This window comes from Jatropha curcas, chromosome 9 (genome assembly GCF_041381405.1).
Source record: "Jatropha curcas cultivar XTBG-Jc1 chromosome 9, XTBG_Jcur_1.0, whole genome shotgun sequence".
Taxonomy (NCBI): Eukaryota; Viridiplantae; Streptophyta; class Magnoliopsida; order Malpighiales; family Euphorbiaceae; genus Jatropha; species Jatropha curcas.
This window is the reverse complement of record NC_143159.1, coordinates 22,294,799-22,366,887: the sequence shown is the minus strand read 5'-3', so window position 1 is coordinate 22,366,887 and position 72,089 is coordinate 22,294,799. Positions and strand designations below refer to the sequence as shown.

The window sequence follows — 72,089 nt, the reverse complement described above, 5'->3', positions numbered from 1 at the left end:
GCCAACACGTGGCTCAAATTTTGGACTTAACTCAAACAATCTTCAAGTATTGAAACATCATCTCACTCTCCAGCGATTGTAGATACAAGTCATGTCATACGATTAATCTCCTTGTTTTAGTCTATATAGTTATTTCTTGACATAAAGAAATTATTATTTGCAAATAATATAAACATTTCTTGTATCATTAATTACCTAAATATTATATATTTTATATTGGATTTAAGATTGATTTCTTTAAGCCATAGATCAACCCATACTTAAAGTCTCTATCAGTGAAGGAGTCAGAAATTATAGGAAGCTAAAAATAATTTCAAAAATTAAGGAGAAGAAATTGAAAAAATTTATTATTTTAAAAGATAAAATAAAAATTTTCATTATTTTATGGGCAAATTCTTTTAAAAAATTTTTGGTTAGGGGAGGGCGGGGCCACCCCTAGCCCTTCCTCTATCAATGATCCCTATGATTTAATAAAATTTACCAGTCAAAGAGCACTAATTTTAAAAAAATCTCTAATTAGTTTTTTTTTTATTTAAAAATAATGAGGTTGGTCTATATAGAAAAAACGCAAATCCTTTACATAACAAGTTGAGTGTTCCATTTTTTCTAGATGAAAAAAATTCCTATTATGAGTACTTTTCAAACTTTTCTTTAAAGACGCAGCAAAGCACGAGTAGAAAAGACACAGATTCTTTACATAAAAAATTAAATGTTCCATTTTTTTAAATAAAAGAAATCTCTACCAAAGTGCTTCTGAATTCCCCCTTAAAGATGTAACACGGCACGAGTACATTTAAACCAGTCCAGTGGATTAAGACACCAATGATGTAGAAAAAAAATTTTGTGTCTATTTTAGTCAGCTAAAGAAAGTGAAATAAATTACTTTTTTATTTTGATTTGTCTTAATTTTGGGGGAAAGAAATTCAATTTATAGTAAAGTTTATCTAAACATATAATTTTTTTAATTCTATTTATGCTTATCTAAACCTTACCCTTTTCCCAATCTAATATTTTCATTCTTTTATTGTATTTTTTTTTAAAATTTTATCATCCACCGTTATCTTTTTCCTTTCACGCATAGCCATTGCAGTACTAGTTAGAATCTACACCAAGGCCCTCAATTTTCCAAATGAAAAAGAATTGATCAACAACCACCGATATTGATGGCGACAATAGATGATGAAGCACCGCACTCGTGAATGAAGCAGCAGTGCTCGAAACTATTAACATTGATTTTCAATTCAGTAGTTGATTTTGAATTTCTACATTAGGAGGAGAAGAGCCACATGATTTAGTCTAAGGAGAAAAGGTTGCAAAGAATGTCTATTTATCTATATAAATATATAAAAACATAAATATGAAAACATAAAATTAGATATTTGAAGTGATGACTTGACGATACTAGATATTATTTTTTGACATTTTTAATTTAATTAATATTTTTTTATGATTTTGCAATTTATTATGTTAAATAATTATTATTAAATAGTGATATTAAATAAAATCTTGAGTGATTGTATTAATTACATCGAAACCAACAGTGAGAAATTAAAAAGCACGGTAAAGGAATTTCTATAATTTTTCTTTTTTAATATAAAAGTTTTGTTGTTTGGAATCATCGTTTACAACTTTTATGATTTATATTTGCTTTAATTTTAATTTCTTTCTTCCTATTATATTGTTTTAATTTTTAAATTAAATTATAAGATTTCATATAGTGAACCTATGATTTATAACTTGCATTATATTAAAAATATTATAAATTTTATTGGATTTTAAAATTCTGAAATTATCTTACATGTCAATCAAATTTAAAATCAAAAATATTTCATAAATTTAAAATATACATAAATTAAATTCCACTTTTAATCATTCAATCATATTATCTAAGGGAATTATTTAAATGAAAAAAAAAATCTAAAGTCCTTAAAATTTTTGGTCAAAAGCGATATTTCACAATCTGCGCGTAAGACGGCTTAACAACTATTTAAATTAAATAATAATGCCCTACCATAAAATGGTGGCAATCGTGATAGGACTTTTCGATTAATCGTTTAAATGGACAATCCACTCTGTGTTAATTTGTCCAAACATTGATTCATAGTCTCAATTTAACAACAACATCACTCAAAATTGGATGGCAGGTAGATGGAGGCCATGAATGTTAAAAGGAAAAAAAAAAAAAAAAAAAAACTTTCACTGTATTAATCTATAAAATTGAAAAATTGCCACAATTGTAATAATGGTCAAAAAATCAGGCTTTTCTCTCATTTAGCTTAATTAGTATTATTTCATAAAAAATTTGGTATTCATTAAAAATATATTGGATAATTTTCTATTTTTGAATTTATACTGTGGTTATCCTCGTGCTTGTAATTGATATTTCATTTGAATTAAAAATTAGAATCCAACAATTCATTAATTTTAAATGATAAAAAAGTGACCAAATCTTATTTTCTAAGAAACAATGATTGAAAAAAAAAAATTCTTATCTAAATAAATAGTTAGAGCATATTCCACAGTAATGTTTTAGAGAAAGCTTTTAGTGTTTTGACCAGAGTCAAAACCGTTTGTCCATTAAATAGATTGTTCGGTAATTTAATATTTGTACAACATTTAGATTGTTCTTCTTTTACACTCTTATTCTTTTTTTTTTCCTATTGTGAAGGCTTAAAATTTAAGCATGTTGTCAAAATTAAATAAAAATTACAACTGATTTTAATTTTATAAGAAATAATCTTTTGTTATATAAAAATTGAAATAAAAAATAAAAAATATGATAATAATTTTAAAAAGAAAAAAATACTTGTCATTTTATATATATATATATATATATCTTCTATGACTATAATTTAAAATTTTAAGTTATCATTCCAATGTCTTTTTTATCATTTTAATTCTAATAAATAATCAAACATCCAGTTTTACTAAACATTTTTTCTTTAAACAATTGCATAAACAATTAACAGCTAACATCTAATCATTAATACTTATTAAAACAAATAAAAATTATTTGAACAGCTACTATAACAGTTAGTATCACCGAAGACAAGCGGACAAGTGTTTTACTCCCCATTATTAACTGAATCCAGATAATTGATCTCTTGGGCTTCTGTTAATGGATAGTCTAACATAAAAAGAGATTTAAAAAATAATAATAATGCGTTGAAGTAATAATTAAAAAGAAAATCAATTAGATATTGACTTTGAGGATAGTACACAACACACCAAGGAGCGCGTGGTTTTGTATTTTTGAATTATTATTATATAGATGCTTGACTTGATGGGTGGTGAACTGGTGATGGTGCCATAACGGGTAATAATGCATGAGGACAAAGAGATTGCGAATCTCACTTTCTTTCTGCATAAAAAGTAAGTGGGATATGTATTTGCTTAAATTGGAAAACTTGTTGACATTGCTTTTTGGGATTTTGTCCTCGCCATTTCTATTCCACATATAATAAGTAGGATTTTTTTTTTTTTTTTTATGAGTATTTTGGTTTTTTTTTTTTTTTTTGACATATAATGAGTATTTTGGTTCAAATTAAATCGAATTAATATATAATAAAAATAATAAAATATAGTCTCTTTGGCCTACCTTGTCACATTCAAAATAGTTATACCTTACAAATCTTTTTGCCATGTCTAAGCAAACATAAATGAAGTTGAATTTTGCAATTTACCTTGACAATTTTTTCAAGATGAGACATACATTTTGACTTGAAGATACAATCGAAGGTTCTCGTTACAATTATTGTTGGATTACAAATGGCGATGTGATTTGCAAATTCAATGTGAATTTGTCGTTCATACCTAATTTATGATACCTAAAATTTTTATTCAATCTGATTCGGATAATCTAGACTTAACGATAGTTAACTACTCTTTTGATTCAATCTAAAGACTTAATTTATTGATCCAACCTTAATATGAATAATTTGACTTAATATAAAGTAATAAAAGTATATAGTTTTTGAAAATTTGGAAGCTTTTTTTACCATAAAATAAATCAATTTTATAATTCTGCAAGAAATTACACGTCTTGCAATAATTTATTTTGATTGTTATACAATTAACTTTTTTTTTTTGTTTTGAAAGGGTTATACAATTAAGTTAATTAGTTTTTTAGCTATTTGTCTTCTCCTCACATATATAATAATAATAATAATAATAAATTTAAATTAGTTACATATTCTCCAAAAATGATTTTATAATATAATTTAAGCTTGAATTTACAACCCCGTGTATGTATATATAATAAATTTAAGTTTCAGTTTAAATTTAATTTTGCATTTGTCTTTTCTAACTTCTTATTAACATCCTCTTAAATTAATTGAACCCATTCTGCCAAATTTCTGGTTGCATACCAAATCCAAGAACTTTTGTGTAGCTTAACCAGGTCGAACACATGGTTAGGAACCTTCATATGCATTATAGAAAAAGGTGTTTTGCTTATAGCACTATGGATAACATTATTGTATGTCAATTCTACTCGTGCCATAGCTAAATCACATTGTTTTTTGGAAATCCCACGTTTTTGAGATCATTTACATGTTAAAATGACGTTTTTAGTTAGTTGGATGAATTATTTTAGATTTACCCTACAGGGATAAAATGATCATTTTATACATATGTAATATAAAGGTTGAATGCATAAATTTACCATTGTACTTTATGAAAAATATCTTGTGGCATTCTAAATTTGCAACATATTAATTATGCCCATGAAGTTATGAATTTTGATAATATTATACCTCTCACCGTACTAACAGTGATAGTTTTTTCGTGTTTTTGGCGATTATGTGCAAAATATTCACTTGATAAGTGAGTAGTATAATTTTTGAAACAATAATTTTTACATTTTTCAACTATCTAATAATTGTTTAATCAATCTAATTGTACAAGTTCGAGTATTCAATAAAATAATTTTACAAGTTGAAGTATTTAATGGATATAATTTTATAAGCTAAAGTATTCAATAGGTCAAAGTAAAAGTGAAGAATATCTTAAGTTTTTTATATGAAGTACATGAGTATATATATATATATGAGTGAATATTGTCACGGGCTTAGAGATTATTGCTTGCTGCTCCTAGCAGTTTCCCCGTGCGGCAGTAGCACATGGCCTATCAAGTAGCTAGTCAGCTTGTCTCCTTACTCGGTCGTGCTTAAATTAAGGCTAAGATAAGGTGGGAACCCAAATGTGTTCTAAGCAAATAACAAAAGGCTAGACCATCTATTAATGTGGCAAAAATGTTATACAAGTAGTTACAAAGCTTGATTCAAAGGTATGCCCAAGTTAGAGAAGTGTAGTGGCTCTCATAAAACACTTGTCACTCTATGCTATCCTAAGTTGGCTGAGTTTGCTATTTATAGGCATGCAAGGTTGGTGCCCTTTCTTTCAAAAGCTTTCTAGTCATGTCTTGGCCTAGATTTTGGTAGAAGGCTCTAGAGGCCCCTTGGTAGGCTTGGATGCTGCTAGAACTTTCTAGAAATGTCCAGATGATGCTCCAACCTTCTAGTGGGTTCTAGATTATGGTAGAACCTCTTGGATCTCCCTAGATCCTTCTAGTACTCTCTAGGCTTGTCTAGAATGTTCCATATGTTTCTAGGCTCTTCCTTGGAGTCTCTTCCTTGGAGTCTCTTCTGAAACTTCTAGAATAATGGAGATTGGCCTAGTCCCTTCTTACCATTAACCTTCTTGGCTATATGTACATGTAATGGGGCACCATTAGAACCCTTTTGCCCCCTTGGCTTTAGGCTAAGAGAGGTGGCTAATGACATTCTCCCCCAGTTAAACACGTGACGCCCTCATCGCATCTTGCTTGTAGGCGAGGATTTTGTCGTCGAATTGCCATAAGAAAAGTTCATGTTCCCAGCTAGCCTTGGCATCAGGTAAGCCCTTCCATATCATTAAATACTCAATATGGCTTGGATGGACTCCCTTTTGTGGGACACACGATGTGCCCAAATTTCCTCAACTTCATGCTCGTGTGTGATGTTGACGACTATGGAGCTCGCTTTGATTTACCCTCTGTAGGATCTTCCATGTCTTTGTGATATGGCTTGAGGAAGCTCACATGGAACACCGGATGTAGCTCCAAGTTGGGCGGCAAAGTGACCCTATAAGCCATTTTTTCCACTCTTGCTTCAATAGGAAAAGGGCCCTCATATCTTCGGAGTAAAGCTTTGTAGAGCTTTGGCTTAATCCCTTCTTACTATTGACCTTTTTGGCTATATATACATGTAATGTAGCATCATTAGAACTCTTTTGTCCCCTTGGCTCCCCTTGGCTTTCGACTAAGAAAGGTGGCTCATGATACATATTAGGATGGCCGAGCCTTGTAACGTGGGCTTGTGACCCGAGTGGGGGCATAAAGATGATGTGACATTGATTTAGCTGCAAAGGGTTGGGTTCGATGTGGCAAATTTCTAGCCTGCCCATTCCAAGCTGAGAGTTGTCTCATATGGTTCTTGCGAAAGCTTGGACCATCTGAATCCTAGAGCGGAGGGCACTGCGTCAGGTTGGCTTTACAGAGCAACGATAACCTCTCGCTCCTAGCAGTAGAAGGATAATGGGCTAGTACTGTTTAGATTCGGATGGCACAATGGGCTGGTCTAACTTTTACATCTAGCAACTTAACCCAATCTCTTTGGTTGGCACTCACAAAGTGCCTCAAGTAGAGCTCTAACAAAGCATTCACCCTCTCGGTTTGCCCAACGATTTGGGGGTGAATGCTGGTGGAGAAGTTAAGCTTTGTGCCCAGTAGCTTAAAGAGTTCTGTCCAAAACTTTCCAGTGAATCGAGCATCTCGATCACTAATGATGGACCTTGGTAGCCCCTAATAATTGACTACATGACAGAAGAATAACTTGCCAACATCTTCCGTATTAAACTTGACTAGGGTAGGGATAAAGACAACATTTACTAAAGCGATCTACCACCACCATGATGTTGCCAAGTCCTTTGACTCCTGAAAAGCCAACGATAAAGTCCATTGAGATGCTTTCCCAAGGCCTTTCGGGGATAGGTAGGGGCTGTAGTAGTCTTGATGGCCTAGCTTGCTCCACCTAGTCTTGTTGACAAACAAGGCAAGTCTTCACATATAATTCTACATCATCTCACAGCCTTGGCCAATGACTTGCCCTTAGCTCGACCCAGCTTGCACAGCTCACGCCTGTTGCCTGCCCCAGGCCTGCCTGCACAATGTAACGCCCAGCCCTTACACCTGGCAGCCCAAGTCCCACTTGACTTAGACTTTGGCCTTCCTCTCATGGGTAGATTGGCTTCTAACTCAAAATTGGCCCCAAAATCACCCATTTGAGCCTTGAAACATGCCTTTGGCATACAAGGGGAGTCTTGGTGCGTGTTGGGCAAGAAACCTATTGTGAGGTTAAGACAAGATTGGGCGCTAGGCAAGCAATAAGGTCGGTGCTGGGGGCACTAAACCAGTCTAGAACCTTCTAGAGGACCACATGTAGGCTGCCACACCTCAACCACACATTTAGGTCGGTGGTGCACCTATATATATGTGCAATGCACATAGTTGTAGGCATAGAGATGCAGAAATGGATAGAGAGATACATAGGAGTATAGCATAGCACACACTAACTTTATACGCAGTGTAAAGTTTTCCATTGCTTAGTGGAATCTTTTTCCTCTCGTCTGTCTCTAGCTCTTTTAAGCTTGAAACTCTCATTGCTTTGCCAACATTCTCACTTTGTGGGACGAGAAGGCTGACTAGCTGACTTGTTGGAAAGCTTGCTAGTGTCGCATGAACAATTGATACCCGCAGTGAGCCGGAAAGCATCGAGCCCATGACAATATAAGTTGGATGGAAGTTAAGTAATTTAATACAGTTAAGGTATTTGGAGCTCATTTAGATACATTTTGATGATGATTTTTATCTATAACAACATAGCTCATTTAGATACATTTTGACGATGATTTCGACCTATAATAACATAGGGGCATTTTTGTCATTCTTATATTAGTATGATAAAATGCTCATATTTGAAGCATTTTGGTAAATTGGATGTGATCTTAAAGTGTCACGAGCTTAAACCATGCCGAAACAGCACTAAGGCCCAGGTAAGTTTAAGACCCCTGAGGCTCGTAGTAAGCCTAAGCCGATTCTTGGAACAATAAACTCATAAATGATTGTATTAGTAAGTCATACAGTCAATTCATACTTCTAGCCCAATTAATAATTCATAGCTTGGGCATGTATTTCATATACAAATCACATCTTTCATAATATGAGCTAATTGGTCCATTCGTACTCTTAGATAGACAATTAGAAAATCCAAAAGTTTATCGAACATCACACTAATAAATTTTACATGATAAAATATAACACAAAACACCTTAACTGCGGAGTTTAATAAATAGATGTGGATAAGTTTTTTACACACAATAGTGTATATTTAAACATTATCAAAAAGTAGAAGTTACTATTGTAACTCTGCGGAGCAGGATGCAAAGCTTTTCTGAATCAATAAAATGTCTATCTTTTGGGAAAAAGTAAAGGAAAGGAGTGAGTTTTATAACTCAGTGAATAATAACAAATAATACATAGCCCAAACAATCACGCAAAATGCTTTCCAAATTTACATAATGAACACATGATTAGTCAAGCACGTGTCACGGCATCAACATCCACAACAATATCACCTTCATATAATCATATCAAGTGGAGATTAGTCAGTAGCATCACCGAAACCCTCGACAAGCCATTCTTACACATGGCATGTCGTCTCATACGTGTGCACCAGGGAGCCGATCCCCATGCATGGCCAAATGATCTAATCCTCATTTGATTAGTACTCTCATTACTTTTCCATTCTCTCTTTTCTTTCCATTATCAACAAAAGGCCACCATGTGGTTATATCATCCATATCATTTTCATCAGATGCACACAGGGGCATTGATTTCCCCATATACGACCGACGGTATTTAAGACCGCCCTCATAATCCCATGGTGACCCACTTTATCCCAATTCTACACAGAAACAAGGCACAATATAATCACATCACAAGTAATCTAAACAATTTATTCAATATAATAGATCACATCGATAAATCAATATGCAACATAAGAATATCATTATGGTGTATTAATATATAATACTCATGAATAATGATATTGCTATAATGTATATAATTATTTAATAGTCGTATAAATATAATATTAAAATTATAGGGTTGATAATAGTATGAGTAGCTATATTTCAATAAGATGATATTAGTACAAAAAATAAAGGTTAAGTATTATGTATATATCTATATAGTATAGCATGATTGTTACATGTATGCAGATGATGGTATATACTATTTATTATTACCCACAATGATAGAAGAAAGAGCAAGCTTTAATTTGGATTTTGACTATTAGGAGCGTTAGACAAAGTTGGACGATCTAGATAAAATATTTATATAAAGGAAAGATTACATTAGAGAAATGACTTTCCTTAATAAGAAATTTAAAAATTAATCTAATATATATTTGCTTAGATATTTAACTGCTATAATTAATCTAAATTCTATCAAAATTTCTTGCAGCATTTCCCTTAGAATAGGACTTTCCACTTGTTCAAATATTAAAAATTTAATATACTTATCAATTATTACTCACACAGTTCATCCAGTGGTCAATCAACAATTGAAATATCCAACCACCATAAATAGCAATTTTATATTCAACTCTTAGCTTATAAATTAAAATAAATCTTCAATTGGATCTCAATACACGCTCATATATCATTCAAGATTAGCCACTAAAAATAATACTTCAATTAAATTATTAATAAATAATTATATCTTTTAGATAACTTAATTCACTACCATCTTAGTTCATAAAATATAATTTTAATTCCAAAATAATTGATACCTATTCATCAACAAGTTTCCTTTTACTTAAATTACTTTCTGTTTCCAAAATAACTCGTATAGTACTAAATATTTAATTTACTTCCTCTTTTGGTTTATAGTCCTTAATAGCCATTAGCTCAAATTAAATTAAAGAACTAATTTCTCCTTAAAGAACACACATATAAAATTAAGGTCCAACTTCTAAACAATCTAACTCCTTTTCCTTTAATTATATATTTCTCAAGATCAAAGATCAAGCATCTATATTATATCTTTTACTTAATTTATCTAAAACTCATACTATAAGTTCATGTTTACCAAAATTAATTTATATGACAGTAACTAAAAGTTGCTTTATTTTATTAAAACCTTCTAATCATAATCAATATTTATTAAATATATTAGAAAACATTCAAAATGAGATTAGCTAGCCACTAATTTTTTGGAAAAATAACCAGAAACAGTTCCAATATCCCAAAATACAGCATTGCCAGTAATAGCTTGGCTGGAATTTATGGATACGATGGCCGACAAAGCTGTAAGCGGTAGGGAAAGGACCAAATCGACTGGCCTTCAGCTAGTCTCGTCGGAAAACGACAGGACCACGCTGGCGATAGAGGAATCGCAGCGTCTCTCTGTTGTGTCCGCCAGAAGAGGAGAAAGAAAGGGAGTTTTCAAGCTGTGTCGTCGTCGGAGAGGTACTGCAGTCGACCAATCATGCAAAGCTCATGATAGAATTAACATTAAATCACGATAGGATTTTGGTTAGTAAAATATCTTGATGAAGTTCATTTCAACAAAAAGAATAAGAGCAAAAAATTGTTTAACTCTAATCAAAATGAATTATATAAATAAATATGCACTCGATTGTAGATTTTTTTTTTTTTTTTTTTTTTTTTTTTAGCAGATTCGAAGGCAGAGTTTTGGATAGATCATACAACTGAATTGATTGTTTAAAAATGGTGTTGAAACAAATGATATTCCTATACCTAATAGATGAATTCAAATACCTCCATTAAACAATGCCTTCACAAATGCTTCTATCTGTTCATCGAAATTATGAAGAAGACGTGGGTTAGCCCACGACTATAACTAATTTTTGAGTAGCCCTATTATGCCTTTCAGATATACTGAGACTCAGTAACTTTGTCACTACACTATTTGATTATTTCGACAGTTTTAACATCTTCTAATGCTCAACTAAGCCTATCAATCACTTTTTCAATCTCATTATCAATGTTTGTTGCCGACTCTCCAATTGTTTTGGACAAAGTTGATATATTCTCAATTCTACTCTTTTTTGGCTTTGATCCCTTTCTCAGTTGTTGCAAAAGTCGATACATTGCTATCACAATCTTCATTAACGATATTTTCATTTGTATTTCTTGTAGCTTCTATTTTAATTCTTCCACAATATAAATATAATTCTTAAATGAGTTATTAAGGGTAAAGAATAGCAAAATAACTTTTATTGACTAAATTCTCAATATGTCTATTTTATCAAACCATGCTAATAAAATGGGATGGAGGGAGTATTAGTTTCATTATAATTGTATGTAGATATTGATTTGGAGTTGAAGGCAGGGTGTTGGAGATTGAGTGATGGCTTCATTTTCTTCTTAGGCACCTATTAGGATTTTAAAACTTGCATTTATAAATTAGGGATAAAGTATTAGGTTTATGGATTGGATTGTACTTTATTCTGATATCACTTTATTATACAAAAATAGAATTAAGTACATAAAAAATAGCATATTGCAAGTAGCGATACAAAGTAATCACTTAAATTTATTTTTATCTAAATAAAACTTATACTTTAATATTATATAAATAAAAAATGAGTATATATCGAATATAGTTAACGTACAACGCATGTCATACAAAAGATTAGTTATCTAAAAAAAATATATGTAAGCAAGGCTTGTAATAAATGTATAAATAAATCAAAATTCGAATTTTATATTTATAATTGCTTAATAAACATCATATTGATTATATAATCTTTTTATATTATAATCATAATAAACGTATAAAAATTTAATTTAAAAATTTTCAACATCTACCTAAAATCATGTATATTTTATATCATAATTTGTATTAATTTATTTTTCATATTTAGTATAACGATAATTTGTATTAATTTATTGTTCATATTTATAATAACGTTTTTTTTTTTTTTTTTTACTTGTTAACTAGAATAATGAGAACGTTTTCTTTCAAACCACCCGAACCGTCAAACCAAACTGCTATTAAAAGTTTCATTTGATTAGATATTTTTAGTGGTTTGTTCTGGTTTTTTTTTTTTTTTTTTTTTTTTTTTCGAACTGCGATTTTAAGTTTGACTCTATTATTGTGTCTAAATCAAACCAAATCAACCTAGGAACAGCCTCAGAAATGAAATAGGCATTTTATTCATTTGTATGAACGGCTACTTACAAACTCTCAAATTATAAAGATAAAGATATAATAATTAAGATAAACACCATTACGTAATTGAGTAATTATAGTGGTTTATGATATACGTCCACTAATTTATTTCCTAACAATAGTTAGGAGATAATGATGGACATAATGGACATCCACCGTAATTATTTCGTAAATTTTTTTTTCTTTATATTTAGGATAAGGAATTCAGCAAGTCGTACACACACTTAACATTAATTTATGCTTTTATATACATATTTCGTAAAAAAACTACGCCTTCGTGTGCATGCTACAAAACTTGAAAGAAAAAAAATAAAAAAACTATGCACGCATTACAAAAAATCAAACTCATAAATTTAAACTATGATGATTAATCCTGTAAATGCTCTTGTCACTGAACTATTTCCATTTGAGTTTATTACCTTTATTTTCACGTATAACTACTTATCATTGGAAAAAATTTTTGCTAATTAATATGCATGCTTCGAGATTAAATTTCTTTTATAATGATTTTAAAGGTCCATTTTCCTATATTGACAATGCATTTAAGAATAATATTTTCGAAGTAGTCCACTGTGATGTTAAAACTTTAAATAATAAAAAATGTGAATTCCCATCTTTATTAATTAGACTAATTACTCTTATTTGGTTGATCATACTAGCATTTGGATTCTAAAATAATAAAAAAAAATGTGATGTATATTTTAAAAAAAAAAAAACTATACCCTATAATATAATTAAGTTAAACGAATCAATTTTAAAACTTTAGAAAAAAATTGTAAGCTCCTTTCAAGTTCAATCATTTTGTTGTGATTTTACCAGAAAAGAAAAAAAAATTGATTATTCTTTTCCTTTATAATGGACATCTTAAACTAAAATTGCAGTAGTTAAACTTGTAATTTCATCCATAGACTTATATTTCTCTTTTATAATTGCCTGAAAAAGAAAATTTCACATAAAAGTTTTTATTTGATACCTTTACGTGGCTTTGGTCTCTCTCTCTCTCTCTCTCTCTATATATTCTCTTTATAGACATAGATTCCCACATCTAACACAATCTTCACGGGTCAATCAAAGTAATATTGTGTGGGGTTTAGATATTCTGATGTGAAATGGTAATCTTAGATTCCTACAAGTGACTAAATCATTCACCATAAATTTGACCCAATATATAATTTAACTTCTAAATTTTGATTATAACAAAAACTTTGTGCCTCTTTGAATTTTAAGAGATTTTAGCTTTTATACCTAAAATAATATTTACATGTTTAAACTATCCGGTTCTAAGATAATAATATTGACATGTTTCAATTTTCTAATAAATATTTAATCAATGTATTTTACAAATTAAAATATTTAATAAATCAAATTGAAGTATTTAATATATAAAATTTTATAAATTAATATATTCAACGTGTCAAATTAAAAGTTGAGAGTACTGTGAATTTTTATAAAAAATATAAAAGCGAATTTATGTAACCTCCGAAAGAGAGAGATTGCCTTTAGTTGTTTTCTGTAAGAAGAAAGAAAAGACATAACCAGTTCATCGAATTGCTAATTCTGATTTAATGAACTGGTGATTTTGGGTTAATGAGATTCAGAATCAGTTCTTCCGGTTTTAAGACGATTTGAAACCCGACAATTTTGATTTCTGTCCTAATTGAGCCGACTGTCCGTTCAACCGACAGTTCCAATTTCATATTTTAGGTAGCAAAAACTGATACAAACTAAAAACCTTGACCACCATAGATTTTAACTTGTTTGTTTTCTCTTTCATTTTAGTGAAAAACTGAAAATACAGCACTCGGATCATGATGTGACACCATTATCTTCGTACTTGAAAAGAGACTTTTCTTCCAATAGCAAGATAAAAAGTGGGAAAGAAAAGAAATTATTAAAGTGGATATATATGGAAACCTTTCACTATCAAACAGTAAAATAGCTTGTTTGATGAAACCCTAAAATTTTGCAAGATTCTTCATGAACATATTCAACCTTCCACTAATTTTGATTTGAAAACTACTTGCCACCTTTGCCTTAATTACATGAAGCTTGGGTCTTCTCTGTTCTATCATTCATACTTATTAGTGTTTGTTTGTTTGCCTTAGGATTCCTTTTAGTATAATAAACTGCACAACTATAAATATATCTATAACTCTTTTTTTTATTCGGTTGGATGCTCAGTAGGTCAAAATAATACTGCAGACTCCATAATAAGAAAATTCTCCCCTTGACTTACTGAATTGATGAAAACTCTCGTGGTCAAAACTTTTCACTCCTCGCATTCACATTGTATGATGTGTACCCAATTATTAAGTCATCACAGTGGAATAACCCAATTATTAAGTCATCACAGTGGAATAAGCGCGTGAGTGTCACAATAAGAGGAGTGCATATCTAGCAGTAGAAAATGGGTTTATTAATTAAATATAAATAAAAACCAACTCACTCACCTTTTGTGAAAGTATTCCACCTCATAAATGTCTTTTCCTAAATGAAATTTAAAAAGAAAATCAAAGGACAAAAACAGCTTTCCAACAACTGTCTAGTTGTGTGGTGTCAGACACAGAAATTGAATAATCTTTCCAGCCAACTCACAGCCAAAAATGTCTAATCCATACCTAAAGATTTTATGCCACCTTTATCATATAGTGAAGAATAGACGCTATTTTGGAGTTAATGAAGAGTGCTAAATATTGGATAATCATAGCAGCAAGGAAAAAGCTTAGCTAGAGAATACAATAAATTGCGGGATGGCATTCAAAATTTTACATCATATAACATATTGTACAATTTCTAAATGCATCATTTACAGTGATTTTTGAGAACAGTATTCCAACTATAGCTGAGTCAATGAACCTCAAAGAATAAACCTATAAAGTTCTCCCCTCAAATCCCTAATGAAAGAATTAAATCTAAAGGTACACTTTTTCCTGCTTAGACATTTTAATTGTACATTAAAAATTACAGCGTGTAAATACTATATTTTGTAACTCCAGAAACTATCATCTAGCTAAAAGCTTAGAATTAAGTATCAATGTGCTATTGTCTTTAGCTCTTGCTTCAGGTGGTTTACACATGCAATCAGGCATTGGAAATGTGTAAAGTGATCCACTGGGCTTTCTCAATTCAGACCCTTTGTGATCACTGTGGCGAAGCATATCTTTCATCTGTCGCTTGAAGACTTCCCATCTGCATAACATTAATCAGAAGCAGATAATTGTTAAAATATGCTTGTTATGATCGATAATATACAAATGAATAGACATAATTAAGATGTACAGTTTGGATTTAGCACAAGTTTACTTTGGCTACTATCAAGCCAGTACAATTTGATGCAATGCCAAGATACTTTGCAATGAACAGAACGCAGACAACTGAACTGCAAAGAACAATTTGGCTTCACATGCACAGAAAGTTCAGAAACATCAAATCCAATGGCATACGAGCATAAGAGATAAGTCAGATAAAGGGAAAAATTCTTGCAATACCAAGTATGCAGTTAGAACCATAGTACAGAAAAAGCAAGAAAATGGGGTAATAAAGATACCAATTTCACAAATATGAACAGAGCTTACATTATTCAATGCGTTGACCATTTTAAATAATCAAGAATTCACATCTTTTATAGGGTTGCATATATGCATATGTATCTGTGAATAAGAGTAGTAAATAAATGCATATGCACAAGTACGTCAGCAAATCACATCGATTAGCTGCTCTATCCCTGCCGTAACATTAGCTTCTTTGTCCAGTATTTGTCATGGAAGAGTGTCATTAACAACCATCACGTTGGGTGAATTAAGGTTTTATCAATTACCAATGACTAGGAGCACAAGGAGAAAAGAAAAAGGATCTTAAATCCCTTTTAGCTCAAAATGTCAGGCCCTCCTATATCTACCAAAATACAATACGCAGCTTCCAGGAACTTTTCATTCAAAAGACACCAGGTACAACCTCGAGTAAATTAAGACTGCCCATCTCCCTCAAGTTTTATTAATCAGATTATAGATCACCATAGTTGTTTATAGTAGTTAAACCTTAATATGGTGAGAAGGCATGGTCAAAAAGTGCGACTCTTTTGTCCGGCTCTCTCCCTTCTACATTGTAATTCCAATTATTTGGTGTTTCATTTTTGTTCCCAGTGAATAATATGTTGGTCATTTTCCCAGTATGCAATGAAGCAGAGTCAAAGGACCCATAAAGCTTAAAAATTGCAACTTTTCAAGCTGATCAACAGTTATATAAGTTTGTGCTCTGAAGACCTTTAACATGATTAAGATATACCCATGATAAAAGATTATTAGAACACCTACAAGTAAATGAAATGCTGCAGTATATCAAGCAGGTCTTATTTTCAATAGGTATAATTTTTTATTTTTTGCAGGCATGAGTATAAGAAAAAACTTGTCTGATATAATTTGAGAGAAGAAAATGCAAGGAAGAAGCTAAATTGAGGAGTTTAAAATGTAAATGCAATCAATGGTAAGTGTAATGCTTGACAACAGACATTTTCTTCTTTTGTTTCAGTTACATAAAGTAAGGGGCACTGGAGAATTCAATAAAGATTTGAAAATAAAAAATAACAAAAAAAAAAAAGGATTGAACTGCATTATACCTGATACTGGGTTTATCAAATAAGAGGGCCAATTTTCTCTTGTCAGGTTTGATCGTCTTAGCATGTCCTCCATTCAAATAACGCCTGTGACCCATCAAGAAGTGGGGAAAATTTCCACCTTGAGTTGTGACAAAGACTTCACTGTGCAGGCAAACTGTATAATCGAGCGCAGCCAACCTAGACAAGTGTCCCTGCATCACATACTTGGGTGTCACAAAGGTTGACCTATTCCTAACCCACTTTACCTATTTACATTTTGAGCCAAATGACGTCTCATAGTTTGCATAATAGTTGGGAAATATACTGAACAGAAATGCACATATGATCAGCTTGATACCTTAAATCGAGCAAGTTCTTCAGCAGTAGCTATTGTATCTTTTGTTTCTAAACGTGGAAACATCTTTTTAAGTGGAGCCATAAACTTCTCCGCTTTATAAATATTACCAGCGGCAACATATACTGAGGTGGTATTATCAAAACCCATGCCTCTAAGCATCATTCCTACCTGCAAAACCAACCACAGAGATCATATGACAGAAACATCAATTATCTAAAGTATTTTCTCTAGTAGAAGAGAAATAGAAGCAAAATCCTAATGTTGTGCTTCCACTCAAAGGGCATATGAGCTTGTAATCCAAAATTAGTGGTAATCATCAAATCAAGTCAATATAATAAGTCATACATCAAAGTAAAATATAACTAAAAAATTCGACCACTGAAAAGATATAACTTGAATAAAACAAAAATGGAGTCACATGGCTATATTGATTGCAGTAAGAGTCCTATTTCTTCACAGCACAGGCACCACTGCTCTTTTCTTTGTTTAGCGGCCTGAATTCTTGTGCTGTGAATCATATAGCTTTTATTAACAGTGACTTCTTAGATAGTCAAGTGTTAGGAATCCAATAGGAACTAGGACTCGATTGTAAATATTAGTTGAATGTTACTATAAATACATAATTGATGTAATTAGCTAGGATACTGTTACTTTTACAGTCAATGATATATCTACCTATCTTCTGTCTCTCTTTCAATCAATCTCTATTCCTTTCTTATCTCTTCTATTTTCTTTCTGTTTCTTACTAAACAGCAAGCTAGGAATTGCTTCTCTGCAGATTCTTAGCGTCAAGACTCTTTTCTTTAAGAATCAGTAATAAGAGGATCAGATGGAGTTCATACAGTAACATTATATTTCTAGAACAGCATGCAAATTGTTTATAAGATGTCTTAAAACACTGTCATAGCACAGGTTTTTTACAAGTTCGGATTGATTCTCTAAAGAATGGAACTTTACTGAGTGTCTGGATGGGTCCTACAACAAAGCATGAACTGAACATTATAATAAATGCAAACTATTCATCAAAACCTGCTAAGGAAGAGAATTCTGGATTACCTCTAATGGAGTTAAAGGGCATTTTCCGTCCACACGGTTTGCTCCTGGCCTTATTACTCTGCCTCTTCTCCTAAATTTTCCTCTCCATCCTCTTTCTCGAGCCATATCCATTTCGTGCTTCTCTTCCTCCCCACCATCATACTCACAGCATGAAAATGCAACCATATCCTGCCATAACAAGAAGATTGCACTTAGAAATAAGGTAAAAAGTAGCTGCAAAACAAATCAATTGTGAAGTGTGTCCTTCAAAGTGAAGAAATGAGTAGAACACCATTTCAAACCGAAGATGCACCGAGACATATTTCCCCCCACTTTGTGAGCTATTCTTAACCATCCGATCAACCATTTTTTCTGCAAGAGTTCTTATAGGTTCTGAGAACCTCAGTGCTTCAAAATTGGCTAAGCATCTAACCCTCTGGATATCTGGAGGAACTGCATGAGCTAGTCTATTGGAGAAAGGTGCGATGCGCACTGCCCTGCACAATGGAATTAGCAAACCTTTTTAGAACACATGCCCTTGATAAACAAAAACATTTCTTTAGACAACTGCACATAAAAATGAAAATAAAAGCATTAGTTGCAATGGTTTGGAAGCTACATAATGCTCAGCACAAAGTGAAACACATTGGATTGCGCAACCATGAAATGTTGCTACAACACAAACGCCCCACCATCCCCTGGCTTTCAATGTGCTTGTGTTTCTTACTCTGTGCTTATGTAAATATTATTATTATTATTATTATTATTATTATTATTATTATTATGCTTGTGCATGTTCACACACTAGCAAGACCTGGCTACATCACATGCATGGTCTAAATACGGTGAGAATCCAAATCCTTCCACAAATTACACGGCCTTCTCAAAATTAACAAATATATTAGAAGGCAAAGTTTTACCAATAGAAGGAAATTCCAAAATCATATGGTAATACTTGCTTCCAAGTTATAATCCTAACAGAGGTGGTGTGCTGGGAAGAATTATTCGGAGATTGTTCTATCCTATTAGTATATATGTCTTCATTTACTCTCAAGAGCTGAACTGCACTTACGCCCCTGTGGTTTTACCATTGCAGTGAGCAATAGCTTTTAAATAACTTAATGAAAATATGGCATATAACTAAATTATCTATTTCTTCTAAGGCACAGAATGCAAGAACCTAAAGGCTTATGTTTTTATGTTGATTGTTTCAAATTTCAACTGGTGCATGAGGGCATACATAACCCTTTCAGATTCATCTTCGTTGCTGTTACATGACTACGCTCATTTATTAGGCTATGCTCATTTGTTCTTATTGTCATAAGTTAACTCAACTCAACTAACCTTAATCCCAATCTAGTTGTTTCTGTTAGACAAATCATTCACCTTGATTCAGCTATTTCAGAGGTCATACGTTCTACTAACTACTGAGATAAACCTCCTTTACCAATTGAATCCACAAATTCTAGGGAAACCATTCTGCTTCTCTCCTAGTACTTGAATCCACTTCTTCTCATGCTGGACTGGTGTCTCTAAAGTTCGTTATTTATTTTATCTTAAATGTAAGTGTGTTACATTACACTTGTGGGTAAGGCAGTCTTGTATTGAACCACGTACTTGTTCCATCTTTCGATGCTAATCCTCTAGTTTTTACACATATATAACAAGCAAGAAACAGATTAACAGATGGAAAAAAAGGAGAATAAGGCATTCTTCTCTAAATAATATCAAGAAACAAATGGAAAAAAGGCACATTAACATAGCAAAGCTGTTTAATTTATTGGATATAAGATTTAGCAGAAACCTTATCCAAAAATACTGCAAAGACGAAACTTCATTCCTAGAAGTCCTGGCATTTCTTTCCAACTAAATGTAACAGATCATAACAGTATTAGCACAACATGCTACCAGATCATAACAGTATTAGCAAAACATGCTAATTTTCATGTGTTATCCTTCTTTAAAAGAATGGCTTGTCTCTCTATCATTTAGCTTTCCAAGGAAATGGAAATGCAATCAATTGAATGATGACTGGAGAAGAGGAAATTTGGATGTGGATCATCATTCATCATGCAGAATGGAATTAAAAGTTGAAAACAGGCTCCTTCCCACATCCTCCACGAATACATTCAGGATCCATATTCTTTTTTGTTTTTTCAAGATTTATTAATAAAGGTTTAAAAAAATCAATATTAAAATAAAATAAATGTCCATAAACTTGCACGAGTAATACCAACTCCTAACTTAACATCTCACGATTCTAATTGATATGCTCATTTGCCATCATTATTATCAAGTACTTTCTGTTAAATGTGATTCTGATAGGCCTATTTATGAGAGGGAAATCGAGTAATTCCAGACTAGTTAAGCATAACGTTTGGTACATTTATTTACATAATAACGTCTCCACTATCAGTTTAAACTTTCTGTTTGGAGGTTTTAGCACCAATGTCATTAATTACATATTTTTTATTTGAATAAGGTTAGTATTAGAATCTACATGGCTTAACATAATCATAACAAATTTAGATGCTAATTTAGAAATATGCAACGGGTCAGGGTCTAAAGAAAAAAAAAAAAGATGCCTCTTAAAGGAAGTTACACAATAAAGCCAACTCAATTTCATCCACAATCTCCTAGTATCTAAAGATGGTAGCATTTTGTATAAGAATTAAGAACAATAAACAGCACCAGTGATTAAATTAAGTAAAATACATGCCATATAAATAGAACTCATCATAAACAATCTTGTTTCTTCAGACACAGGGACCAGCAGTCATACTGATATAAAAGAAATATAGAACTACATACCGCATCTGTATCAGCTTTGGAAGCACCTTCTGAAGATAGTAGGTTGGACTGGACCAAGCTTTTACTCTCAAATTTATAATACTGCTTATATTATTGTCAAACTGCTCAAGTACATCCCTTGGGAGTTCATGAATCACATCCACATCATTCTTAAGAGCATGTATAAAGAATTCTTCATCAAATATGTCTCCGAATTTGCTGTGATAGAGAGAAAAGGACAAAGATAATCTTCCAAATATCCATACAAATTTATTCTGATATGTTTAATATGGAAGAATGAAAGTAATGAAGGAATCCTATATTTCAAAGAAGAAATAACATATTAACTATGGGAAAAGGTTGATATCCTAATTTTACACAGAAGTTGAGAAATGTACTACTTGGGGACACAACACAATTATATTACTAAACTGTAGTTAGGATGCGTAATGTTTTAACATGCAACTTGACTTCCTTTTTGCCTTAATTTTGTTTAGTTTCAAAGATCTACAAGATTTGTCATGATTAAAACAAGCGAGACACACACACGCAAAATTATGCACATGCGTGAAGAGTAAGCATTTGTGCATGGTAAGGTTGATTAAATGCAACAGAAGTTATTGGTCCATACCATGAAAACAACCTCTTACAATTCAAGGGAAAATCCTGAATATAACTAATCCTCTTTGGAGCCCATGATGCACAAAGCATTGTAATATATACTTTTACACGCATGTGTATGCAGTTATGGATGAGACTTTATTCTATTTGTGATATAAAGCTTCTGTTGATAATAACCCCTAGCAGCAGGAGCCAGGAAAGGCAGCATAGAAGTTCTCAATCATGTGTTGAAAATAGTAAGACAGATTTTGGTGATGGTAAGATGTCTTATAGTTGAAACTAGCTAGTGAACTTTCAAAGGAAAATAAATAAAGTTGTTTAATTTCAATTACCAAGGAAATGAAGTTTAAGTTCATCAACTAAACACACCTTTGTTATTTGAGAACAAAAATAATATCACCAACTCTCTCTACACTTTTGCTTCATATGTGTATCATTTCATGCTCATCTTCATCTTAAAGGAAGAAGTTCTAATTTGCCACTTATATGTGCACGAAAGTGGCAATGACACATGTAAATCCACTTCTATGTATTGTTATCTTCGTTTCATTTCTCCAACGCCAAGTGGATTTACATGTGTCATTTCACTTTCACGCATATATAAGTGGCATATTCGAATTTCCTCTTCTTTAAAACCAAGATGAGCATGAAATGATACACACAAGAAACAAAAGTGTAGATAGAATTGGTAATACTAGTTCTCTTTCAAAGTATTTATGCGGTGAACTTAAATTTCAATTCCTTTGGTAATTGAAATTAAACGACAATCTAGAGATCCAATTATATAAATGTTAACGGAAATAACCCAGTAACACACACACAAATTAGAAAAGGAAGGAAAAAAACAAACACGAGAATTTCACATGGCTCGACAAATGTGCCTATGTCCATACCTATTGCTTTTTCACCACCAAAAACAGTATTAAGCACCAAGTCCAAAACCTTATACAAAATAAGGACTATTATCCCTGAGCTGTCAGTGGCCCACATCAAGAAGATCCTCCTCTTTACAGGGGTCCCTTGGAGAAAAGTAACTACTTCTCTAACAAATATGAGTTATAGTTCAATAATAATGAACATTGTGGGTTATTCTATCTTATTTATTTATTTTCCTTCAACTTTTATTTGGTAGGAAGGAAGTCAAAAGAATGGAAATGGAGGGAAGAGAAGTATGACCGCCACAATTTAGTTTAGAGTTCATTTTATCTATTTCTCTTTAGTCACTGTCCAACAAAACCTTAGCTCAACCTGCCTGGGACTTGTTTCAGAAACTAACATTTGCTGCAAAGAGAAAGGCGCTATTGAACTCGGATTCCAAAGCCCTTAGGGAGAGAAGAAAAAGAGAAGTGAAAGTTAGTGATTTTTCCTTGTCTAGAAAAGTAGATAGAATTGGACAAGAGTGAAAGGAGTTTCTACATTCACAAATGCTCCAGGGAACTGTATCAACTTTTGAAATTCCCAACAATTAAGCACTAATGTATTGTAATTTTAAGTTGTTAGAACAGAGAGTAGGGTCATGTTGTAATGCCTAAAGAGTCACAACTTATTCCCAAGTTCTCTAACCAAACATGAATAATTCAATATAGTTTTAAATGAATTAGTCACTTAAGCGTGTAAATTCTTAAAGTAATGAGCAAATTAGCACTATAAAAGCAAGTGTTGAAATCTTTGTGATTAAAGTAAATATTGTGTTTCCTAGTTTAGCTTTATTCCTAATTAGAGTAAATATTGTGTTTCCTAGTTTAGGTTTATTCCTATTTAGATTACATCTTATATTGGAACAGTTTTTTGTATATATATAGCGGAGTAGAGGTTGAAAAAGATAATACAATAGAAAGAAATACAACATATTCTTTCTTTTAATTTCTTCATGGTATCAGAGTCATTGTCGTGAATTTTTCGGCAACGGTTTCCGTTTGAAAGTGGTTTGAGATATCTACAGTACCGCCGAGAGTGGGAGTTGGTCGTCACCGCCCGGCTCAGAAGGAAAAGCGACCGCCGATCGGCACTCCGTCCAAACCGCGTCGCCGTCCGACAACGAGCGTGTGCACATGCGCCTCTAGAAGATTCTAGCCATTCTTCCCGAGCCAGCGCGTGCAGCTGTTTCCGGCGAGCTCCGTCGACAATTCTTGTTCCGGTGACCTCGACTCGGTATGGGTGACGGAAAGAAGGTAGATATGGGTTTTCACTTAGAGAGCCCCTCATTTCAGATTAGTCCAGTGAAGTTAGATGGAACAAACTACCTGGCTTGGTCTCGGTCTTGTTGATTATTTATTGAAGCTAGAGGTTTGCAGGGATACCTTGATGGTGGAGCAACTAAACCAGTTTCGACAGATCCGGCCTTTAACAAGTGGAAATTCGAGAATTCTCTTATTATGTCTTGGTTAATAAATTCCATGCAGCCAACTATTTCCCGAGGATATTTGCTTCTTGATACAGCTAAGAAGATATGGGATGCCGCTTCACAGACGTATTCACAAACTGGAAACTATGCTCAGAGGTATGAATTGCAACAAAAAGTTCATGAAACCAAGCAGGCAGATCTGACTATCGCTCAGTATTTTGCTGAACTTAGTGGGTTATGGCAAGAACTGGATTATTATCAAGACTTTCAAGCAAGATGTATTGATGATGCGACTCAAGTTCAAAAGTTGATTCAAGTAGAACGTGTGTATGATTTTCTGGCTGGCCTAAATAACGAGTATGATCAGATTCGAGTCCAAGTTCTTGGACGAGATCCTTTTCCATCCTTACGACAAGCATACTCATATGTACAGCAAGAGGAGACTAGGAGGAAAGCTATGGTTCACAGATCTACAATTGATAAAGCAAGGTTGATTGCTAATTCTGCAAGAGAACATATCCAGGCTGCAAAGAGCAGTTCTTCAGATAGAGATCAATTATTTTGTGACTATTGCGGTAAGAATAGTCACACTAAGGAGTTCTGCTAGAATTTACATGGGCGCCCAACTAAAGGGCGTGGAGGGAAGCGGATTAGTTCTTCTAGACCACAGGCACACATATTTGATAGTGGAGCTTTATCTGAGGAACCATCTACTGCTGGAAGCTTTTCTGATAAGGAGATTCAGTCCCTGAAACGATTGTCGTCACAGCTTGATTCGTCCTTAACTTGCAGCCTCTAATTTTGTTAATTCAGGTAATGCTTTTCTTACCTTTCTTGCAAAAATTGCAAAACCCTCTTGGGTTATAGATTCAGGAGCAAATAAACATACAACATGCTCTATAAAACATTTCCTCACATATTCTAGATATCAAGACACAGACAAAATTCGCATTACAGATGGTTCCTTAGTACCGATTGCTGGCACAGGTTATATTGACTGTACTTCCAATATTAAACTCTCCCCTGTTCTTCATGTTCCTAGACTTCCTATTAATCTGTTATCTATTAGCTTAATCACAAAAGCACTTAATTGCAAAGTAACTTTTTACCCTACTCATTGTATATTTCAGGAACTGAACACAAGGAGAACGATTGGCAGTGGTAGCTGGCGCAATGGACTGTATCTATTGGACGTTTGTCATTTTTCAAATTCGGGTACCAGTCAAGCTTTGTTAGGAACTTCTAGAAATCCTTCCCATGAAGTTATTCAATGACATAGGAGATTAGGACATCCCTCTTTTTTTGTTTTAGGACATTTATTTCCCACTTTGTTAGCTAAATGTGATTTTAATTCATTAGTAAGTGATGCTTGTGAACTTGCCAAACACACCTAGCATTCCTATTCTCCAATTAATAATAAAAATTTGATTCTTTTTGCTACTATTCATTCTGATATTTGGGGTCCTACTAAAACTGTCTCTCTTTCCGGTTATAGATGGTTTGTGACCTTTATTGATTGTTGCACTAGATTGACTTGGGTTTATTTGATGAAAACAAAAAATGAAGTTTTTTCGTGTTTTCAGAACTTCCATAAAAAATGATTTGAAATCAGTTTGATGCGCATGTTAAAATCCTAAGAACTGATAATGGTACTGAATACATGAATGCAGATTTTCGTTCCCATTTAGATTCTCAAAATGGAGTAGCGGAAAGGTAAAATAGGCATTTACTGGAAGTAGGTTGCTAGGTCTCTTATGTTCACTATGAATCTTCCCAAACCATATTGGGGGGATGCTATTTTGACTGCTGCTTACCTTATCAATCGTATGCCTCTTCGTACTTTAAATTGTAAAACTCCATTAAAGGTTCTTCAAACAAAAAACTCTTATGTTGTACCCCTTAAAGTCTTTGGTTGTGTTTGCTTTATTCATCAGAATGGTCTAAGCAAATTAGATCTTAGAGCCTTGAAGTGTGTTTGTTGGTTGCTCTACTACTCAAAAAGGATATAAGTGCTATCATCCTTCTTCTAAAAAATACTTTGTGATTATAGATGTTACCTTTCAGGAGTTTGAATCTTATTTTCCTTCCCAGTCACCTCTTCATGGGGAGAAATATCAGATGGAAGAGGTGATGGATGACATTTCTTTCCAGGGGGAGATTCGTGTAGACATAAATAGTAAGAGAGAACAACCACCCAAACCTTTAGGAAGATTGGATAGACCTGATTTGAAAACCTACACACGGCGGACTAATACAGATACAACCATGGAGCATGAGACCTCTGATCAATTGTCCTCTCCAATTTCAATCCCTGAAGATACAGAAGAACAAGAACTTGGTGAGTCTTCTTTCATTCCTGTTGATTCTGATCCTAATCTTGATTCTAGTCCTTCTGACAATGACCTTGATATTCCTTTTGCTCTTAGAAAAGGAGTTAGAACACGCACTAAACATCCCATCTCCCATTTTATCTCCTATAATGCTTTGTCTCTTCCTATAGAGCCTTTGTTTTGTCTGTTTCTTCTGTTTCTATACCGCAGGATTGGCAAGAGGCATTACAGGACTCAAAATGGAAGGCTGCAATAGTTGAGGAGATGAGAGCTTTGGCAAAAAACGAGACATGGGATCTTGTAACTCCTCCACCAGGAAAGAAGCTAGTTGGATGTAAATGGGTATTCACAGTTAAACATAGGGCAGATGGTTCAATTGAGAGGTACAGGGCTAGATTGGCAGCCAGAGGATTCAGTCAGACCTATGAGTTGATTATCAAGAAACATTTGCCCCTGTAGCCAAGATGAACACAATCAGAATTTTGTTGTCTTGTGCAGTATCTTGACTGGGAGTTACATCAATTTGACATTAAAAATGTTTTTCTACATAGTGATTTGAAAGAAGAGGTGTATATGGAGATTCCTCCTGGATTTGATGATGACAAAACTAGAGGAAAAGTTTGCAAGCTAAAGAAGTCATTATATGGGCTGAAACAATCACCAAGAGCATGGTTTGAAAGGTTTAGTAAAGCTATGCTTTCTTTTGGGTATATTCATAGCGATGTTGATCATACTTTGTTCATTAAACATCATGAAGGTAAGATCACATTGCTTATTGTTTATGTTGATGATATAGTGATGACTGGAAATAATGAAGAAGAAATGACTCACTTGAGAAATTTGTTAGCCAGGGAGTTTGAGATTAAAGATTTGGGAAAGTTGAGATATTTCCTTCGGATAGAAGTTGTTAGGTCAGAAAAAGGGATTTTTATTTCTCAGAGAAAGTACATCCTTGATCTCCTTAAAGAAGCTGGTATGTTGGGATGTAAACCTGCAAAATCACCTATTAAAGCCAATCATAAGCTTCAAGCTGGAGTGAGAAGCTCAGTTGATGTTGGCAGGTATCAGAGATTGGTCAGGAGGTTGATTTACCTTGCCCATACTAGACCAGATATTGCCTATGCTGTAAGTTTAGTGAGTCAGTACATGCATGACCCTCGGGAGTCTCACTTAGAAACAGTGCATTGGATTCTAAGATATTTAAAATCAGCTCCAGGTAGAAGACTTTTATTTTCTAAAAATGGCCATTTAACAATAACAGGCTATACAGATGCAGATTGGGCTGGTTCCCTTGATGACAGGAGATCAACCTCAGGTTATTGTGTTTTTGTTGGAGGAAACCTGGTCACATGGAGAAGCAAGAAGCAAGCTGTTGTTGCAAGGTCCAGTGCAGAAGCTGAATATAGAGCTATGGCACAAGGAATCTATGAACTTCTATGGTTGAGCAGATTAATGGAAGAGTCAAAGTTGGTTGAAACAACAAATATATCCTTGTTTTGTGATAGTAAAGCAGCCATCAGTATTATGAACAATCCAGTCCAGCATGATCGAACTAAGCACATAGAAATTGATTGTCACTTTATAAAAGAGAAGATAGTTGAAGGTTTTATAAATGTCTGCTATATAGCTTCAAAAGAGCAACTAGCTGATGTTTTCACAAAGGGTTTGCATAGCAAGTTGTTTCATCCTTTAGTTTGCAAGTTGGGCATGAGTAATATCTATGCACCAACTTAAGGGGGAGTGTTGAAATCTTTGTGATTAAAGTAAATATTGTGTTTCCTAGTTTAGGTTTATTTCTAATTAGAGTAAATATTGTGTTTCCTAGTTTAGGTTTATTCCTATTTAGATTACTTCCTATATTGGAACAATTTTTTGTATATATATAGTGGAGTAGAGGTTGAAAAAGATAATACAATAGAAAGAAATACAACATATTCTTTCCTTTATAATTTCTTCAGCAAGCTATCAATATTCAGAGGCTACAACGAACAGTAATTTTGGAAACCACAAAAAACCATAGTGAGAAACTCAAGTGTGAGATGATAGGAACTTGTCTAACCTGAATGAAACACAATATGACTTAAAGCTTTTAAACTAATCAGCAACTGTTTAGAGTCAATTGAATGTATAGAGACAAACAAAAAATTGTGATGATAATCAACATTGACACAATCTCCAATACAAGCTGCATCTTATTGACATAATAACAATTCCAGCAACAATAACAAGAATCACCTGGAATCTTGCCAAACACTGTTTAAATGAAAAATTGGAATGACAAGAGTAGCATTTAGTAGTCCTGCCACAGCAACTGCATCACATATCTGTATCCAGGAAAACAAGAATAAGAACAGAAACAGAAGAGTAGTTGAACAAATACATTGCTTTTCAAGCAGAGTTATGATGGTATAGTCCAAGACCAGCAGCAGACAAAGGAAAAAAACTAGTGCAGCTGTTGGAATAAGGGTTGACAGTAGGTATATGCATGGTGAGAAAAAAGAAGGAAGAAAGTGAGACTTGGACGTGTCTGTTTATCTTATTTCAGTTTATATGTATGTAATATTAAATTATTTGTTTTAGGTTTGTGTTTGTATTTTCAGTTTTAGTGGCTTCATAATGGGTGCAATTACAGGATAGTCTGTGGTTATTTTGTTTCCTTGTAAACTGAATATTTATTTATTTTGAACATGGAATCTAAAGGTGTTGTTATTTTCTTCAAAAATTCTTGTTTCTTGTTATGAGATTGAATCTTAATGAGTCCTTAAACCAGCAACCACAGGTGGGAAAGGCATAATGCTAACAAATTCAGATTTCTACCTAACTCAGAATCTGATTTTTGTGTTAATCAATGCCTAACCGGATCACAAACTCGGGACCATAACATATGGCCTATATGAAGTGCTTGGTAATATCAGTATTTCATATCAGACTTCTGCTGGTATATATGTTCATATAACCCTTTCAGAGCCCATTAATATTAATAGATTTCAAAAAAGAAGAAAAAAAAAAAAGAAATAGCAGGCTATACTATTTTAATACTTGTCTTTGAACTAATAACAGAAGTCAAACCAAATTATTCAAAACACAAGACTAATGTTATGGTTAAGTAGTGAGCACATACATCACTCGAAGCTGCCAAGATGATGCATAGCTCCTGAAGGATAAAACTTACCACAAACCTCAAAGGCATTTGAGCTAACTTGGCCTTATGTGGTACACTTCAATTTGAGCCTTGTTAATGCTTTTCAAAACACTGATTACTTGGAACAGCTATAATAACACATATTTAAAATATGCAACTGTCAAAATCCTAATTAATTTATTTGGGACAATAAGGAAGCAAAAAACATGTCTACCATCATAGATTTTTATATGATTACATATCAAGCATCAGTCATTTGTTTGTGAGAATCTTAGGATCAATGTAGTTTGATTTCTGTATTGGAAAAATGCATCACTCATACGTCCATTAATATGTTAGAAGCAGCGATTAAGTTAAAATTTTCTAACAAACAGATGCACAAATACATCTTCTCATTAACAATTCCATAACAGGCATATTAAAGTGCATCTGTTAATTGTCAACAGCAAAAGACCAACTTTGAAAGATGAAACATACCGATAGACGTTGTTGATTCAACCCACCATTGGCTTCGATTATGAGAAAACCATTAGACTTTGGCAATTCTGAGAACCATAAATTGACAAAAGGAGAAATAAGAGCCATTAGCAACCTAAAATCCATCAGCAAGCATAATAAAATGCCAGGCAAATAAAATTAACATTGGTAACGACAACATACGTATATGCAACTACACATCAGTTTTGCTTCTTTAGACACTAACGTGAAAACACTAATTGTTCAAGGTTCAGGATAACAAGGAAGATCACATAAGACCACAGGATATGCACAGAGTACACTCCAAACATTGATAAAAAGACAAAATATCTGGACAGTGAGTTCTTGTAATTGGCAGGTCCGAGTGGGCCATAAATATAAATGTTTTCATATGAAAATTTTAATTTTGAAATTATTGCTAATCAATTTTGAGATATTATCCTATTTTTCCAACCAATATCATTCTTAAGTAGGCCATGTTTGTTATACAAAAAATAAAACCTGCTTCGGATGTCTCGTTGTTGCCATTGCCACAAGGTTTCCAGCCATTACGCAGCTTTGGATCCCAAGCTGTCATCAACTGCAAGATTTGGTTTGGATCAGTTGTAGAAAGAATTATTTTGCAGGAGGAAAAGACAAGAAAAATAAAACTTAAATTAATGTAAATAAACAGCGCACAGAAGAACATACTGCTTTAAGAATCTTGAGAAATGAGAAATATCAGAAATTGATATCATTTCGCGACCAGATGGTGCATCATTACATAGATTAGCCATATCTTAATTTCTCTCGTAATGACTAGTAATGAGACTCATAATAAATTTGTATTAGGAATTTTATTTGGATTTGTTTTCTGTTATTCATCCCTTTAATTAAATGAGTTCATTATAGTACTCCATGTGCAAATTTACAAACTTTTTGTCATTTTGGAGACAAGAATTAACATAAAATTAGTTGATTGAATATTCAAAATTTCCCCTCTTCAAGTTTCTTTCTACATTCTTTCTCCCCCTGCTCCATCCCATCTTGGTCTCCCCAGGTTACTCTACATATGGGGGAAAGGAAGCTTCCAAGGAAAAATCAAAAAAGAAAAATTGACAGAGAAGTAGTTTATGCTTTCCACCAACAACGAGTGAGACGGTAATACTTATCCTTGGACCAGTCTAGCAGAATCACCACATCTACTCCTAGTAAAAATCCAGACCAAAATCTTATTCTAACCTTGAGTGTTAGGACAGGAGTACTCAGTTGCAACTCTCATCAAAGTAAAATCCATCATCGAGTACTAAAAGTGCCATACAAGTTTCTTACTACATCTAGTATCTCTAGAGCAACTTGACCCCTGACCACAAGAAAAGAGAGTCTATTAGGAATGAGAATGTTGACCAGATAGCTAAAACACTAGAGGAGCCTGAGAAAAAAGATGAGGATAATGCTATTTACGTCAATGGCATCAAATGCATTTTTCACTGCTATAGAAGAGAGAAGATGCTTGTATTCTCACGAGTAGACATTAAGTTCGAGATAGTTTTCCCTGAAGCACCTAGTAGAAAGAATCTACCACTTTAGCACAAAGATCCAGTTAGAGAACTTGAGTTTGGCATTAGTTGCTCTGATCACCAAGTTGTTTCCATTATCATTTTGCAATTCCCAACCTCACAAGTTTCCTCTTAAGCAGAGTCCTTAGAGAAGAGGATCATAATAGATATCAATAAAGAGATAGATTTCTGATATTTATTTTGGTCATTACTAAGCATTATTATTTTACTTAGGCTTCCATTTGTGTAATTACACACAGGTTTCTGCTATGCTGTAGCAAGCTTTGACAATAATTAAGGGCCTGTTTCATATAACTTCTGTTTTTCTGTTTTAATTTGTGTTTCTGTAGTGAAAAGTTGTAAGTAGGAAAACAAGTTGAAAAAATAAGCAAAAACCAATTCTTGTGATTTTTACATATTGTGGAAACCTGTTTTTTTCTGTTTAAGTTATTAACTAATAATAAAATACAGTTGGGAAAAAACAAACAACAAAAAACAACCAAACCAAATAGCCTCCACCAAACATAATTGAAAAGATTCAAATTCTTCTCACTCTTCCCATGTTTATTTCTTTTTGTATTTCTTCCTTATTCTTTCACTCAATCATCTCTCTTTTCTCCTCTCTTTTGACTCAAAACCTATTCTTCTCTTCTTCTCTTTCCTTTCCTGTACTTCTCATCTTTCTCTTATTTTCTTGTTTGATACTATACATACATCATAAACTCAATGCAATGTGACATATTTACTTCTCACTATCACTACATTAGTCATATGCTCATAGGGATTCCCACTTCTTATATACAGTAACAAATTTATCATTCAGTAATTTATCATGACACCTACCTATAGATAAATTCACATCAAAACAGGAGAACAAAAATGGGTAGCCAAAAATTTAAAAATTCTCATTAACCATCAGTGATGCGGACAATGAAATTCTATGTAGCCAAACAACATATCTGAAGAAAAATGGTTTTTCTGAAGGAAAAAAAAAAAAAGAAAAAAAAAAAGGAAAGAAAAAAACTTTAACAGAAGTAAAGAGCTCAACTTTAGTAGCTAAAACAAGCTAAAAAGAGTACCGCATTGTTGCTCCCATTGCTCTCAGTCTCCATATAGGGCCATAGCTTCTCAAAAACCTGCGGACTTCGATACACCGACCCAGGCGGAGGACGTTTCCGTACAACAACGCCGCCACTCTTTAAATTTAAATCAACATCAAAATTCAAAGATCCCATATATAACAACATTCCTGAAATGTACATCAAAGGCGCAAACAAAAGCACTCCTCTTCGTCTAAAAACCACAGATACAAGTATAAATATTAGCCTCTCCACCAAATTCTGCTTGGAACTACGACTGCCGCCGCCGCCGACACCTCCAACTCCGCCAAAACCGCCACCAGTCCCACCTGTCTTGCCCCGGCCGTGACGAAGCCGGGGAGAGGAAGGAGGGGAAGGCGTCGTGGTGGCAGTGACGGAGCGGCCGTTGCCAAGGCGGCTGTAGCCGTGCATGGCTGAGTAAATTATAGGAATTAGACCTAAAAGAAAAAACTAAAGAATGTGGAAAAAGATCTGAGATATAATTGACTGTATGTAGAGAAAAGCTTCCATTCTAAGCAAATAACTTCAAAAGAAAAAACAGGGAAGTTGCGTTTTTGAGAATTTGTTACAGAATTAGGTGGAAGAGAAGAGAAAAGAAGAGAGCAGTGGAGGAGGAGACTGAGTTAGAGGAGATAGTGAATTATGGAAGTAGTGGTGGTGGTGGTGGTGGTGGAGGCAGAGGACGAGAAGAAGAAGCATCAATGACAGTTAATGGTGAGAGAAAGAGTAGTACTACTTTTTGGCTTTTTGCAGGAGCAGGAAATTAAAAGCGTCACGTGTCAGCGCGATGAGGGGTCCGTCTTTCTGGAGACTGGAGTAGAAAGAAGAGTGGCGCAAAGCTTCTGCCTTGTTGCCAGTTGCCGTCATTCATGCGATTCTTATAGTCACTTCTAGTATTGGTTTTTTTGTTAATTGATGAACTAAACTACTCAATAAATGAATTACTAATATTTTTCTTTTTCATTTATTTCGCGTGCAATTTTCTTTTCAACCGCATTCAAACAGTAATTATGTGTGATCAAAATGGTATTAACCGACACTAATCAAAGCAAAATAAAAAAAAAGTCATATGAATTTAATCTGTGAAATTTGAGTTTAATTATTAAACTTTTTTAATAAATAATTCGAATTTAAATTAACTCGACTCTTTTATGATTCTGTAAAACCAAAATTTGAATTAAAAAAGTTTCAAGTTCAATTAATGTCTATATTAATTTATGATTTATTATTGACAAAATTGATTGTGTATTATAATTTTAAGAAAAAAAAAAAAGGAAAGATGAAAAGACAAAATGTTGTTGAGAAAATTGATTGGAAGATTTTGAAAGAAAGAATATAGACCTAATGACCAATGGAAAAAGCATTTTCCACCTACAACAACCAAGAATAGAATGGTGGGACTCTCATAGTCGCTAAAAGTGGGCTACTTTCAAATGATGTTTTTCTTTCCCTTTGTTATTTTTGCTTTACTTTTTAATGGATAATACTGATATATTAGTTCAGTGAAAGCAACTTTATGCTTATTTTCATACTAGTCCTAAACTCGCGGATGAATATATATTATATTTGGATATTATTATTTTGAATTTTTTTTAATGAAATTAATTTATTTTATTATAAAAAATATATCAAGCAAAATTTAACTTATCTAAATAACATCAAATTTAATATGAAAAAGTTAATAAAAATTTTGTTAAAAAATAACCTCAATAGAACAAAGCAAGAAGGAATATTTATAAGATCTCTTCTTGAGATAGGAAGAGAGAAAAAAAAAAAAAAAAAAACCAAGACATAACTATGTTATTATATAAAGAAAATAAAACTTTACAATCATGTGAAAAAAAGATTTCGTAGCATCCGCAGGATTTTTAGCTAAACCATATACAAAATCATTATATTTTTTATTGACAAAACTGAAATCAATCTGAACTAAAGAGCATAACAATGAATTAAATTTATTACAATGATCTCAACATTGTCATAGTCGTTTATCCTTTTATTATACCTAACACATGACATTTTTAGAATCTGATTCAACAATAAAACGCTAAGAAAAATTGTAACACCGACTAAACAACTCAACAGCTTTAAAGATTGCTATACTTTTAATAATTTGTACTTTTAGAAAATAATCATTTATGCTGCATTAAGAATTTATATAATAAAAATGTTTTATTTTTCTTCTTTCAAAAACCATAGTCACTTAGAAATTATTTAGCAAATCTCAAAGTTCACCTAGTTCAGAATTAAAATAATAATTATTTAAAGTGGTCCACAACTACCGATGCTCGTACGTACCACTTTGAAAACATTGGTGTTACATAAATGATAAAACACTAAAAGATGATGGGGTGACTATTGTTCACCCTCAAGCCATGCGGTTTAGACATGGCCATATTACGGTTTCGGGAACCGAAACTGTCGGTTTGAACCGGTTCGGAACCGGTGAGAATCGAAATCGGGCCAAACTGAAACTGAAACCGGAGAATTTCGATTCGATTTCGGTTTTAAATTTTCTGAAACCGGAACCGGCGATTCCAGAGAACCGGCGGGAACCGGACTGGAATCGCCGATTTCCCGGCCGGTTTGAACCGGCGGTTCTAGCGTTATAAACTAAATGAAATGTCTATTTTGGGCCAAGCTCATGGGCTTATAGGAATATGGGTTGTACTTGCTTTTACCCAATTAGTGAATGTGGTGAGAAATGTTATGACAGTTGGCATTTAGCCCGTTGACACATTTTTGTTGATATAATATAACCAAAATGAAATGGCTCCAGCAGACCAGTTTTTTTTTTTTTTTTCAAACTTTTTTAAACAAAAAATAAATTCAGTTGAAAAATTTTTTTAAAAAAATTAATTATGTTCAAGTCTTTAAAAAAATAAATTTAATTGAAGTATTTTTTTAATTTTTTAGGTGTATTTTTTAATTTTTTATATTCAAATATTTTTTTTTAAACCGGTCTTTAAAACTTAGAATTATGTGATTCGCCGAAAAACCGATCGGAACCGTCGGTTTTGCCACCGGACCGGAACCGGAACCAGAACCGGAACCGGACGGTTCCAAATCAGAACCGGAACCAGATCTTTTCGGTTCGGTTCCGGTTCCAGTTTTTCTGGAACCGAAACCGTCGGTTCCGGAACCGTGGCCACCCTTAATGCGGTTTATGTGGTTGACTTGTGGCGTTTTTATTGAAAGTGGTTTGTGGACGAGTTGGTTAATGCGCTGGGTTTGTAAGTGACGGGCACAGATTCAGGGGTTCAGTGCTGGAGTTTTTGGCTATGTTTTTTCTTTATTTTTTGGGTGTATGCGACGCGTGGAACAGCTAGTTGATAAGAAGGATGCTATTCATATCTACTAATAGCCCATTTAGTAAATTGGCTTTTCATGGCAAATAAATAAATTGCAAATAAAAATCATAGTTGCAATTAAGTCCACCTTTATAAGTATTGGCAAGTGCATCAATGTTCTTTTTATTTTATTTTATTTATTTTCTTTTTTCTATTATTTTTTTTGCCTTTTGTTTGTATTTTCTTTGCTCAAATTTCCTTTCTTTTTTTATTTTTTATTTTATTTTTCAGGTGTTGTACGTAATTGTTACCAATTTAGCTGTTTTCTTTGCTCACTTCCTATTATTGTTTTGGTTAATGTTTGAGTGATTTTTTGATGTTGATTTGAAATTAGGAGATGAAAAGGGGATTGAAAATTTTTAGGCAAAAAAAGGACTAGGTAGTAGTTATTGTTAGGAAGTGAAATGTTCCTCTGTTTTGATTTTTTAGTTTTTATGTACTAAAATGCAATCAATCAAGATGTCAATTTTTTTATTACATGTGGTCAGTTGTTATGCATTTCTATAAATACATTTACTATAATAGAATATAGATATAGGATGTTGGGATAGAAACTAATGGTCCATTTAGTAAATTGGCTAAATGTAGATTTAGAATGTTGGCATATAATGGAATTCTTGATAAGATAAGAAGGATGTTATTCATATCTACTCGTGGTCCATTTACTTTAATTTTGTTTTGATTTTTTTTTGTTTTTCTTTGGTGTTGCACTAAAGTCGCATGGTGCTAAGGTAGAATCAAATGTGAAGGTATGACTTTTTTTAAACTTGATCTATGATTTTTTGAAGTGTTTTGGCTACTATGAATCTGTGATCAGTTATAGAATTTTTAAATTTGGAAATTTAGCTACTGCTGCACAATCTAATTTTATGAGTTTTTTTTTTTTTAATAAACAGAAGTTCATCTCTAGAATTCTTTATTAGCACACACATTATTGAAAAGGCAAACTGTTTCATATATGGAGTTTTAAGTTTTTAGCATAAACTAAAGAAGATATTTTATTTTATTTTTTTAAGATCTGTAAATGGAATTGACACTTTTCTTTAAAAAAATATGATTTTTATTAGTCCTTAATTGTATCATGAATAGAATCTTTTCTTACAATTGCTTATTGGGAATCCTTGGGTAGTTATCCAAATGGGGATGGAAATTTTATGGAGAATGAGACTGTTCTCAGCTCTTTAAAGCTTAATGAAGGTGCTGATCTAGTCAAACATCTTTTATAGCAGTTCCTAAATTTTATTTCTTACTTCTGTCAAATTAGAAACGAAAATTGGGAAGAAAAATATGTGTCTGAAGCAAGACTGTCTATGATTACTTTATATTTTTTGTATGTTGTATTTATTTGTCACTTGAGTATGGTTTTGTATCATTTTTGTTCTTGGAATTCGATTTAGACAACCAACTTACTTCCTCTTCAAGTCTTTTAAATAATGTCATACATGTGAAAATGATTAAAGTTGACTAATTTAATTTACTCTTTGTTATGTGTTAGTTCAAGTTTCTTTTTTTTTTTTTTTAAATATAATATTGCATTTTGTATGGCCTATATTTTTTAATTTCTTTGTTTCTTTTGAGTTAGTATTGTTGTTTTGAATATTAGAATAATTGTAAAAATTGATACTATTTTTTCGATTATTGGCTCTACAAATTAGTTCTATTTTTCTGCTTTATAACTTGCCGATTTTTTTTTTGTTTTATAAATTTAGAAGTTTGTCTTTTCAAATATTTCTTTCATTTCCTTTTTTTTTTTTCAAGTGTTGTACGTCATTTTTGCCAATTTTAACTATTTTGAATTGTAATGACATGAATCCTGCTAATGTTTTGGTTAGTGTCTAACACATGAAGTCAAACAATATGCAAACTTCTGTCAAATTAGAAATGAAAATTGTGAACAAAATATTGAGTTAGTATTGTTGTTTTGAATATTAGAATAATTATAAGAATTTATACTATTTTCCTTATTATTGGCTCTGCAAATTAGTTTTATTTTTCTGCTCTATAACTTGCCGATTTGTTTTTGTCTTACAAAGTTAGAAGTTTGTCTTTTCAAGTATTTCTTTCTATTTCCTTTTTTTCCAAGTGTTGTATCTCATTTATGCAACTTTAGCTGCTTTGAATTGCAATGACACGAATCTTGCTAATATTTTGGTTAATGTTTTAACACATAAAGTCAAACAATATGCTCGTGCCATGCCAAGCATACCTCGTGCTAGCCCTTGAGAGTCCTCGACACGCCAGTGCCGCCTCCCTCACTAGAGTTTTGTCTATTTACGGATTTTGTGTTATTTTTGGGGTTTTATGACTTTTAACCTAAAACTATAAATAGGTTATTTTGTATTATTGACTTATTCATTATCTTTTGATCATTATTCATATCAATAAACCTCTTTGAGAGCTGAGTTCTCTATTTTATTCATCAGATCAAACGACATTGATCAAAACTCCTAACAGAGTATAATCGTTATTCCCATTCACATAACCGTTCTGCGTCAGTTGGTATCAGAGCCGAAAGGCAAAGTATCTCCATGGTCAACAATCATGAAGCACGAGTCATAGCCATAGAGGCGAAATTCGACGAGTTAACCGAATAGATTAGACAGTTGACTCTCCTACTTTAACAAGGCAACCAACAACCTACAGCTGCACCAGCAGGGCCAAATCAGTAGCAACCAAATTTTGCAAGACGCCAAAATCATTATGATGGAGGCCGAGATTACAGAAACAATGGTGAAAATTTTCATGATGGATACAAAATAAAGGTAGACCTTCAATCTTTCTCAGGATCGTTAGATATTGAAAGTACTCTTGATTGGCTAGCGGAGGTCGAGTGATTCTTTGAGGTCATGAATGTTGAGGATGAGCGTAAAGTTTCCATAGTGGCCTATAAATTGAAAGAAGTTGCAGCAGCATGGTGGCATTCTGTTCAAAACGAACGCCATCATCGAAGGACTGAACCTTTGCGGGATTGGATTTTAATGAAACAGATGATTGAGCAACGTTTTCTTCCCAATGATCACTCTCAAATTTTATATAATAGGTACCATGACTGTTTTTAAGGAAATTGAAAGGTTGATGAGTATATAGAAGAGTTTTTGAGATTATAAGCTCGTTGTGATAATTGTGAAACTGAATCCCAGCAGGTAGCTCATTATCAAAGGGGACTGAACCATGATATAATGTGTATGATGGGTGTAGCTACAATTTTCACTTTGGCTGATGCAATTGAGATGGCCAAACGTGAAGAAGATAGGATTAACTGGCAGCCTCAACAACCGTCTAATAGGAATCAGAATTTCAGGCAATCCTACTGATCCGGAAATCAACAGTTCAACAGAAATTCTAGTGGACAAAATTCAAGAACAACAACTCCTGTTAATAACCAGAATTCACAGCAGCCCTTAACAGAGGAAAAGAAAGATTCCCGGGAAAAGGCACCCATGACAGATAGAAACAATAAGTCGAATCCGTATCAGAATCCAACCGGATACTATTGTTATCGATGCAGAAAACCGGGACATAAAGCTAACATATGTCCAGAGTGCAGGGGGGCTAATGAAGGGCGTTGACAGGTGAATATAGTTGATGAGGTGACTGAAGTTGAAGAGGTAGAAGACGAAGATGATAGATCCATGGCTGGTTCAGAAGAAGGTGAGGTCGCGTTTGTTGTTCAAAAAATTTTGTGCTCTCTAAAACAAGAAAGTGAAACTCAGTAGAGAAAAATTTTCCAAGCTAAATGTCGGATTGGTGAAGCAGTGTGCTGGGTCATTATTGACAGTTGTAGCTGTGAAAATTTGATAGCCAAGCAACTGATTGAAAAACTTAATCTACCCACATAAACACTTCCTTCACCATACAAGGTAGGGTGGATTAAAGAGGGTCCAACTGTAACACCCCTTCCCGGTCCACCCGTAAACCCGAATGAACCGAGTCGAGATGCTACAAACTGGTTGACTGTATGGTCTGACATGCTGAAAACATACTGTATGTTGAATATAATAACATGCTGGTACTGTTTCCAAAAATAATGTAATTTATATTTACAAAACATGATACAAGTTTACAAAATGAAATGGGCCCAACTGTGTGCCCTGTACATGCCATAAAAAGAAAAACAAAATGAGTTTCTACCCTGAAGACCGAGTCTTCTACAGATGAACTGCAGCAGTTGTACGCGGACTCTCTATGGGCCAGTCTCAAAACCTGCGAGTTAAACAGGTAACTCGCTGAGCAAATAATGCTCAGTGGATATCTCAACAAATAAAGAAACAATTCAAACACATACATATATAGAAAGAACCATGGAAACATATATGGCACATATAAGCTCACACATTATGATACTTTCATGATATCTTGATTATCTTTTGTACTGTTTATAATCATGTATAATTCATGAAATGTTATGTCAAGATATCTGAATGGCTCCATAAGGTTATAGTGAAACCGAAGTGATAAGATAAACTGTATGAAACTGGGTAAAACTGTATGCTATAGGCCCCTAACCGGATTCGCCTATGCCAATATTGTCCGTTTTGGTGCCCCTAACCGGATTCGCACCGCACGGTTTAATCATATCCACTCAACGGCCTGTAGCCGGAGTTCCAAACTGTATGGGGCGCAGATCGGCTATTCTATGTCGCGACATAGCCTTATCTACATGGTTTCTACCTAACCTCAATGGAGCTTAAGATTAGCATGTCAACAATGTAACACAATAGCACATAAATGGTTTCACAACGTCATCGTTCATCATATTGATTTGATTTCACACCATATAAATGCTTACATGTTATTTTAATCCATGTTCTTATATTATATTTTTGTTGTAAAATGATTGGATGCATGCATGTTGAGCAAAGGAATGTAATTGTATAGAAAAAGAAGTCCAAAATGCATGAAAACACAAGTCGCGAGCGCGCAGGGAAAAGTCGCGAGCGCGAGATGCTTCCCAGGGAGAAGTCGCGAGCGCGTATTCAAACCTCGCGAGCGCGAGAAGTGCAATCGAGAGTCAGAGAGGTTTCTGGCTCAAGTCGCGACCGCGCAGCACAAGTCGCGAGCGCGAGATGAAGTCGCGAGCGCGCTTGTGTGATTCGCGAGCGCGAGATGCGCACACTGAGAGTCAGAGAGCTTCTGGCCAAACTCGCGACCACGCATGTGAAAGTCGCGAGCGCGAGTTGTGCCATTTGAGAGTCAGAGAGCTACCTGACTCAAGTCGCGAGCGCGCAATAGGAAATCGCGAGCGCGACTTGCTTCCCAGTATGCGCGAGCGCGCGACGTGATTCTGTGCAGTCTGTGTTCTTTTGGCCATAACTCTCAATATACAACTTCAAATTGAATGGTTCAAAAGCCCATGTAAAGCTAACACAGAAAGAAACAAATAACTCTTCTATGACAATTCCTAATTCCATCATTATATGGGTTCAAAATCAAGATGAAGTTGCTGGTAACATTTCCAGCAAACTCTGTTTCCGTTTCATATATTCATCCCCTGTTTTCACATCATTTCCAGTACTTCCACCCAACAACAAGCAACATATCATCTCATGAGCAACACTCCACACAATTTTTCATGCAAAGAACATGGGAAATAACAAGAGATATCAAACCTGTCTTGCCACAAAGCTGGGGCTCTGTTTTAACTTCTCTTTTCTGCAGCTTTGGAACTTTCTTCTCCTATACACAAGAATTCTCATAACTCATCTTCAATATAACTCAATTAAAGAGTGGATAACATATAACTTCAAGGAATTCTACTTACTTGGAGGTGACTTAGTGCTTAACGTGCATGAAACTTGCAAGGAAACGGGAGGGAAAGTAAGAAGAGAATATGAAAATGGGAAAGTGAGCTGATAAGAACGGGTAGTCTCTAGAAGAAATGACTTGGCTGTGTAACATATCTACTTGGTACCTCAAGTGTACAAAGACACAACTTAATACCCACACTGTATGTTTGGAGGCAAACAAGTCCTAAACTTTCCATGCAAATAAGTCCACTTATCATCCATTCTACCCCAACCAGGTTTGGTTCAACCCGACTCAACTCAAGAGGATGTTACACCAACAATTGAAGTAAATTGGGTTTGCAAGGTTTCCATCTCAATGGGAAAGTCATACTCAGACTGTGTCAGTCGTGATATTGTGGATATGGATGCCTGTAGAGTACTATTGAGACATCCATGGCAGTGTGATATAGATGCATTGCACAAGGGTAGAGAGAATTCATACATGTTCACTTAGAAAAACAAGAAAATCATTGTCTTACCTTCTGGATCTTCTATCAATGCTTCTAAAGTGGAGGGAAAATCCATAGTAGATGTTTCTTCCAATGTGCAGGAATTATCTGGTGCAATTGAGAAGTCAGGAGGTGCATTGGCATTGTTGATTAAACCAGAGACAGACTCTAATCAAGGGGCACTAGTACCACCACCAGTCAAAGAGTTACTAGATGAGTTTCATACTGTAGTTGAAGAACCATCTACACTTCCACCTTTACGGGACATTCAACATCAGATTGATTTCATCCCTAGATCAAAGATACCAAACCTGCCCCATTATAAGATGAATCCAAAGGAGAGCCAGATCCTTCAAGAATAGGTAGAAGAATTTATTGAAGAAGGGTCACATCCAGGAGATCATTAGTCCTTGTGGGGTTCCTGCCTTATTAGTACCAAAAAAAGATGGGACTTGGAGGATGTGTATTGATAGTCGGGTAGTCAACAAGATCATAGTGTAGTATCGATTTCCCTATTCCTCGTTTGGAGGACATATTGGACCAACTGTCAGGATCTATAGTGTTCTCTAAAATAGATTTTCCCAGCGGTAATTTCAAATCCGAATGAAGGACGGAGATGAATGGAAGACTGCCTTCAAGACTAAAGAAGGATTATATGAGTGGTTGGTTATGCCGTTTGGGTTGACTAATGCACTGAGCACATTCATTCGACTTTTGACTCAGGTTTTGCATCCTTTCTTGTGCAAATTTGTGATTGTGTACTTTGATGACATCTTAATTTTTAATCGCAGCGAGGAGGAACACCTTCAGCACCTTCGATGGGTGTTGGATGCTTTGCAGAAAAATGAGTTGTATATCAACCTTAAGAAGTGCAGTTTTATCAACCTTAAAGGTAAAAATTTATTAAATTATAAATTTTATAATTTTAGTTTTTATAAATGTCTCTATTTAATGTGCAACTTCATTAATTTTAATGTAATAAGAATTCTTTTTTTTTTTTTTTACATTTACATTTCTACTAAATCAAACAAAAAAAGTGTGGCCATAATGTAATCAAACCATATAACATATAAAATTTGTATTACCAATTTTATGGTTTAAAAAACTATAAAAATTCAATTATTTGGAGTTTAAAATATTTAAAATATAAAAAGCAATTTTAAAATTTTAATAAAAAACAATACTTCATTTTTAAGTAACCTGTTATGGCAGGTAACATGCCACATGTAAGTTTATAAGAAATTATGTATTGAAACATAATTTTCTTATTTCTATACACTAGTAAAAGCCTAGAATTAAATCCAATCGAGATATTGAACTATGAGACATACATGATTCAGGGATAAAATTTATTTAAATTAACATTAACTATGATTTGATTATATAATATAACAATCATTACTCGATCCCGCAGAACTGGATTATAAATTCTACATTGGGTCTTACATAAAAATGCTGAAATTAAAAACCATTTCTTATTATTTTACTAAAAAATGACTTAAGAAAAATGTTTGGAGAAATCCTATAAAAAAAATATCCATATATTTTCAGTATCCAAAAGCACATAAAACATTTTTTTTTGTATAATTAGAAGGTTTAATTGTCTCGCGTCGTAGAGCGATTAAACTTGTGTTTTCATCTTTATGGGAATTGAAGTCACTAACCACCTGAAACATTCCGTAATTTTATTTTCAAAATTATTTTAATTTGTATTAAATCAAAAATCTTATTTTTGGAATCTCAGACTATATACGAGGACATAGTGCACATTGAGGTCCACAATTAGCAATTGGACCTAAATCCATAACATTATTATTGCGTCCTGCTGACTCGAGAACCTTCTAAATTTTCTTACATGGATTTTTAGATTAACCAAGAATTATTTTTGAACAAATATCTGAATTTTCTTTTTAATATTTTGTTGAACAAATAATAATTTATTTGGATTAGTAGGCCTAGCAGTGTTTCTAGAAAACTCACGAAAGACCCCTCAAATAACTATTTTAAATCAGCACAAACTGGATAAAATCAAATAAAAACTAGAGAATTCTTTTGAACCAAACTGGGCAATATGTAAACTGTCTTAAGGCTACTAAAAAAAAGGAGAGAGAGAAAAGAGCTTCTCCTTCCTCTCTACGCGATTTCATATCGCTCCTCCACCTGTCAGTCTCTTTCCTTCTCTATTTTCGACGAAACAATGGCCATAAACTGGCACAAACTGGCACTTAAAGCTACAGAAATAACTCTCATGACCTTCTCTTCCTTTCTTCACCTTCGACTTCTTTTTGTTGGTTGAGATTGTTGGGAAAATTGCTATTTTTCCCGCCCTTCGGATCGGCTTCAAGCAGGAACAAATGAGAAAATAAAATAATGACTGAGAAATTAAAGAGAACACAATAGTTTAACGTGGAAAACTCCCCAAGTAGAGAAAAACCACGGCCGTTGCCAAACGACAATCAAGAAAAATATTCACTATGCGGCAAATTGTTACAACCACAATTACAAAATATTTTTCTACCTGACACTCTCAAAACACCCCAAATATTTTATACTCCAAGAGACTTGCTCTAAATCCCTAATATAAAACACATTCAAGTGTTTTGGTGTGCTTTTGGTGTGTTTAGAAACCTAAACATTGGCTTCCTTTTATAGCCAATTCAAACACCCTCAAAACTCAATCTCCCTGATGTGGGATTGAGCACAACCAATTTTTTATATTTTTTTTTCTTTTGTTTTCAACAAAGGCGGCTAACAGAGATCGTGAAAAGAGAAAGAGCAAAGGAGAAGGGCAGTTTCGTTTCTAGCCAAAAACTCACCGTCTTCGGCAACTTCCTTTGGCCAGGTGAGTTTAAATCTCACCTTTACCACCTCTACATTCATTTTTATCAACTAATCTTTGTTCTTTAATGGGATATAACAATTTCAAAAGATTAGATTTTGAAATTTAATTAAATTGGGAATTTGCTAAAATTAGATATGATTGGCATATATTGAAGTTAGAATAAGCTTCCCCATCAATTTGGAGCATTTTAACTGTGATTTTGCAAAACTTAGTGGAGGTTGGCTTTTCTGGCCACCGTAGGTGGCAGCTCTACGGCCGGCCGACAGTGGCTTTGGTGACTGAAAAATCCTAGACAATCAGATTATTCAGTTTGACATGAAGATTACAATTATGCAAATAGTTTTATGATTAGATAACGTTGCACGCTCAGACAAATTATCTATACAAATATAAAATCTATGAGAATTGTATATATTTGATAGATATGGATCACTTAATTGGCTTATAAATTAAAGGTTAAATGACTAATTGCATAAAATGAGTTAGAATGCCAAATTAATAGAAGGGATGAAGTTATTTATATTTGTTTACTGTGTTTATTGAATATTTATGTTGAAAAGTAAAACATCTGTGGTATGGCCGATTTGAGTTGGGAAGCAGGTTGGTATCGGATAATGATTATGATGGATGAGACACTGTAATTAATTAACCCGGTGGATGGGCAAAGTGCTTCTATATGTTAAACCACCCCAATCAATATCTTGTCGGTGCACAAAAAATATTTTTAATAGTTTTATAATCCATCCGCAACCTCAGCTACATGTTCAAAATATTCATCCAATACAATCCCATCAAACTCTTCAATCATTCAACTCAAAATCATAATTTTCATTACATGAATAAAATATTCTCATTGGCCATTGAATATTATATAAAATTCAATATTTAATCATCATAACTCAATAGTATGAAATCATACTTAATCACAGTTTCACATAATTCAAAGTATTTCTATAAGAACACTATATTTAATTATTTAATTGTTTTATACAAACTGTATTATCTTTTGTAATTTGAAAGTAATTTATTAAGAAGTATAATTTTTAAGGAAGTAATTTATCTCGAAATATACTTTCAGGAAAGTATATTTCCTAGGAAATAGACCGGTTCTAAACCTAATAAAGCCTTAATCTAACGGCACCAAAAGTGAGTAATCTTTGTAATGATTTGTGGACAATAATGACTTTAATACCATAAACCAAAATAAATTTTCTGTTTTTTATACTTTTCAAATTAAATTGAGTGACTAGCTTTAAAATTATGATTTTCAATGGGTTTAGACTGTTTATGGTGGTTCAAGAACATCCTGAGCTTGAACAATGAACACCTCTCTCGATCCGATCCAACTAATTAAGAACCATGGGCCATGGCCCATTTCCAAGTTGCATCCCTCTCTCCGCTAGCCGCCAATGTAAATAGCAAACAATTTAGGGCTAGTAAGTCAAAGTGCCTGCGTTTCCAGCAAAAGAGAGCGTGCATGATATCGTCTTGTTCTGCAGCAGCATCAACTGGAACGCTTGTCTGCGCTGACTCGCTGCCCAGATTCAAATCATTCAGTTAAACTCGCTTCGCTTTCATGTGTCTCTTCATTTCTTCGCTTAGACATCTCTGTCGGTAACGAGTCACTCTCAATCCGTCCCAATCCCACCCTCAATCAGGTATGCACTTTCTTCTTCAATGTCTCAGTCCCGTTTTGTGCTTGTATAACTTGCCTAAACTGAAACTCTATTTCTGTTGGATTGGTTCTAAATGAAATTATTTTAATGTTTAATGTTGTTTCTTTTTTGCTGCCGATTTTTCCTGGGAGCCAAACATGGGGCTGTTTGTATTTGTCTTTTCAAGGCCTCATTTGTTGCCCCCTTGCTTTGTACTTTGTTAAAGAGTAATCATTATCTGCTTTCTTGTGAAGTTTTATTATCAGTCTGTATGTTTCTATTGAAATTGTACTATAGAATGTAAAATAAGTAATAAATTGTAGAGGAATTGTTAAATTTAGTTTTAAGGCCTTGCAATGTATCTGTTGGGAGCGTGATGTGGGTCCATAAAGCCTTACGTTTTTTTCACCTGGCAATTAGCTTTTAGAGGGATGAGTTCTCCAAAGACATGAGTTCACCTAGCAACTAGCTTTATACTACTATGTTAGTTAAATTATATATAAATATTAATATCCTGTTTTATATAGATGAAAACAAATATTAATGTCTTTTATCTAGCTGAATCTTAATAAGACCAGAACTTGTAGATGCTTGATGACATCGAAAACACTATTGATTCAGTAAACAATTTGTAAGCTTTCACGGTCTCATCCATAGTCTTATAGGCTTTGTACATATTATGGTTGGCACCTAGAACACGTCTTGAGCTTTCTTGCCACGATCTATATATCTCAGGCTCGATTCCATGAAAAACTAAATAAAACTTTGATTTACGTCTGTTGCAATAAGAATTCATTATAGCAACTAAGATAGATATTGAAACTACAGAGAGCAGCAGTGAGTGCTAAACAACTGCTAAAAAAAAAGAAGAAAACGAAGAAAGCTTTTACACATTTCAACTGAAAAATAATGGGCTTTGTTAATCCCTTTCAAAAATAAAAAAAACAATTATGGTAGTATTCGTTAATCGATGAGTCAAATAAATAAATAAATAAATAAAATTTAAAGCTTTGTATGTTCATTGATACTCACTCCCATTTAATGCTTTGTCTAGGGTTATTAAATGATAAAAAAGAAAATTTTGAATTTTAAATTTTCATTCTATTCCTATCCACCAAAATCTATCAATTTTAAGTAAGGACAAAACCGATACTACACAGTTAAATATAGGCAAAATAGACAATTTGGCTGCCATGATCTTGGACTGCCATGAGCCAAGAACCATCACCGATAATAATATTTGCTTAGTACAAAGATCATTACTATAATGTATTTTGTTGCCAATAGGTTTTAATGAAATCTTGCATTTCAGTTTAAAAGAAAAAAATTATTAATAAATTGGGGACATGAGAATTTGTTTTTTCTTTTGTCAGCCATAAAATATTATATATGCAGCCAGCTAAACTTTCTCATTCTTCTTCTTATCGACAGAGAAATGGAAGAATCGATGGAAAATGAAAGGCCAAGGCCACTTTCTCGAGATATTAGACGTTATTTCTGTGATTACTGTGGAATTTGTAGATCTAAGAAGTCTCTTATCACTTCTCACATGGAAATTCACCACAAGGTTCTTTCATCTCTCTTATGTTCTTTTATTTTCGAGTCTGCATTGGTTTTTCTATTAAAAAGTGAATCTGGATCTGGATTTTTGGTAAAGTGGTTCTTCAGATCATTGGGGATCGGTATTTAAGGTTTTTATTGTGTCCTGCGCTTCGATTTGAAATATTTTTTGTTATTGTTTTCATGCTTTTTCAGGAGGAGATGGAGGAGGAAAAAGATAAAAATGAAGAAATTTGAGGGTATTAAGTCTAATACTTGCGAAGAATGTGGTGCCAGTTTCAAGAAACCCACATATCTTAAACAACATATGCAAAGTCATTCCACTGTGGTAGGTATCATGGCCGTTAAGTTATTTTCATTGCTTGTTTTGCTTTGTGTTGATTGTACTGCTTTAGCTGTTGATCGCTTATTCACCGTTTCCTGATTTGAAAAGGTTTTGATTTACTATATTATCCATCCTTGAATTGTTTTTGTGAGTTTATCTTGTCCAGTACAATATTGTTCTCAAGTCTCTGCTCTTTTGTTCTCTGGAGTTTTGCATTCTTTTTCCCATATGGGATTTGATGTAATTGCATTGTTTTTAGCATATGCAGCTATTGGAAGTTAATAATCTTGCATGATAATTTTGTTTTTTCCAATGAAATGAAAAGCACCTGATGTAATGGCGTAAAGCATTGGATCCCACACAAAGAACTCCAAAATGCAAGAGGCTGCAATTTTAGACTTGAATGGACTAGTATCAGGTTGGGAGACCTCCTGAGAAGCTCCTTCAAGTGAGCCTCAGTCACGCACTGGTTGAATGAGGTTTGAGGGCTTCTTTATTCAGGTAACAAGTTGGTGGTTTAATTGTGCATATAGTTCCCATCATTGATGTCTTATTTCTGATTTTGTAGAGGCCATATGTGTGCTTGGTTGACGATTGCCATGCCAGCTACAGAAGGAACGACCATTTAACTCGCCACCTTCTTAAGCATGAAGGAAGGCTTTTTAAGTGTCCTATTGAGAATTGTGACCGTCAGTTTGTTTTCCAAGGCAATGTGAAAAGGCATGTTAATGAGTTTCATAGTGAGAAGTCCCCCTCAACCAATGCTGGTGAGAAGAAGTATGTTTGCCAAGAATCTGGGTGTGGAAAGGTGTTTAGATATTTGTCAAAGCTGCAAAAACATGAGGATTCTCATGGTAAGGTTCTTCCCTGTCCAATCTGTTTCTCCCATCTTTTTGAAAGATCAACTTTCAGACCTCTTTTTGTAATTTAGGTGGATATATACAAGGTACTTGTGTGAATGTTTTTGTGTATTTGTCCAATTAGAATATTTTTTCTCAAAATAAGAATGTTGTATGCTTGGTTTGGAGTTTTAGCTATTTATTAATTGGAATTTAATCACTATTCGGTGTTCACTAATAAATGTCTTCACTGCTGCAGTTAAATTGGATCCGGTGGAGGCAATTTGTGCAGAACCAGCCTGTATGAAGCATTTTTTCAATGTTCAATGCCTTCAGGCACACGTCCAGTCATGCCACACATACTTGACTTGTGAGATTTGTGGGACAAAGCAGTCGAAAAAGAACTTAAAGAGACATCTACGCACCCATGAATCAGGTGGTGGTTCCGTGGAGAGAATTAAATGTCATTTTTAGGGTTGTCACGATGCATTTCGAGGGTTGTTTTGTTTTGATGTACCTTTTAATTCAGTAATTTTTTTATTGACATACTTTTTATTATGTTTTATATGGATTTTGTTCTCATTATAATTTGTTATAGTTTATTATTATTATTATATTTTAATTGGTTTTTAGTTTGTGGTTGATATTATTCTTATTGAACCTTAATAGATGTTTGATTGTCAAATTGTTTTAATAGAGAAGTGAGATATAGGTTTGAATTTCAATTTGTTTGTTCTATTTTAATATTACTATGTACTGTTGATTGAGAATATTACAGGTTAATATGTTTTATTATTTTGAATATTACAGGTTAAGTTGTTTTATTATTTTGAAGTTGAATTTTAATGTATTTTGTATGTATTTTTTTTGTTGCACTTTGAGTTTGGATTTGATGGATTGAATAAATTTGTAATTAAATGGGTATTTAAACGGATTCGGGTAATATGTTGGTATTTTCAAATGGATTTGGAATGGGTTTGGATATTATTGGTTTATTTTTTCATAGATTCGTGACGGATTTGAGTATTTAAATTATTAACAGATTCGGAGTAGGTAGTTTGTTTTTTTGTAGGTGTCCGCCCTGTTGCCAACCCTAGTCCAAAGGCATCAAAAGTCAAACATCTTTTCAATGAACAAGTTTGCGGACACTTTTAATGACTTCAAACCATAAAGCAAACTAATTTTTCAGCTTTTTATATTTTTCAAACTAAATTAGAATACTAACTTCAAAAATTATGATTTTAGATGGTTTAGACGGTTTGAGGTGTTTGATGAACACCCTTTAATTTTCAACGTTAAAATCATAAATTAAACTAATTTTTCAGTTTTTATATTTTTTAAAATTATGATTTTGGATCTGTTTAGATTGTTTATGCTGGTTCAATGAACACCTCTCTGGATCCTATCCAACTAATTAAGCACTATGGGCCAGGGCCCATTTCCAAGTTGAAACCATCTCCGGCGGGCCGCCGAGGGAAGTAGCAAAATATTTAGCACAAGTGGAAGTGCCTGCGTTTCCAGCAAAAGAGATGGCTTGCATAATATCTTCTTGTTCTGCAGCAGCATCAACTCGGACAATCGTCTCCGCTGACTCACTCCCAACTCATTCAAATCACTCAGTCAAACTCGCTTCATTTTCATGGGTCTCTTCATTTCCTCGCTTAAACATCTCTGTTGGTAACGGGTCACTCTCAATCTGTCCCAATCCCACTCTCAACAAGGTATGCACTTTCTTCTTCAATCTCTCAGTCCCTTTTTGTGCTTGTATAACTTGTCTAAACTGAAATTTTATTTCTATTGGATTGGTTCTAAATGAAATTATTTTAATTTTTAATGTTTTTTCTTTTCTGCTGCCCATTTTTCCTGGGAAACAAACATGGGGCTATTTATGTTTGTCTTTTGAAGGCCTCATTTGTTGCCCCCTTGCTTTATAATTTGTTACAGAGTAATAATTATCTGCTCGCTTGTGAAGTTTGTTAGCAATCCTTTTGTTTCTATTGAAAATTGTACTATAGAATGAAAAATAAGTAATTAATCGTAGGGGAAATGTTAAATTTGGGTGCATTGTCACAGTTCTGAGGCCTTGCAATGGATTTGTCGGGAGCTTGATGCGGGTAGATAAAGCTTAAATTTTTTTTTTTTCACCTAGCAACTTGCTTTTCTGATTATTGTGTGGAGCTAGAGGAAATGGGATTTGGCTTTTCGATTTTGGTCTATGTGGTTGAAGATTCATCTGCACTTATTGGGGTCCAGTGCTCTTATTGAGAATAGAGTATTCTCAACTTACTCTTTCTATTGGATGAAATACTTCTGAAATCTCACTTAAAATCCTCCTTCAATCACATGCAACATAGTTGGTGGCAAAGAATGAACCTTTTTTTCGTTTCTTCTTTCTAACCTTCTTTGTTGTTGGGGGTAAAAAGAAATACCGCGACTTTTCTTTGACTTGAGGAAGCCCAGGTCCTCATTTATTGGTTTTTAGAAGACTGAGATAGTTGGTTAAAATATCAAGGGAATGCCTAATTTTATAGAAGTTCTGGTGCGTGGAGGTGTTAGTACTATGATAGTTAATTTTTATGTAGATATTAATGCCCTGTTTGATATTAATTAAAACATTCTTTTTACTCTTAAAAATTAAATTTCATAGAATTCAACATATAACTAAATCAAATTTCATCAAAGTAAATGACTCTGCATCGTATTCATTTATAGCAAAAAAGGGATAACACTATAGTTGTTTGCTAAAAAATAAGTTGAATGCCTCAATAAATGAAAATCTTATTGGCAAGGATGGTTTAGACTGCCTTAGTGCCATAAGCTCATAAGGCTTCTTGTTCTGAGGGCTGTAAAACCAAGTAATGCATAACGGAGTTCAGCATTATCTTTGCTAAATTGTTTTCATTTTACTTTTCAGATATTGCCATATTTGAACAATGAGTAGTTAATCTCCAGTCTTATGAAACAAGTTGAATATTTGGCACTGGCTGGATGATATAGTCCTATAAAACTATAAATATAGAATGATTTGGAAATAGTTGATTCCAACATGTGCCTCTTCCTCTGCCATATTTTAGATCTCATTTGCTTGTTTTCACAAAAAAAAAAAAAAAAAAAAAAAGTCAGGTTCCTCAGCTAAGTTGAAGATATAAAGTGACAACACTAGAGAGTAGGCTTAGAGCAAATATCTCACCAAACGTAGAGTTGAGTTGCATATAATTACTGAAAAACGTCATTTCATTGTCAAACTTGAACTTGAACATGCTAGAGTGATTGCCAAAATAATGTGCTATGAGCTGGTCCTCTGTAGGATACTAGGATTCATATAGAAAATTTCTCACTCAATGAAGACATTTTTAGGTGGTTGCAAACTTGTGCACATCATGCCTTGTGACTTTGCCAAGGGATTTGGCAGGCACAGTGGTTCTTAACGTGATTCATGTGATATGCAAAAGCTGTCTCAAGATGCTGAAGCTTCTAAATTTTATCAAATAGATTTGACACAACCTACATGCTGTATATTCCCCTTTTTTTCCTCTCCACAATCTGAAGGGGGGGGGGGGGGGGGGGGGGGGGGGGGAGGTTTGGCCTTTTGCTTACTGTTTAGTGTGAGGCAAGAAGGATAATTGTATCATTTTTTTGTCTTCAGTTGCTAATTTAAGATTTGAATCTTAAGTATATAAAGTATGAACCTAGCCCCCTCTCTGTTTGAGTCCAGGACCAAGGATAATTATAGCAAAATGAAGGAGGCCAGTCCATGTTACTTATCTGAGTGGTCAATTAAGTAGAGGAGTTGTTGAGTAGTGAGAAGCCAGGACTAGACCGGTTTTCCATTGTAGACTGCAGGGTGGCAGGCAAAAATTGGTTGAATCTACTGCACCCAGAAAACATTTATTTTCTCACAACTCAGTTATCAGGGCACTTGACCTTAAATTTCTATATGTTGCATGAATATGCCCATCTAAGGAGGGATAATCACTTCAGAATAGCAGAATTCCTAGTGCAACCGAAGGAGAGATTCTGTTCAATGGATCACTACAGAAATTATTTGTGGGAAAAAAGCTTATTAAAAAAAAAAAAAAGATAAGAAATGCAGCTCGGAGGACAAGGTAGAACAAAAAGATAGTAGTGAAACAAATGCAAACACATGGAAACAAGATTAATAGAGAAGCGACTTCAATTCTGCTAAAGACACCCCATTAGAGGCCCCTGAAGCATCAGCCCCAAGAGAAGTCATAGTTATGATATTTTTTGTGTGGGATCTCTCTCTCTCTCTGTGGCTGTGAAGAAAATGGATATTATTGAAGGCTATATAATTTCTCCATTTCATGGCCATTTTTTAGAAACCAACTTGTTTGTCAATCAATGTTTCCAGTGATTGCTTTGCCAAGTAAAATAATAGTATTTCCAGTCATTGATGGCATGTTGGATACTTATCAAAAATCTTGCATGTTAATAAGTATGTGGAATTTATTCCTTGATGTTTTCATTCGTAGTCAGCCTTTTTCTTCTGCCAGTGCCTTTGCCTTGCAGTAATCTGCAGCCAGCATGTAGCTAATGCTTTTGAGTTCAACTCCAACCGACTAGAGAAGATGTGAGGTCTTCTTCTTAATTGTGGGGACATAAAATCATAGAACATTTTGACTTTCAAAAGTCTGAATCACCTTTTTCCTCGGGATTTCTTAACAAATCATATGGAATATGCTTGTTGTGGGACTGAGAATGATGCAACTTTAATCTCCCAGAATGAGACATAGTAGTAATTATGATCGTTTGGAAACTGGATTACACGCTTTTGATGGTCAAAAAAGCATACCAGAAATTTGAAGTTTTCCACCTTGATGTGAGGTGGTCCTGTAAGAAAACTGTCTGATAATAATTCTGAATAATCTGTAAGTTCCAGGCCTCAGAAAAGCAACCGAAACAATTAATTTAGGTTGTGTTCAAGTTAGGGTTTTTTGTTAGGTCATAGTTAACACGACATGGTTAAATTATACTTGTATTTTCCTTGTTGGTCCTTATAATCTTTTTATATTCCTCATCTTCTGCTGATATGGGAATGTCATCGAATTGTTTGTGTATTGTTAGAATGGACTGTTCTAAAATACGTTTTCTGAACAGCTGTAAATCATAAATTAATATTTTACAAGAAATGGAGCTCTGATATTCGTTTCACATGTCTGCAGAATTCTTTCATTCAAGCTGCATGGACCAGGAGATCTCGGGGTGAAGCTGCAAAGAAACCTAGCCGAAAATCGTGGAAACAGAGGACAGATATGTACATGAGGCCATTCTTACTGAACGTTTTTTTCTCAAAGAGATTTATCCATGCGAAAGTCATGCATCGAGGAACAAGCAAAGTGGTATCTGTTGCTACGACAAATGCCAGAGATATAAGAAACAGCATACCATCACTGACAGATCACAATGCCTGCAGACTTATAGGAAAGCTTATCGCTGAGCGATCAAAGGAAGCTGATGTATATGCTATATCTTATGAACCTAGAAAGAATGAGCGGATTGAAGGTAAGCTTGGGATCGTTCTCGACACAATTAAGGAAAATGGGATTTTAGTTGTCTAAGCTTATTCCTGATTTCTGTTGTAAGTTTTTGCTGTTGTAAATGACACAAAAAAAAAAAAAAAAAAAAAAAAGAAAGTATTTTCTTTGCTTATTTACTTGATTAATTGATAAGTCTATTCCTAATCTTATTACTAGGAGCTTTAGCTTGTCACTTTAATTGTGATTAGCTTATTCTACCAACATCCCCATTTAATTAATTAATTAATTAATTAATTATTGACATATAAATTTGTAATTGTATAATTTTTTTTTTCTTATATTTACTTATTTATCTAAATGAGAGTTTAAGCAATCAAGCACTCTGTTGACCAACTGCAAAACTGTGGATCTAAAATGGACAGAGAAAAACTTATGCACTGCTGTTTCAGCATTTGACTTCTGAAATTGCAGTAACTAAATATTTCTTATGGTATTTCTGAAACTTTATTGTATTATAAGGTATAATTAATTAATTCAATGAATGTATAATTCCTGTTATTCATATTTCATTATAATTAACATAATTAAAAAGAAAAAAAGGATAAATTTATTTTTGAAATTGTTTATTAGTGCATAATAAAATATTAGCCACTGTCATTAGTGCGGATCACTTAGTGTAACAAGATCACTTCTGAGTATTAGTGCGGATTCATTTATAGACAAAAGCAGAATGGAAAATAAGGATCCCGCATTCGGTTCGGTTAAACCTATTTTAAAAATTATTTTTTGTTAATTTAGTTCATTTTCAATGTGATCCATTTGATTCGGTTAATAATCAAAATTTAATCAGTTTAATTGGTTTTAGTTCAAGCAATCTAAATAAACTAAAAGGGAAAAGGGTATATTTTGAAATTAAGACTAAAAAAAAACTACAAATGACATCATTAATATATAAAATAGCTAAATCTATTTAATAGAGATTTGTTTCACCTCATTCACCTAATGGATAATTATTTTGTGTGAGAAATTTGAGCATAGTTTTCAATTTATTTTCAATAGAAATAAAATAATTATCATTTTTGAGTTGATTAAATATATTTTTCATCAATTGGAAGCGCTCACGCATATATATATGATGGGTGTGTTACCACAATATATAAAATATACTTAATTCAGTTCCATCTCTAATTTAATTCAATTTGGTTATTAAAAATCCGATTTTCAATTTCTAATTTAAGTGGATTTGGTTTAACAATTCACTTAAAAAATTAACCGAATGCTAATTCCTACCTCTGATTCACATACTTGAAAATTTGAATTTATTTAAGAATTATCTGAACAACCATGTAATGATTCTTCGTTGAAAATTATGAAAAAACAAATAATAATAATAATAAGAAAAGGCCAAGAATGAACTAAGAAAAACAAAGCAGGGCGTTTTTTCTGACGACGGTCCACTAACAAACATGTCAAACTACAATAATTTGCCATTCCTTCCAAAGTCATGAACGTTGTTGTATTTAATTATAGCTGCATCAACATTTTTTAAGCGTCCGCACCAAATTTCAAATATATTCAAACTGCCGACACTCACAAGTTTATCATTATAATTATTGATTTTATTTATATTCTCAATGGGGGTTTAGATGTGACTAAATTTTACTCCTAAGGTTAAAAATTCTAAATATAAAGTGTAAACTAGAAAAAAAAAAATTTATATTTTATAACATATTTGTGTTTTTCCCCTTTTCTTTCATTTATACAAAATTTTATATAATGAATAAAAATTAAATGCATAATTATTATTATAATATTAATAACTAAAAATGAGATAAAGAAATTAACATCTTGATATTCAGTTTTTCTTTAAATATTTTAAAATATAAAAAATAATAAAAATATAATTCCAACTCAAATTATGTCATGTCATTGATAGACTCGTGTATATAAAGGTTTGTGTTTGGCAACAGTGTAGAGTGTGTTTAGCAACAGTCTTCAAAGCTTCCAGTGTTTTGAACTAGTCAAAACACTATTTCTCTAGATTATTGTGTTCGGTAACTCATAATATAGGGCGTATTAGGCAATAGCGTTTGCATTTAGTATTTTGAACTAGTCAAAACTCTATTTCTCTAAATTATTGTGTTTGGTAACTTGATATATATAGTAGCTTTAAGAGGTCTAGCTGTTTTAGTAGCGTTTAACTGTTAGTTGTTTTAGTAACTTTTTATGAAACGCTAAAAGCTAAATGTTATATGATTTAATTTTTCACAAAACACTACCTTAATCTCTAAAAGCTAGTCTAAATGCTATATTACGGAACAACTTTTTAAATAGCATTAAGATACTTAAAAAGTTAATGTCGGACACAGCCTAAGTAGTTGCAATTCACTCTAAATCGACCTTTGTATCCTGGACACTCTCAACTTATAAATCCAATTGTAATTATACTCTAATTTACTTTTAAGGTGCAATTGCACCCTAAAAGTGAATTACAATATCTTGAATTTGTCAATTTGTTGCAATTACACCCTAAAAGTAAACTAAGAACTGAATTTTGATTAAAATAATATAAAAAATGGATTCCATATCCAAGTATTTAAACAATAAATAATAAAATCAAAACCAAGTATTCATATAATAAATAAAAAAAAATCAAGATTGAATAATTGATTTTAAAACTGAACTAATTTGAAGATGTAAAAATAATGAGTTGGGTATTAATTCAAATTAGGGTGTAATTACAACTAGGTTCATAAGTTGAGTGTGTCTAAAATACAAGGGTCGATTTAGAGTGAAATTACAACTAATTCAAAAGTTTAGAGTACAATCAAAGGTTAGCCTTTCACTCTTTTTACAATTTTTTTACAATTTTATCCTTATGATTATCTTTAATTAATATAAAATCCTTTCGACATTACATTACGTATTTTATTATCTTTATGTTTGGCTTATTTATAATTGATAGTAAAAGAAAAAAAATGTTATTTATATATTTGTATTTAAACTCATACAAATATTAAAAATTAAAAATGTTAATCCCCTAAAAAGCTAAAAATTTTTCTTTTTATTTATAAAATAGTGAACTTTTCAATTTTTGCTCTCTTGAATTTTGAAAATTTAGGTTTAATGAAATCATTTTTTTAATGAATTTAATTGAAAATTCTAGGTGAATATTTCAATGTCTTTTTTTTTGTCATTTTAAATTTATTGCGAATCAAACAATTATTTTTATCGAACACTTTCGCTTTCAATCACTTTTTAAACAGCTAACAGGATAATCTCTACTAGCTAACAGCTAACAGCTATTAAAATAGTTAACAGATACTAAAACAATTAACAGCTACTAAAACAAATAGTATTGCCGAACAGGCCCATAGAATAGCTTTTAGAGGACGAGGAAACGTTTTCTAAAATGTTATCCTACAAAATATTTAGCGTTTCACTCTTTTTACTGAAATTTTTTTACAACTTTATCCTTAATTAATTTAAAATCCTTTTACTATCACACTGGTTTTTTATTATCTTTTATGTTTTGCTTGTTCATAATTGATAGTAAAAGAAAAAAATGCTTATTTATATATTTGTATTTGAACTCAAACAAATATTAAAAATTAAAAATTAAAAAAATATTGATCCCCTAAAATATTAAAAATTTCTAATTTTATTTATAAAATAGGAAACTTTTCAATTTTTGCTCCCTTAAATTTTAGAAATTTAGGTTTAGTGAAATCATTTTTTCTTTTTTTTTTTTTATAATGAATTTAATTCTATGGCTATAATTAGTGAAAATTCTAGGTAAATATTTCAATGTCTTTTTTTTGTCATTTTATATTTATTGCCAATCAAACAGCTATTTTTACCGAACACCTTCGCTTTTAACCACTATTTAAACAGCTAACAGTTAACCACTAACATCTAACCGCTAATAATTATTAAAATGCTAACAGTTACTAAAACAACTAACATTGTCGAACATGCCCTAAAACATTGTTTTATATGAGATCATGTTTGGTTTGCTCCAACATTAATAATTGAATGCAACTGCTAGAATAGAACTTAGTTTCAATTTAGTTCACAAGGAATCCAAATTTTATATTAGAATTATGTATATTTTTAATCATTATTCTTAATGTAAAACAATAAATTCTATGCAATGATTTAAAAAAAAAAAAACTAAACTTGAAATGAAGTTTTTTGGACTTAAAAGAATAATTTTCACACTCATTTCACAGGTAACTCAAATAAATTAAAAATTTATATCATTTTCATACAAATTAAAGAATAAAATATCTCTGTCAAACCAAAACAAAATTTGAAACCCTATTCTAAGAATTGCAACTTAGAATGAACGCAAATATGATTTCAATTTAAGAATTGCACTTATGGTAGGTTTACAGGTTTCATTTTTCCTTTTTTTCTTTTTTCTTTTTTTTCTCAACAGCATTTTCACACTCTTTTTCAACATAAGATTTGTTGTTTCGGATTTATAGCTATTCGTAGGTGCTTTTAGTTACAAGTTTTATCTTATTTCTGTCTAATGAATATGGTGGTCTTATTTCTCTTTTCGTTTTTTAGATCTGTTCAACAATATTAACTGTTTTTTAGTAGTTTTTATTTGTTTTATTAACTGTTAACAGTTAACTATTAGTTTTTAGGTGGTAAGATTTAATTAGAAGTGTTCTGATTGGTATATAATTGTTTAATTAGCTAAATTCGGATAAAAAAAAATTGGTATATGATTGTTAAAATAATTTAATTAAAAGCTAAACGCTAAAAGTTAAAATTTAAATATTAGAGTATTTAACGTTTTATAAAAAACTCTATCAATCTCTAAATAATATGGAAAGAGAATTTGATTTTTTAATTTTATATTAATTTTTTCATTTTACGTTTAGTAGACCGAATAGGAACGAGGATGAAATTTCTATTCCCCATTCCCTTATTCAGTAGCCAATGTGCTGTGGAATAGGTAATGAATTTTCTAATAAGTAAAAAAAGATTCTTACCATCTCCTCTAAATCCCCATTACATGTTTTAGATTTTTATGGAATATTTTATATACTCTTGTATTCTTTTCTCTAACTTACCTAACTAATGATGAAATTATGATTTAATTACTATCTAATATAAACTAAAAAATGATAAAAAAATTTTCATTCAAAAATTAAATTCCTTTAAAAAGTTCAAATATATATATACTGTTTGAAAATTGGGCTTTTTCTACCAAATTAAAAACAATTTGTGAATTACTGTACTGAGTAACTACACCAGGTAAATTCCCAAAATCCCCAAGCTAGTGGACTGACTAACAAAATATTTTTGCACAATAATAGCTATTAAATAAATAAAAACAAAGCAATAAATGAGAGAGAACACCAAAATTTTAACGAGGTTGGGCCAATTTTCAAATTTATATTTCACTAAAGAAATATACAAATTGAGAGAAAAAGAGAAACTTGTCTAACCCACTAAGTATTGAAAAACAAGGTGGGACATCTAAAATTGAAGGAGGTTGGCTCTTTATATAGAGAAGAGGCCACCCTCTCCCTTGCTAAAATCCCGATGTGGGATTGAGCCACCAAACCAACATATGTATACATACACAGTTTCGTTCAATTTGAGTTATTTTTTAAATTATAGACCGAGTTAAAATTTTAATTTTTAAAATTTTATGACTGAATCAAACCATCAACTATGGTTTTGGATTAATTATAAATAGTTATAATTTGAATAACACCTATTTTACACCTTTCGTGAGAGAAAACCAATCATGGCACAACTAATTGATAAATTCATAGATTTGCTTATAAAACTTTACAGTTTTATCTCTATAACATTCAAGAGTTTTCAAATGACCGATGTTATACTCATGATTTTGCCGTTTTTATTTTGTTGAAAATAAACATGCATTTGAACACATGATTCATGTGACCTTTGTTAGGATAAGCAGATGGTGGATTCTGTTCGAACCGAATTGAAGTGAACAAAAATGAAAAATATGAATCGAACTTTTTAGGACTGAAACCAAATCGATTGAAGTGGGCATTTGAACCGAACCGATTCAATTGGACTAATTAGTTTCGATTGGTTTTTTTATCATATTGGTTTGATTTTAAATCTAACCGATTAACTTCTATGAAATCAATCGAGCCAAATCAACAGTAACCTTCGGTTTAAATCTATATACACGATAAAACCGGACTTTTCTTAAACATACTGCTGAATGGATCGGAAATTAGTCCCCTAACTTTTGTAATTCATGAAAAAGCCTCAATCTGGCCTAGTGCATGTTTATTTAACAAAAAAAAAAAAAAAAAAGAAAAAAAAAAATTCAAGCTAAGATGTCATTCGAAAACTTTAAGATAAAATCTAAATCTTAAAGTTGAATGGTGAATTTTTGTATTGAGGATATTTCATATTATATTTGATGATTAAATAAATAAAAGTAAAAATAATTTTGTATTTACCTTACAACAAAATTATTTTTTAAAGAATATATAAAAGCTTTATTCCGAAACTAAATAAAAAAGAAGACTAGCTTATATCTATATTATGCAAAATTATATTTTATTTTTATTTTTAGATTTAAATAAATTACATAAAATAAAATCATCGAGTTGCAAATAGATTTCATTACAAAATTTATTCTATATATACTTTTCCTTGTACATAAAACTAATAATTTTAATCCTTTATTAACTTTAAATTTTTGATGTTAGTCAAACCACAAAATAAAAAATACAGCATCATAAAATAAAATTTATAAAATTATATAAAACTTATTGCTATTATGTAATTTTATTCAGTATAAATAAATTATTTTTCTTATTTACCTTGAAACTCACGCTCTCTCATCCTATATCCTGGGTCCCACACAGCATGGTGGCGGGAAATGCGTGACGTGCAGGTAAAAAAAACAGACACACCGAATCCATCCTATCAGATATTTGCCCATACAGTGGAGATCTTTCCCTCGTGTCAGCGCTTCTCTCGCTCTCTGAGCCGTTGGATTCTCTGAATTTTTCATCAGATTCCCACGTGGTGGGTCCCCTTTTCTGATTAGGACACATCGACCTGTCACGAGAGGGTTACTTTGTTTTGGGCCATAACCTTTTCTACCTTCTAACCAATTAAGAGATGACACGTTGACTTTGTAACTCCAGCGGTTTGTTCGTCCCTGTTTGTGTGAGAGAATTAATTAATTCCTATTGCGATGATGGTGTCCATATTCTATAATCTCTTCCTTAACAATTTTTTCAAAGAAATTGTTTATGCCAACTGTTACCGACATGTGGCAGTCAAGATTTCAAAACTTAGATGTCAAGGCTGATCACACCTTGTTCGTGACATAATTAAAGACTAATTAAAGTACACTGTTAATGGATTTATATATTATGTTCAATCAGTTCATTCTTTTTATTTGGAAGAGAAAATGAAAGTTAACTATAAAGGACTATTGGGTTATACATTGGGTTGGGTTAATCCAAAATCATATTAAATTTTGAATTTTTGTTTGATTTTGATAACAGAAAAAAAAAAAAATGCTAGACCACTTATATAAAAATATATTATATATTATAGAAAAATATTAAAATTTTTTTGAAATTTTAATTTTAAAATTTCAATTCAATCTTATTTATTTTTCTATAAAATAAAGTTTGATACATTCATTACCAAAAAAAATGCGAAATTGCAACAGATTAAATTTGGTTGATAAAGTGTATTAGATGGCATCCGATAAGATTAGTGACCGACTGCAACCAAAAAAAATTGAAAAAATAACATAATTATTTGTCACGTGCTTGAATCTGGGACCTGATTGTGGGTCTATGAAGAGGAAAAAGATCTCTTTTAGACTGGTGGTGCTTGTGTTTACCTATGGTATTTTAGTAGAAAATAAAGGGTAATAGCTTTGGTTTAATTCGAAGAAAACTAGACATCTAAGATTCTCACAGAGAGTAAAAACAAATAAATGAGTTATCCTCTTTTCATTGATAACTGGTTATTTATAAGTACAACTCAAACTACTTTCCCTATTAAAAATGCACTACTAGCAAAAATAAAGAAAACTACTCGGCAAAAATAAAGGAAACAAATAACAGTAATAAGACTTATTCAAACTCTAGTAACTGCCATAATAGTAGCCAGATAGACGCATGACATTCCTTCCCCCTAGACAGCACCCTTGTCCTCAAGGGAGGCTTCTGGAAACCTTGTCTTCATTGCTTGATAATCTTCCCAAGTAGCTTCAGCAGGCGAAAGTCCTTGCCAATGCACCAAGATCTCTTCTTTATTTCTTCTCATTCTTCTGTCTAGGGCTGCTTGCGGAACTACTGTCATGGAATCTTCACCTGCTGAAATAATTGGCAAGGATTCTTGTATCTTCACATCAACTCCCACTTTCTTCTTCAAATGAGAAACATGAAAAACAAGATGAATCCTTGAGCCTACAGGCAATCTCAACTTGTATGCCACTTGACCAATCTTTTCTATTATCTCAAATGGTCCATAACATTTTGGAGACAACTTAAGATTCTTGCGAAGTGCCACTGTCATTTGCTTGTATGACTACAACTTGAGGAAGACAAATTCTCCAATTTCAAAGCTTCTTTCATTCCTATGGGTATCATAGTATTTTTTTCATTCGTTGCTGCGCCTTAGATAATTGGTGTTGCAACTCTTTCATGACCAATTCTCTATTTCTTAATTCTTGGTCCACTGCTTCCACTTGAGAGGTGCCTGGAACATAGGTTAGAAGGGTTGGAGGAGCCTTGCTATACATAATTTCATATGGAGTTGCTCTAGTAGAAGAGTGAAAACTAGTGTTATAGCAAAATTGAGCCCAAGGAATCCATCGCATCCACTCACTGGGCTTATGACTAGTGAAACAACGAAGATACATCTCTATCACTCTATTAACTGCCTAAGTTTGTCCATTAGTCTGGGGATGATAAGCAGAGTTAAAGTTGAATATGGTATTCTGCAAATTAAATACTTCTTTCCAAAAGATGCTAGTGAAGGTAGGGTCTCTGTCACAAACAATACTCTTAGGCATCCCATACAATTTAAATATTTGCTCATAAAAATACTCGAGCTACCCCCGAAGCAGTATAAGGATGAGAAATTGGAATAAAGTGAGCAAACTTAGAAAGTCGATCAACAACAACAAAATAGTTGACTTTCCTTTGGAGTTGGGCAGTCCCTCCATAAGATTCATAGATATATCAGTCCAAACTTGAGTAGGAACTGGAAATGGGTGCAATAATCCTGCTGCCTTAACATTTTCAGCTTTGTTCCTTTGACAAACATCACATGCTCTAATGAATTCCCGCAAGCTATTTTTCATCTTTTGCTAGTAAAAAATTGACTTCACCCTGTGAGGGTCTTATGGTACCCTTCATGAGTGCTGGAATGCATTTTCTTAACAATAAGAGGAACTATAGAAGAGTCAGATGGCAAATACATTCTATCTTTAAAGTAGAGAATACCGTCTTTAAACTCCCATAGACCTACTGCTTCCCTTTGCTTGCATAGGGCCACCAAGTGTTAAGCTTTTGTGTTGCTTTTGATTTCCTCTTTAATGGTCTCTAGCCAAGTAGGAATAGGCATGGAGAGAGCAAATGATCCACTGTCTACTTCATGAATGCGCGATAAAGCATCTGCAACTTGATTTTCTTTCCCCTTCTTATATTCAATAATAAAATCATACCCCATCAATTTGACAAGCCATCTTTGTTGAGCTGGGGTACTTATCTTTTGTTCCCACAAATACTTTAGGCTTTTTTGGTCTGTGCAAACTACGAACTTTCTCCATAGCAGATAAAGTCTCCATTTCTGAACTGCCAAAATCAAGGCCAACATTTCTTTATCATAAGTTGATAAATGTAGATTTTTACCACGGAGAGCATGGCTATAAAATGCGATTGGTCTCTGTTCTTGCATAAGGACTGCTCCCACACCAGCTCCAGATGCATCACACTCCACCATAAATGTTTTATTAAAGTCAGGGAGGGCTAGAAGGTGCTTGCGTCATCACCCTCTTTAGGAGTTCAACTGCTTGTACTGCTCTTGAGCTCATCTAGAAATTTCCTTTCTTCAACATTTGTGTAAGTGGAGCAGCTAACCTTCCATAATCTTTAATGAATTTTTGGTAATAACCGGTTAGACCAAGAAACCCCGCAGTGCCTTAATAGTTGTTGGTATCGGCCATTCCCTAATTGCAACGATTTTATCTGGATCCACCGAGACTCCTTTTGCTGAAATCATATGGCCTAAGTACTTAACTTCCTTTTGGGCGAAGTCACACTTCTCCTTCTTGACAAATAGCTCATGGTCTTCTAGAATTTTAAACGTCAGATCAAGATGCTTTAAATGTTCCTCCCAGGTTCTGCTATATATTAAAATATCATCAAAGAAAACCAGAATAAATCTGCGAAGGTAGGGCTTGAATACCTCATTCATGAGAGATTGAAAAGTGGATGGGGCATTTGTAAGTCCAAAAGGCATCACTAAAAATTCATAGTGGCCATGATGTGTCCGGAACACTGTCTCGTAAATATCATTAGAGTGCATCCGGAATTGGTGATAGCCAGAACGCAAATCCAATTTAGTGAAAAATTTGGCTCCATATAGTTCATCTATTAGCTCATCAATTACTGGAATGGGAAATTTGTCTTTGATGGTGGCTGCATTCTAGGCTCGGTAATGAACACAAAATCTCCACAAGCCATTAAACTTTTTGACAAAAAACACAGGTGATGAATATGGGCTTTGGCTAGGGCAAATAACCCCTGTGGCTACCATGTCTGACACATTTTCTCAATCTCATTTTTTTGGTAATAGGGATAACGATAAGGTCCGACACAAATGGGTGAGGTGTTGGGTTTGAGTGGTATTTTATGGTCATGGGCTTGGGTTGGTGGTAGACTTTGGGGTTAGTCAAATATTTTTTTGTATTTTTGAAGGATATTTGCTAGATCTGGGGGATAAGAATTGGGTGGGTTAAGGGTGCTTATATGATCCATGGAGAGGGAACATAACTGTAAGCAAAAACCCCTTTGTTTCTTTTTTTAATTCTCTTGTCATCTCAAACTCACCTACTACTTTATTCACTGGAACAGTCAAGCCCTTGAGGGTAATCTGCTTTCCTTCCATCTCTATCTACATGGTCATTTTAGAAAAATCCCATACAATTGGTCCCAAGGTGCTAAGCCATTGAGCGCCCAAAACTACATCATATCCTTTCAAAGGAATCAAATAAAAATCAAATATAGCTGAAATTCCTTGAATAATCATACTGTAATACCCTGAATTTTTATTTTCTAAACTCATGAATTTTTAATAAATCAAAAAAATCTGAATTTGTGACGATAGGGGCTTAAGTACTGAGCAATTTTAATCTGAGCCTAAATAGCGAGTTGGACTCAAGCCCAAAATAAGTTATCGGAACACCCAGTCGAAAATAATATAAACTTCTTAGAATTGATGTCGAACGACTTAAAATAATAATAAAATTAGATTTACCACTTGGTAATTGTAACGTCCCATTTTTCTATTGAATCGAGGCGTTGCTTAGAGTCTAGTCGGGCTGATCCAAAACCCGGTTCGAGCCATTAGAGTCTAGAGTGGGCTAGAATGAAATAAGGAGAAGAAGTGGACTTACTTGAAGGAAACAAAAAGATCAAAGTATAAGGATTAGGACTTGCTTGCACTAAAATATAAAGTTGAGGTAGGAAGTTGTACCATTTTGACACTTGAGGTACCATTTGGTAATTTTCACATAAAAATCCATGATATTCTAGAGACTACCCGTGAGTTCCATTTCATTTTCATTTCTTCATCCTTATCTTCATCTTCTTCCTCTACTTTCGTCTTCCACTTTCCTTTCTCCATCACTTTTAATGGTAGTGAAGATGTTAATGGGATTCAAACATTAATTCAACTTCTATTCTATCCAAGTAAGTAAACCTTCTTGAATTTCATACTTGAATCATTTGGTGATATTTTTAGATGATTCATAAGAATTCTCATGTATAGGAGAGGTGAGCTCAAAGGTAGAAGAAAAAGGAAGCTAAGAAGAAGATTCCAAGCTTGTTAAGTGAAGGTGTGATATCTCTTTTCATTTACCATTTTCTTTGCATGAGAAATTGTGTGGTGTGTTGCTAATGAGACAATATTGCTTCATGTTGAGTGGGAGGACTGGTAATGGTGAGAAAACAGGGGAGGTATTGAATAAATGAAGTAAATAGTGAGTTTATGCTGAAACAGGGGAGTTACTGGTACTGAAAATTTTACCAATAACTTCATCTTGATTTTAACCCCATTTAATGATGGAATTAGGAAGTGTCATAGAAGAGTTATTTGTTCCTCTATGTGTTAGCTTTACATGGATTTTTGAATCATTCAAATCGGAGTTGTATATTGAGAGATATGATCAAAAGAGTACAGACAGTGCAGGCTGGAAAACGCGACGCGTGCGCGCGCAAATTGCATGAAGAGCTCGCGACTTGTGCCTGAAACTCACTGACTCTCATTTTGCACTGTACGCGCTCGCGACTTTCATTTGCGCACTCGCGACTTTCATTTGCGCGCTCGCGACTTTCACCTGAAACTCTCTGCCTCTCATTTGGCACTTCTCGCGCTCGCGACTTTTAAGTGCGCGCTCGCGACTTGGCCCTTGGCCTGTAAGCACTCGCGACCTTCATCGCGCGCTCGCGAATGTGGCCTGGGAACTCACTGTCCCTCATTTTGCACTCTACGCGCTCGCGACTTTCAAGTGCGCGCTCGCGACTTGTGCCCGATAACTCACTGTCTCTCATTTGGTGCTTTACGCGCTCGCGACCTTGCAAGGCGCGCTCGCGACTTGTGTTTTCATGCACTTTTGGACTTCTTTTTCTATGCAATTGGGTTCCTTTGCTCACTTTGTATGCCTCCAATCATTTTACAACAAAAAAATACAACATTAAATCATGTATCAAAACAACATGCAAGCATGCAAATGATGTGAAATGAGGTAAACACAACTTGTAATTGTATTCTATGCAATTGTATTCCTTTCTCAACTTGTATGTCTTCAACCATTTTAAAACAAAAAGACAACATGAACACATGTATAAACACAAAATGCAAGCATGCAAATGGTGTGAAAATAACATGACACAAGCATGCAAATTATGACACAGTTACTTTGCTTTTGTTTTATCTATTGTCATTCCATTAATATGCTCCATTGAGGTTAGGTAGAAACCATGTAGATAAGGCTATGTCGCGACATAGAATAGCAGATCTGCGCCCCATACAGTTTGGTACTCCGGCTACAGGCCGTTGAGTGGATATGATTATACAGGCCATAGCAGCCAAGCATACAGTTTCATCCAGTTTCATACAGTTTTTTCTTATCACTTCGGTTTCACTATAACCTTATGGAGCTATACAGTTATATCGACTACAAATTGCATAATCATACAGGATACTAAACAGCAAGAAAGATCATTAAGGGAAAATGAAAGTATCATGATATGTGTGCTTACATTCCATATGTGAGTAAATGTTTATTTCTACATATGTATGTGCTTATATGTTTCTTCATTCATTGTGATATTCACTGAGTTTAATCAAAGTTGCAGAGTTCATACAGCATAAAGAACATCAGGTAAGATTATGAAAGTATCATGTTATATATGCTTACAAGTTTATTTATTTAATTCTTAAGGAGCCATACAGTCATGAGATGTTATTAATCATAACTTATATGATGTGACTAAAAGTGCATAAGTCATACAGCATAATGAATAGCAAGTAAGACAATGAACATATACTGTTATGTAATCTTACATGTTTATTGATTTCATTCATACAACACAATGAACAACAGGTAAGATCATGATAGTATCATAAGGTGTGATTTAAGGTTCATGTAAAGGAGTTATGAGATAATTAGAACTAAATTATTGATGTTTATGAATTAGAAGTTTATTCGTTGCTATAAAGAGACATTTATGTTGAAATTTACTGATTCTATGAGTATCAATGCTTTATGAAATTTGTATTTTAAGTTAGTTGCCATCGCATTTTGTTTAGTATGTGAATTATGAGCACCACTGAGTTTTATACTCAGCGCGTCGATTTTTATCACGCGTAGGTTGAAGATCGTGGTTGGTACTTGAAGACTTGAGGAGTACATTCAAAGCAGAAGTGACTAACTTGGTCATAGTAGATTGAGAGTTGTAATATTAAGAATTATGGCATGTATTAAGATTTATAGCATGTATAATTATTACATTTGTTAGAGCTTATGTGATTGGAAATATAATTGAAGCATGTAATTATTGTGGTGTAAGTATTTGGAGGAAATGATTGAAATATTTTACTATAGTTGGTATGATTAGGTCATGAAGACTTGATATAGATCATGAATGCAATTAATTGCTGGATTTTCAATGCTATTGAGGATTTATACAGTTATGACTATATATATAAAGTGTTGTTGTGTTATGATGATTAGTTGGAGATATTGAAAGTTTGAAGTTTAATTGAGAGTGTTTTATATTCATATTTAGCATACAGGATGATATCAGCATGACAGGATATAAGTTCAACCAGATTGTAGCGTCTCGGCTCGGTTCATTCGGGTTAACGGGTGGACCGGGAAGGGATGTTACAGTAATCCTAAATTTGATTAAATCAATTAAATAAATCACGTTAGAAAGAATAAAATGGGGTTATTCAGTAAATATTTAATTATTGATAAATAGGAACCGTAAACCGGCTTAAAGTTTCCTGAAACTAAGAGAAAAACCAGATAATCAAACAAAAATCGAGCTAAATTGTTGAGTTGGACCAAACCGGTTCGAATCGAACCGGAATGGCCCAAAAGCCCGATTTCCTTTCTTTTCCTTTTTCTTCTTTTCCTTCTTCTTCTTCTTCTTTTTCCTCTCGCGCGACAGCCTCTCCTCTTTCCTCTCCTCTCCGTCTCGCTTCCGGCTATCGTTCAGCGAGAACGAGGTGGCGGTCGACTCGCCTGGCACTGCAGATCACTTTTCTAGCCTCCTCTCACACGAACGGAGCTCCAGTGGTGCGGATCGAGCTCGTTTGCTCCGACAGTGCTACTCTTCGATTTTCCTGGATTCCGTCAACTTCAGGTGCCAGAGATGGTCTCGATCGACTCCTCTCCTCCACATGAACAATTCCCCTCCATTGATTTGTGATTTTGCTTGAGTTTTGATGAACCACCATGGACGGCGGCTTGAAGGTGGCTGTAGAGGTTGATCCGGCTAAATGAGCCATTGGCTCAACAAATTGATAGCAGATTTGGATTCTTGACGAAAATTGGAGTCGGGTGGTGGTGACCTTGCAATTTTCTGGGCAGTTTGACTTTTCCGGCCACCGTGTACGGCGGCGACGGTGGCGTTCCTGCGAGGACTCTGAGAGGCAGAATGATCTCCTCTTCGCGCGGATCACGAAAAATCAAATCTGATTTTTGATCGGTACATTATGCTTATAAAGTTTCGGAATGTGAAGACAAAGGCTGGAAGCGCACAATAAGAAAGGCAATCCTTTTAAGGACAACAAAAATAGTGAGTAGTGTTAGATAACTAGTATCATCCGTCTGCATTCATGCATTCACGGCTAAATGTTATCATGCATTCTTTTGTTGAATTGCCATATTATGATGCACTATTTGTTGCTATTAAAAATTGTTTGATTACTTGTGCTATGAATATACTATGCCTTGTTTGTGTGGAATTGGGATGAAGTGGACCACCAGGGGTTTGTGAGGACGGTCTATATGATATGGATCCTGAATATGATATGATATGGAATTTGACCGTCAGCCGGGTAAATGGGAGATCGGCGCCCCCGTGTGCACCTGATGATATGGATTATATGGAAAATCACAGGATGACTTCTTGTTGTTGCGCACCTGATAATCTAGATTTGATTGTAGCCTGCAGGGTGGCCTCCTGTTGTGAGCACTTGATGATCTAGATTGGATGGAGACCACTGGGTTGCCTCCTGTTGGTATGGAAAAGAAAAGAGAGAATGGAAAAATAATGAGAGGACTGGTCAGTGAGGATGAGACCAGTTGGCCGTATTGGGGATCGGCTCCCTAGTGCACATGTACGAGAGGGCGAGCCATGTGTGAGGACGGCTCGTTGGGGTTTCAGGTGGTGCCACTAACTAATTTCCACGTGATGTGATTATATGAAGGTGATAATACTTGTGATTGCAGTTGTATTGCCATTTGTGTGACAAACTGCATGATCATATAATTAAACGATAACCAGATAAAAATATTTTAGCATCCGTGTGATTGTGTGAGGTGAGAGGGTTATCTAACCCTACTCATTGAGTTTAGCGCTCACCCCTGCCTACTATTTTTTTTTCCAGGTAATAGAAAGAAAGGAAAGCCCTATGGAGTTGAGACACTTATTGTAGAAGACTGTTAATGATAGAAATAACGATGTAAATATAAAGGTAGAGTTCCGCAATTGTATTCCAGTTGGGTTGTAAATAAATAATAAATGTCCATATTAAATATATAAACAGTATTTTGGATGCATATGTATAATAAGTTAATGGGCCTGAATCCATAATTATGAATAGAATGTGAGATTTAAATAAGTGAGGCTTGCTACGGGCTTCGGGGGCCTTAAGCCCACCCAGGTCCTAGTGCCGGTCCGGCCCGCGGAAATGGGTCGTGACACATATATACCCCTTTACAACGCCCCATGCAAGGAATTTTGTCTCCACTAGCCACAGTCACATCGAACCTTTCTTTTAAAATTGGAGTGATTCCAATTTTTTCTTCGGTGCGAATGCTTAAGAAATTATGGTTACTCCCTGAATCAATCAAAACTATAATTCGACAATTCTCGATCCTACCTTGTACCTGCATCGTTTGCGGCAACCTCGCACCTGATATAGCATGTATAGAAATCTCAGGTGTCTTTGTACCTCCATCTTGGTCTTCAATCTCCATTTCAACATCATCTTCTGGGTCTTCTTCTGGCTAGCATCCTTCAATGAGAAATAATTTCTTGCACTTATGGCCTGGCCCAAATTTTTCATTGCAATTGAAGCATAATTCCTTTTCCCTCCTCTCTTTTAACTCGGCTGGAGTAACCGTTTTATAGGAATATGGCTTGAAGGAGGAGTG

The 72,089-nt window shown here is 33.5% G+C and overlaps 5 protein-coding genes and 1 non-coding gene across 6 annotated transcripts; 4 read left to right on the top strand and 2 right to left on the bottom strand.

Moving 5' to 3' along the window:
- Positions 1-6,333: 6,333 nt before the first annotated feature.
- On the top strand, positions 6,334-6,632 carry LOC149493810 (signal recognition particle RNA). The gene has a single exon (XR_016322751.1).
- An 8,393-nt stretch (positions 6,633-15,025) lies between these two features.
- On the bottom strand, positions 15,026-33,493 carry LOC105636997 (O-fucosyltransferase family protein). The gene is made up of 10 exons (XM_012220399.4): positions 32,607-33,493; positions 30,491-30,569; positions 29,990-30,057; positions 28,606-28,694; positions 21,097-21,294; positions 18,578-18,782; positions 18,307-18,474; positions 17,251-17,418; positions 16,914-17,104; positions 15,026-15,487 (listed from the first exon to the last, which is right to left on the bottom strand). Exons 1-10 carry the CDS (start codon positions 33,036-33,038, stop codon positions 15,301-15,303), a joined length of 1,785 nt encoding a protein of 594 aa, XP_012075789.1. The 5' UTR covers positions 33,039-33,493; the 3' UTR covers positions 15,026-15,300.
- Positions 33,494-42,079: 8,586 nt separating this feature from the next.
- LOC149493809 (uncharacterized) lies at positions 42,080-42,574 on the top strand. Its single transcript, XM_089726355.1, has 2 exons — positions 42,080-42,188; positions 42,273-42,574. The coding sequence occupies exons 1-2, from the start codon at positions 42,080-42,082 to the stop codon at positions 42,572-42,574; spliced, it is 411 nt and encodes a 136-aa protein (XP_089582481.1).
- A 6,127-nt stretch (positions 42,575-48,701) lies between these two features.
- LOC105636996 (transcription factor IIIA-like) lies at positions 48,702-50,055 on the top strand. Its single transcript, XM_089725625.1, has 3 exons — positions 48,702-49,095; positions 49,163-49,448; positions 49,693-50,055. The coding sequence occupies exons 1-3, from the start codon at positions 49,069-49,071 to the stop codon at positions 49,905-49,907; spliced, it is 528 nt and encodes a 175-aa protein (XP_089581751.1). The 5' UTR covers positions 48,702-49,068; the 3' UTR covers positions 49,908-50,055.
- Positions 50,056-50,875: 820 nt separating this feature from the next.
- Positions 50,876-55,116, top strand: LOC105636995 (Ribosomal L18p/L5e family protein). The gene is made up of 2 exons (XM_012220397.4): positions 50,876-51,154; positions 54,617-55,116. The coding sequence occupies exons 1-2, from the start codon at positions 50,963-50,965 to the stop codon at positions 55,010-55,012; spliced, it is 588 nt and encodes a 195-aa protein (XP_012075787.1). The 5' UTR covers positions 50,876-50,962; the 3' UTR covers positions 55,013-55,116.
- Positions 55,117-63,103: 7,987 nt separating this feature from the next.
- On the bottom strand, positions 63,104-63,487 carry LOC119370193 (uncharacterized). The gene has a single exon (XM_089726354.1). It carries the CDS (start codon positions 63,485-63,487, stop codon positions 63,104-63,106), a length of 384 nt encoding a protein of 127 aa, XP_089582480.1.
- Positions 63,488-72,089: the final 8,602 nt, after the last annotated feature.

Excerpts from the sequence above, each read along its gene's own strand:
- LOC105636997 (XM_012220399.4), bottom strand. The coding sequence starts at position 33,038 with ATGCACGGCTACAGCCGCCTTGGCAACGGCCGCTCCGTCACTGCCACC. Across the intron at positions 30,570-32,606 it reads GCAATGGGAGCAACAATGCG|TTGATGACAGCTTGGGATCC; the intron begins GTACTCTTTTTA and ends CAAATCTTGCAG. Across the intron at positions 28,695-29,989 it reads TGAATCAACAACGTCTATCG|ATATGTGATGCAGTTGCTGT; the intron begins GTATGTTTCATC and ends TCCTGGATACAG.
- LOC149493809 (XM_089726355.1), top strand. The coding sequence starts at position 42,080 with ATGGGAAAGTCATACTCAGACTGTGTCAGTCGTGATATTGTGGATATG. Across the intron at positions 42,189-42,272 it reads TATAGATGCATTGCACAAGG|TGGAGGGAAAATCCATAGTA; the intron begins GTAGAGAGAATT and ends ATGCTTCTAAAG.
- LOC105636996 (XM_089725625.1), top strand. The coding sequence starts at position 49,069 with ATGAGGTTTGAGGGCTTCTTTATTCAG. Across the intron at positions 49,096-49,162 it reads TTGAGGGCTTCTTTATTCAG|AGGCCATATGTGTGCTTGGT; the intron begins GTAACAAGTTGG and ends CTGATTTTGTAG. Across the intron at positions 49,449-49,692 it reads AAAACATGAGGATTCTCATG|TTAAATTGGATCCGGTGGAG; the intron begins GTAAGGTTCTTC and ends TCACTGCTGCAG.
- LOC105636995 (XM_012220397.4), top strand. The coding sequence starts at position 50,963 with ATGGCTTGCATAATATCTTCTTGTTCTGCAGCAGCATCAACTCGGACA. Across the intron at positions 51,155-54,616 it reads CCAATCCCACTCTCAACAAG|AATTCTTTCATTCAAGCTGC; the intron begins GTATGCACTTTC and ends ACATGTCTGCAG.
- LOC119370193 (XM_089726354.1), bottom strand. The coding sequence starts at position 63,487 with ATGACAGTGGCACTTCGCAAGAATCTTAAGTTGTCTCCAAAATGTTAT.